The 72,089-nt window shown below is 49.6% G+C and overlaps 1 protein-coding gene across 1 annotated transcript; it reads right to left on the reverse strand.

The window, feature by feature from the left end:
- Positions 1–21,597: 21,597 nt before the first annotated feature.
- LOC122940439 (TAR DNA-binding protein 43-like) lies at positions 21,598–46,711 on the reverse strand. Its single transcript, XM_044297115.1, has 7 exons — positions 46,463–46,711; positions 46,236–46,249; positions 46,128–46,129; positions 45,894–46,036; positions 45,669–45,809; positions 34,321–34,491; positions 21,598–22,062 (listed from the first exon to the last, which is right to left on the reverse strand). The coding sequence occupies exons 1-7, from the start codon at positions 46,709–46,711 to the stop codon at positions 21,598–21,600; spliced, it is 1,185 nt and encodes a 394-aa protein (XP_044153050.1).
- Positions 46,712–72,089: the final 25,378 nt, after the last annotated feature.

Here is a 72,089-nt window from a genome sequence, read left to right on the forward strand (position 1 = left end):
CTGCAGCTGCTGTGAGGGAGAGATTTGGGAGAAATCTCATCAAGAACTGTTTTGTACTCAGCGATCTACAGCAAATGTGTTTTGTGGGTGCAGTGCACAATTTTTTTAAGCCTGCCCCGAGCCAACTACTGCTGAAAACAAACTTTTTTTTCTTCAGTTAGTCAATATCAATACATAATCGGCAGCCATTTTATGCAACAGTAGTGCACCAGCACAGGCTATCTGCATGTCTGCAAGTCCAGAAATACAGCTTTTTGCTTACTGGGGTTAATAAAATACATCTGTTAAATATAGTGCACATCTGGGATTAGACAAGCATAAGTGACTGCCACTTTTAGGCCAGAAATACGGCTTTTAGGTTATTGGGGTGAAAAAAACTCTAATATACTGCACATCTGGGATTACACATGCATAAGTGACTGTCACATTTAGGCCAAAAATACGGCTTTTAGGTTATTGGGGTGAAAAAACCCTCTAATATACTGCACATCTGGGATTAGACAGGTGTGACGAAACCAACCTCGCCACAGTGTTTTGGAGGGGGCTGGTTGCCAGCCTCCTGCCTCAGGATTATGGCCCATAGTAACTGTAAAGACGACAGGCCGGCCGCACAGCTTAAATCTGTCTTTGGAATTGTATTTTGTTATGTGAGGGTACACAGATGGCTAGTTTAATTGTATTCGTGTGGTCTGAGTGCCATTCGCCTAATGATATGCACTCAGACTTCAGCTATCTGGGAATATGTTAAATGTCTGTGGTTGCTGGGAGGGTGTGACATTGTGTGTTTAAATGGTGATGAAGGCCGACTTGGGTATGGCATCTTCTGCTAGGGGAATCTGCCAATATCCCTTGCATAGGTCTATTGTGGTCAGATACTTCCCTGCAGAGATACGGTCAAGCAGCTCGTCCATCCGTGGCATCGGATAGGCGTCCGTAACTGTCTTGTCGTTGAGGCGCCGGTAATCTACACAGAAGCGGGTTGTCCCATCCTTCTTTGGCACTAAGACTACCGGCGAGGCCCAAGGACTTTCTGAGGGCTCGATTACGCCTAGCCGAAGCATCTCATCTATTTCCTTCCGCATCCCTTCCCGGACTGCTTCGGGGATACAGTAAGGGGGCTGTCTCAGGGGTGCCTGTCCTGGAGTCTCTACCTTGTGTATGGCTAGGAGTGTGTATCCAGGCTCCTGAGAGAATGTGGCCTGTTTTGTTTCTAGTAAGCGGACAGCTTGAGCCCGCTCTTACGGCTCCAGCTGTTCACCTAACTGGACTTTCTTTATCTGGGTCATCCCGTCGTTACTGCCCAATAGGTCGGGAAGGGGTAGCGTCTCTGTGTCTTCTCCTGCTGGTGCACAGATAGCGGCTACCTCCTCAGAGGTTCACCCACTGGAGCCTGGAGCCTTGTCGTAGGCCAACAGGTATAAGTGACTGTCACATTCAGGCCAGAAATACGGCTTTTTGGTTACTGGGGTGAAAAAACCTTCTAATATACTGCATATCTGGGATTAGACAAGCATAAGTGACTGTCACATTTAGGCCAGAAATGCGGCTTTTTGGTTACTGGGGTGAAAAATCCTCTAATATACTGCATATCTGGGATTAGACGTGCATAAGTGACTGTCACATTTAGGCCAGAAATATGGCTTTTTGGTTACTCTGTAGGGCTCCCAAACTCCAGCTCTGAAAAAGTCTCCCATAACAAACCAGGACCATCAAAATCCTCTCCCTCTGACTTGTCATGCTTAGCTGTCCTGGGTAGGTACTGTGCCCCATACCACCAGAGCGCCTGGTAGGCATCTTCCAGCCAGAGCTCCTGCCATGCTAGGAGTTCCAATTCCTTTTCCCATTCCTCCCGGGGCTGCACTCCACTTGACACCGATACCACCACAGGAACCAGGAACAGCTCTTACAAGAGCTAGGAGTAATAGCCAGGGGAGTATACACGTATAGCAATCCCCTCACACATGAGCATAAGTGACTGTCACATTTAGGCCAGAAATACGGCTTTTTAGTTACTGGGCTGAAAAAAGTCTCTGATATACTGCACGTCTGGGATTACACGTTGTAAAGGATCTCCTGGCACCCCAACTGCGTACCTCCGTTGATGGATGCTCCCAGTGCCTCCAGAGGACTGCAAGCACTCCACTTGACACCGATACCACCACAGGAACCAGGAACAGCTCTTACAAGAGCTAGGAGTAATAGCCAGGGGAGTATACACGCATAGCAATCCCCACACACGAGACGAGGCTCTATGTTGAATGTAAAATAGGAACTCTTTATTTGAACACACAGCAGTGATTTATACACATCTTCCAACAAGGTTACCACCCACAGGGTTTTGTAAAAACAGCCAATCACATGCATTTACAGTATTGAAACCTTCCCAGCAATTGTCCACAAAACCCCCTTCCCTCTGTCTGTGACGCAATCAACAAAAGACAATGAGCATTGTCTTTGACGCAATTAACTAACACACTGACATGGTCTGAGACGCAATCAACAAAATACAATTACCAATAACACAAAGGCTACAACCCACATGGAATCCTCCCCTCTGCCTGTGATATAATCATGGTACACCATGGTTAACATAATCACCACAGGCAGGAGAATACACAATGTCCTCTGTCTTGGAGACAATCAAGTTGTAATTCAATTATCTCTCAGGACAAAGGGACATCGCCAATACACCCAGAGAGACAATGGAACAGAACTCACTACTGAACGTATACAATGTCCCACCCTTTACAATACACATAGACATTTAACATCCCAAAATGGCACGAATTAGACCAGGGGTTTAAGTTAGTACAAGTCCTTTGTGTACAAAAGAAGCCTGGCTGATGAGAGGGACCATAATCCTGGGGCGAGAGGCTAGCAAACAGGCCCCTCCAAAACCCAGTGGCGAGGTTAGTTTGGCCACATATCTCCCCCTGCCAGGGAAGACTAACCAGGTACCTGACCTCATGCCAGCCAGTACCTGAGTTAGTCTGGCAGTCCACCTACAACCAAATGCTGGACCTGCACTTGGCAGACGCTCCCTCACTCAGCAGACAGGGACAATGCAGAGTCGAATCAGCGCAGACAAGCCACATGTTCCTGTACACTGAGCTGACATATCACAGCTCTCTGATGATTCCCCAGCAGGGGGAGGGGCCTCACACACACTGCAGGACAGCCACATGTTCCTGTACACTGAGCTGACTTATCACAGCTCTCTGATGATTCCCCAGCAGGGGAGGGGCCTCACAGACACTGCAGGACAGCCACATGTTCCTGTACACTGAGCTCACTTATCACAGCTCTCTGATGATTCCCCAGCAGGGGGAGGGGCCTCACAGACACTGCAGGACATCCACATGTTCCTGTACACTGAGCTCACTTATCACAGCTCTCTGATGATTCCCCAGCAGGGGGAGGGGTCTCACAGACACTGCAGGACAGCCACATGTTCCTGTACACTGAGCTCACTTATCACAGCTCTCTGATGATTCCCCAGCAGGGGGAGGGGCCTCACAGACACTGCGGGACAGCCACATGTTCCTGTACACTGAGCTGACTTATCACAGCTCTCTGATGATTCCCCAGCAGGGGGAGGGGTCTCACAAACACTACGGGACAGCCACATGTTCCTGTACACTGAGCTAACTTATCACAGCTCTCTGATGATTCTCCAGCAGGGGGAGGGGCCTCACACACACTGCAGGACAGCCATATGTTCCTGTACACTGAGCTCACTTATCACAGCTCTCTGATGATTCCCCAGCAGGGGGAGGGGCCTCACAGACACTGCAGGACAGCCACATGTTCCTGTGCACTGAGCTGACTTATCACAGCTGTCTAAAGATTCCCCAGCAGGGGGAGGGTCCTCACAGACAAAGCAGGACAGCCATATGTTCCTGTGCACTGAGCTGACTTATCACAGCTCTCTAAAGATTCCCCAGCAGGGAGAGGGGCCTCACAGACACAGCAGGACAGCCATATGTTCCTGTACACTGAGCTCACTTATCACAGCTCTCTGATGATTCCCCAGCAGGGGGAGGGGCCTCACACTCAATGCAGGAGAGCCACATGTTCCTGTACACTGAGCTCACTTATCAGAGCTCTCTGATGATTCCCCAGCAGGGGGAGGGGCCTCACACACACTGCAGGACAGCCACATGTTTCTGTACACAGCTCACTAATCACCGCTCTCTGATGATTCCCCAGCAGGGGGAGGGGCCTCACAGACACTGCAGGAAAGCCACATGTTTCTGTACACTGAGCTCACTTATCACAGCTCTCTGATTGTTCCCCAGTAAGGGGAGGGGCCTCACACACAATGCAGGACAGCCACACGTTACTGTACACTGAGCTCACTTATCACAGCTCTCTGATGATTCCCCAGCAGGGGGAGGGGCCTCACACACACTGCAGGACAGCCACATGTTTCTGTACACAGCTCACTTATCACCGCTCTCTGATGATTCCCCAGCAGGGGGAGGGGCCTCACAGACACTGCAGGACAGCCACATGTTCCTGTACACTTAGCTCACTTATCACCGCTCTCTGATTGTTCCCCAGTAGAGGGAGGGGCCTCACAGACACTGCAGGACAGCCAGACGTTACTGTACACTGAGCACACTTATCACAGCTCTCTGATGATTCCCCAGCAGGGGGAGGGGCCTCACAGACACTATAGGAAAGCCACATGTTCCTGTACACTGAGCTCACTTATCACAGCTCTCTGATGATTCCCCAGCAGGGGGAGGGGCCTCACACACACTGCAGGACAGCCACATGTTCCTGTACACTTAGCTCATTTATCACTGCTCTCTGATTGTTCCCCAGTAGGGGGAGGGGCCTCACAGACACTGCAGGACAGCCACACGTTACTGTACACTGAGCTCACTTATCACAGCTTTCTGATGATTCCCCAGCAGGGGCAGGGGCCTCACAGACACTGCAGGACAGCCACATGTTACTGTACACTGAGCTCACTTATCACAGCTCTCTGATTGTTCCCCAGTAGAGGGAGGGGCCTCACAGACACTGCAGGACAGCCACACGTTACTGTACACTGAGCTCACTTATCACAGCTCTCTGATGATTCCCCAGCAGGGGGAGGGGCCTCACAGACACTATAGGAAAGCCATATGTTCCTGTACACTGAGCTCACTTATCACAGCTCTCTTTTGATTCCCCAGCAGGGGGAGGGGCCTCACACACACTGCAAGACAGCCACATGTTCCTGTACACTTAGCTCACTTATCACCGCTCTCTGATTGTTCCCCAGTAGGGGGAGGGGCCTCACAGACACTGCAGGACAGCCACACGTTACTGTACACTGAGCTCACTTATCACAGCTCTCTGATTCCCCAGCAGCGGGAGGGGCCTCACAGACACTGCAGGACAGCCAAATGTTCCTGTACACTGAGCTTACTTTTACAGCTCTCTAATGATTTCCCAGTAGGGGGAGGGGCCTCACACACACTGCAGGGCAGCCACATGTTCCTGTACACTGAGCTCACTTATCACAGCTCTCTGATACCCCAGCAGGGGGAGGGGCCTCACACACACTACAGGACAACCACATGTTCCTGTTCACTGAGCTCACTTATCACAGCTCTCTGATGATTCTCCAGCCGGGGGAGGGGCCTCACAGACACTGCAGGACAGCCACATGTTTCTGTACACTGAGCTCACTTATCACAGCTCTCTGATGTTTCCCCAGCAGGGGGAGGGGCCTCACACACACTGCAGGACAGCCACATGTTCCTGTACACTGAGCTCACTTATCACAGCTCTCTGATGATTCCCCAGCAGGGGGAGGTACCTCACACACACTGCAGGACAGCCACATGTTCCTGTACACTGAGCTCACTTATCACAGCTATCTGATGATTCCCCAGCAGGGGGAGGGGCCTCACAGAAACTGCAGGACATCCACATGTTCCTGTACACTGAGCTGACTTATCACAGCTCTCTGAAGATTCCCCAGCAGGGGGAGGGGCCTCACAGACACTGCAGGAAAGCCACATGTTCCTGTACACTGAGCTCACTTATCACAGCTCTATGATGATTCCCCAGCAGGGGGAGGGGCCTCACAGACACAGCAGGACAGCCACATGTTCCTGTACACTGAGCTCACTTATCACAGCTCTCTGATGATTCCCCAGCAGGGGGAGGGGCCTCACAGACACTGCAGGAAAGCCACATGTTCCTGTACACTGAGCTCACCTATCACAGCTCTCTGATGATTCCCCAGCAGGGGGAGGGGCCTCACAGACACTGCAGGACAGCCACATGTTACTTTACACTGAGCTCACTTATCACAGCTTTCTGATGATTCCACAGCAGGAGGGAGGGGCCTCGCGCACACTGCAGGACAACCACATGTTCCTGTACACTAGGCTCACTTATCACAGCTCTCTGATTCCCCAGCAGGGGCAGGGGCCTTACACACACTGCAGTACAGCCACATGTTACTGTACACTGAGCTCACTTATCACAGCTTTCTGATGATTCCCCAGCAGGAGGGAGAGGCCTCGCGCACACTGCAGGACAACCACATGTTCCTGTACACTAGGCTCACTTATCACAGCTCTCTGATTCCAAAGCAGGGGGAGGGGCCTCACAGACACTGCAGGACAGTCACATGTTCCTGTACACTGAGCTCACTTATCACAGCTTTCTGAGTCCCCAGCAGGGGGGGGAGGGGCTCACAAACACTACAGGACAGTCACATGTTACTGTACACCGAGTTCACTTATCACAGCTCTCTTATTCCCCAGCAGGGGGAGGGGCCTCACAGACACTGCAGGACAGCCACATGTTCCTGTACACTGAGCTAACTTATCACAGCTCTCTGATTCCCCAGCAGGGGGAGGGGCCTTACAGACACTGCAGGAAAGCCACATGTTCCTGTACACTAAGCTCACTTATAACAGCTCTCTGATTCCCCAGCAGGGGGAGGGGCCTCACAGAAACTGCAGGACAGCCACATATTCTTGTACACCGAGCTCACTTATTACAGCTCTCTGATTCCCCAGCAGGGGAAGGGGCCCTACAGACACTGCAGGACAACATCATTCTCCTGTACACTGAGCTCACTTATCACAGCTCTCTGATTCCCCAGCAGGGGGAGGGGCCTCGCAGACATTACAGGACAGCCACATTTTCCTGTACACTGAGCTCACTTATCACAGCTCTCTGATTCCCCAGCCGGGGGAGGGGCCTCACAGACACTGCAGGACAGCAACATATTCCTGCACACTGAGCTCACTTATCAAAGCTCTCTGATTCCCCAGCAGGGGGAGGAACCTCACAGAAACTGCAGGACAGCCACATGTTACTGTACACTAAGCTCACTTATCACAGCTCAATGATTCCCCAGCAGGGGGAGGGGCCTCACACACACTGCAGGACAGCCACATGTTCCTGTACACTAAGCTCACTTATCACAGCTCTCTGATCATTCCCCAGCAGGGGGAGGGGCCTCACAGACACTGCAGGACAGCCACATGTTCCTGTACACTGAGTTCACTTATCACAGCTCTCTGATGATTCCCCAGCAGGGGGAGGGGCCTCACACACACTGCAGGACAGCCACATGTTCCTGTGCACTGAGCTCACTTATCATAGCTCTCTGATTCCCCAGCAGGGGCAGGGGCCTCAGAGACACTGCATGACAGCTACATGTTCCTGTACACTGAGCTTACTTATCACAGCTCTCAGATTCCCCAGCAGGGGGAGGGGCCTCACACACACTGCAGGACAGCCACATGTTCCTGTTTACTGAGCTCAATTATCACAGCTCTCTGATTCCCCAGCAGGGGGAGGGGCCTCACATACACTGCAGGACAGCCATATGTTCCTGTACACTGAGCTCACTTATCACAGCTCTCTGAGCATGATTCCCAAGCAGGGGGAGGGGCTTCACACACACTGCAGGACAGCCACATGTTCCTGTACACTGAGCTCACTTATCACAGCTCTCTGATTCCCCAGCAGTGGGAGGGGCCTCACAGACACTTCAGGACAGCCACATGTTCCTGTACACTGAGCTCTTTTATCACAGCTCTCTGATGATTCCCCAGCAGGCGGAGTGGCCTCACAATCACTGCAGGACAGCCACATGTTCCTGTACACTGAGCTCTCTGATGATTCCCCATCAGGGGGAGGGGCCTCACACACAATGCAGGACAGCCACATGTTCCTGTACACTGAGCTCACTTATCACAGCTCTCTGATGATTCCCCAGCAGAGGGAGGGGCCTCACACACACTGCAGGACAGCCACATGTTCCTGTACACTGAGCTCACTTATCACAGCTCTCTGATTCCCCAGCAGGGGGAGGGGCCTCACAGACACTTCAGGACAGCCACATGTTCCTGTACACTGAGCTCTTTTATCACAGCTCTCTGATGATTCCCCAGCAGGCGGAGGGGCCTCACAATCACTGCAGGACAGCCACATGTTCCTGTACACTGAGCTCTCTGATGATTCCCCATCAGGGGGAGGGGCCTCACACACAATGCAGGACAGCCACATGTTCCTGTACACTGAGCTCACTTATCATAGCTCTCTGATTTCACCAGCAGGGGGAGGGGCCTCACAGACACTGTAGGACAGCCACATGTTACTGTACACTGAGCTCACTTCCCATGGCTATCTGATGATTCCCCAGAAGGGGGAGGGGCCTCACAGACACTGCAGGATAGCCATATGTTCCTGTACACTGAGCTCACTTATCACCTCTCTCTGAAGATTCCCCAGCAGGGGGCGGGGTCTCAAACACACTGCAGGACAGCCACATGTTCCTGTACACTGAGCTCACTTATCACAGCTTTCTGATGATTCCCCAGCAGGGGGAGGGGCCTCACAGACACTGCAGGACAGCCACATGTTCCTGTACACTGAGCTCACTTATCACATCTCTTTGATGATTACCCAGCAGGAGGGAGGGGCCTCACAGACACTGCAGGACATCCAAATGTTACTGTACACTGATGTCATGGCTGAGGACGGGGAAAATCCTCAGCCATGCAATGCCAGATGATGTTAACCCCTGCTCGGCCAGGATGACAGAATTAGGGAGCAGGTCACCTCCTAATCGCATCCCTAATCTGACCCTAACTCCTAGCTGCATGGGCCGACCTTTAAGGTAGGAGGACCCATGCTCAGGAACCTCGGATCCCTAACTCACCCTCCGACCGGTCCCTGGACTAGGAGTCAGGGTAAGACGGCCTGTTCCTTCTGGACACTGAGGAACAGGGGTCTCACTGGCCAAGCTGCAGGGAAAAGGGGAAACACAAACAGATCTATGGATATGGCAGGTGAACTGAACCAGTTCCACCTACCTGCCACAGCCTTGCTGACTGGATCCCTGTGGTGGCAAGCTGAAGATCCGAATGCATCCACACACAGAGACCCAGATCCATAGCTGCACAGAAAAACAAGGAAAACATCAAATAGACATCACACATAAACTTGACATAAACTTAAGAATGACAATTTGTTTTATGACCACAAGGGTGGCCCCCACTGGCAGATGTAGTTCACAGGAGGCTGCTCCAGCTAAGCATGGCTGAAGCAACCCACTGAGCCATGCCAAACACAGAGGCTTTATAGGACTAAGTGGCCACACCCACACAGACACACCCAGTGTCTCACACACACACAGAAAGGGAGTTAACCCTTCCACCACCAGGGAAGGGAAAACAGCAACTTAAAGGGGAAGTGCACACAATGCATAAAACCAAGTGCACACATACACACATACCAAACGCAACCGCATGCACAACATAGAAAGCTGCCACGATACAGCTCAGACTGCTATGCTGCCACATACATACTGTTGCCAGCGGCAACCATAGGTGAGGCAAATACCACAGCCCTCACCTGTGATTGACAACCAAACCAAAACCGCTGACAACCGCATCCCTCTTTTAAAAGGTTGCCTGGGGAAATGGCCACAAGCCTATTCCACAGCAACCCAGCCGTCTCCGGCCGATTCTCCCTGCCGCGACAACCCGTCGGCATTTCCATGTAAACTACCTTTTCTGTGCTGCACGGTGAAGTTATACTGCTGCAAAATCAGGCTCCATCTCAGCAGTTTCATATTGTCTCCTGCGAGACGTGCCAACCAGCTGAGGGGATTGTGATCAGTGATCACTGTGAAATTGTGTCCATACAGGTAGTGTTGTAGCTTTTGCAGGGACCACACAATAGCTAAACACTCCTTCTCTATTGTGGAGTAGCTGGTCTCCCTGGCCAGTAACTTACGGCTCAGGTATAGTACAGGATGCTCCTCCCCGGCCTGGTTCACCTGACTCAGGACTGCACCCAGACCAAAGGCGGAAGCATCCGTGTAGACCACAAACTTCCGAGTGAAATCTGGGGCCTGAAGCACAGGAGCACTGGCTAGTGCATCCCCATCCGAACTGCTGGGGATGGCCAGTGGACCAATGATGTCCACGGCCACCCTCCTGAAGGGTTCATCAATTATCGGTAAGGGATTCAATGGAGCTCGGTGACGGTCTCCTGCTTTGCCAACTCGCTGACAGATGTCGCAGGACCTGCAGTACTTGGCGACATCTGCCCCGAGGCCAGGCCAGAAAAAATTCAGCATCACCCAGGACTTTGTTTTGGTTATTCCCAGGTGACCAGCTAAGGGGATCTCATGAGCCACTTGCAGTAATTGTTCCCTGAACTGCACAGGTACAATGAGCTGCCTCTTGAGTGGCCCCACCCTACTGTCACTGTGGGAGATGTCCTCCTTATACAGTTTCTCATTGTCCCAACACACTCGGTATTTGTCTCCCTCAGTGGGAGGGCTGGCAGCTAACCCTCTTAGCTGCTCCAAGGTAGGGTCATCTCGCAGGGCCTGCTCAAAGGCGGCACTACAAGTCCCAGCCAGCTGTCCTGTGGCGAACAGGGACAGTGGCTGAGGCTCTGACGCGGTTAAGTCCACGGGGTACGAACCGGTGGAAGGGGACACTTCCACTTGCTCTTCCCCAATGGAGCGCTCCGCTGCGGCTTTTGCAGCCCTGCGAGTGACGGGCAACACAGGCACAATAATGTCATCACATTTAACATTTGCACAACTTGAATCAGTTAAACACATGTCCACTATCTGCGTACATACACCCGCCATCCCCTCTACATCTCCTGTCATAGGAGAACTGCTCCCACACACCCCACCTCCCACCTCCCGAGGTCCATCCCCAAGGTTATCTGATGTTACGCAAACATCCTTGCACAGTACCTCGGTATGTCCAGGGACCTCCATAGGGACGGGTGAGTGATGTGTGCTTCCAGGGGGCACGTAGCACGAGACCAATCGTCCTAGGTCAGTGCCTAATAAAACATTTGTGGGGATCTCCGCAGAGACTCCCACCTCCCTTACTCCACTCCCAGACCCCCAATCAAGGAAAACACGAGCATGGGGAACATTAGGGCTCACCCCCCCAACTCCCGTGATGGTGAGGCTTTTGCCGGGAATAAGGTCTGCGTCATCCACTAGTTCAGGCCGAACTAGTGTGACTTCGGCTCCTGTATCGCAGAAGCCTGTGGTGCACCGGTTGCCCACAGTAACCGACTGTAGGTTGTCTGCGGTGTGTCTTGCAGCTCCATTCACTAACACCACAGATGATGGGTTGCGGGCAAGCTTGCCAGGGGGTGCTGTCTTCTTCGGGCACGAGTGGCTGAGGTGTCCTGGCTTGCCGCACGCATAGCACTTGCGCACATCTGTCGGTGCTGGCTTGACTCCTTCAGATCTTTGTGCAGGCCTGTGAAAGGGTCGCTGGACAGGAATCGACAAAGCTGGCCGGGAGGAAGAAGCAGATGAAGAGGTTCCTCCCAGACGGGACAGAGTGTCTTTGAATGCCCGAGTGCTGGGCATGGCAACATATTCATCGGCTAGTTCAGCCGCCTCTCGCGCACTTTTCGGCTTGTGCTCACATACATATTTTTGCACATCTGTGGGGCAATTGGAGACAAACTGTTCTCGGACCATCAGATCCGCCAGGGACTGCTTGGTGTCCTCTGTGAGGGGATCAGACCACTGTTGGAAGGTGGTCTGCAACTTGCCCAGATGGTCCATAAAAGTATCTCCGGGCCCTCTCCGCAGGGACCGGAACCGTAAACGGTAAGTCTCTGGAGTCAGCTGGTACTTGACCAGAATAGCCTTTTTGATGACCGCGTAACTGGTACGCTCTGCTAATGGTAGTCCGACCAGGGCCTCCATAGCTTTGCCCTTCAGTGCGGACATTGGCTCTGGTACCTGGTACTGCTGGCATGAGGTTTCAAAAGCATGCAGGAAAAGATCAATGTCACAGTTCTCAGACTCCATCACAGGCAGTTTTGGCTTGACCATCAGGGATGGGCCTGTGGATGTAGCATGCCTGTCGGACCCCTGAAGCTGTACTCGGGCCAGGTCCAGTTCATGCCTGCGGACAGCTTCCCGTTCTCGTTCTGCAGCCTTGCGCTCAGCCTTGCGCTCTGCAGCCTCGAGCTCAGCCTTACGCTCTGCACGACGTGCCTCCAGCAGCCGAAAATATAAGTCCGGGTTACTGAGCATTAGTTGGTCCAGACCATTTTGGGATGGCATAGAGACAGAGTTATGTCCAGCTAGAGGACTGAGAGCCCCAGCAGGCTGTCCTCCTCCCAGTTCATCATCCTCATTCTGGAAGGGGTCACCTGGCTCAGGGGCCCCAGAGTGTCCTCCATTCTCTGAATCCTGCAGGGTTGACTCTTGACTCCTCCGTGCACATAACTCCTGGATAAGGACAGTCTTATTTTTCCCATATACTTGGATGCCTTTGTGCTCACACAGAGCTGTGATATCAGCCACGCTCAGGACGTCATAATTCACGGATTCGGACATTATTGCCAAATAAAAGATAGGACAGAAAACAAGAGAGAGGGGAGGGTACTGTCGTGAATTATTATTCTATGAAAACTAATGCACTGTGCTTCGTCTTCCAGAATTTTTCAATCCTTTAGTACAGAGTTATGGACATAACTTCATGCACTAATATTCTAAGCATACAGAATCCCGTAAGCTGCCACCAGAAAATGTCACGAACTATGAATCCGATCGCTCCGGATCCCACAGCTGTGACGTAGTGGTCTGTGACGGAGTCTGCGCACCCACAGAGACCTCACGTGACCGGGGTATTACCACTCGGCTAACACCCCCCACTACACTTCGGTAACTGCCACCACGTGGGTTCCCGGTCCACGAGCCGACTATCCGGGTCATTCACTATCACACAGATCAGTGGATGATCCGGATATCACTTACTGACCAACCGCAGTCAATCACCCCCAGCTACAATTCCTAAATGCAATGTAACTAACTACCTGGTAACGTCTCCTCAAAGGCAAGGTACGTTGTTCAGCAGCTTAGAATATGGAAGACTTGGCCACTTAGATTTTATAATCTTTAATAGGAGGTAAAAAGCAGTGCAGACAAGTCTAATGAAAATGACTATAAATCTACAGAATAATAATAACAATATAAATAATCACGACAGTACAAATGAAAGGGAAAAATATGAAAGAATACTTAGTTTCCCTGGAGGGTTTCAGATGGTCGCTCATATGTCCTTTTTGAATCCTTGCAAACCCCTTTTCAGTATGTATCAGGGGAGACCCTCAAAGTTCTTCTGATACAGGGATATGCCGTCAATGTCCAATTAAGTGTCGGTGATGTTCCATGGGTCTCTCTCCTCTGTCCTTGTGCATGGATTTTTATGAACTCTCCCATGGGCAGGAGACTTACTCCTGTCAGCCAATGGCAGCAGAGTGACTGTCAATCCTAGGGATTGGCCTCCAAGTGTTTTATGACCCCATCAAAGTTCAGTTCCTACAATGAGGATTATACGTAAGCTCGTATCTCCCTGATACATCGGCATATTTTTATACAGAATACATATTTGCGATCCTTATTTATTTACCTACAGAATGAGACCACACACGGTAATGCTGGGACCTGTAGTTCTTCTACCACCCATAGGTCAGCTACAGAATCACATCCTCTAGTCATATTTGATACCCAATTAACCACAATACTCTGTAGAGCCTGGATCTGGTGTCAGAAAGGGCATAAGTTGATTCATAAATGAAATATGAAAGTGGACTGGTTTTATGCCCAGAGCTAATTAAGGGCTATTAGCTCTCCTCAAACCAGACCTGGAAATTAATGACGTCACGCTCCAGCCAGGCTTGACAGCGAGCTGATCTTATCTTACAGGATAGGATGAGCTGGGCCTGGTATAGACTTTATGACCTTTTATAGCTGGCCTCAAAGAGTAGTGGTAATAAAAGTGTCCATCTATATCATAGGTGTACAAGGCTTCAGGAAGATGAGAGTTCACTGTTTTTTTACATATGCCAGAAGCATATAAGATGGCTACCCAGAGAAATTATGTATGTATGCCGGCACAACGACCATGACCATGGCCGTGACAACTGAGCTCACTTATCACAGCTCTCTTATTCCCCAGCAGGGGGAGGGGCCTCACACACACTGCAGGACACCCACATGTTCCTGTGCACTGAGCTCACTTTTCACAGCTCTCTGATTCCCCAGCAGGGGGAGGGGCCTCACAGACACTGCAGGACAGCCACATATTCCTGTACACTGAGCTCACTTATCACAGATCTCTTATTCACCAGCAGGGAGAGGGGCCTCACAGACACTGCAAGACAGCCATATGTTCCTGTACACTGAGCTCACTTATCACTGCTCTCTGATTCCCCAGCAGGGGGAGGGGCCTCAGAGACACTGCATGACAGCTACATGTTCCTGTACACTGAACTTACTTATCACAGCTCTCAGATTCCCCAGCAGGGGGAGGGGCCTCACACACACTGCAGGACAGCCACATGTTCCTGTACACTGAGCTCACTTATCACAGCTCTCTGATGATTCCCCAGCAGGGGGAGGGGCCTCACAGACACTGCAGGACAGCCACATGTTCCTGTACACTGAGCTCACTTATCACAGCTCTCTGATGATTCCCCAGCAGGGGGAGGGGCCTCACAGACACTGCAGGACAGCCACATATTCCTGTACACTGAGCTCACTTATCACTGCTCTCTGATTCCCCAGCAGGGGGAGGGGCCTCAGAGACACTGCATGACAGCTACATGTTCCTGTACACTGAACTTACTTATCACAGCTCTCAGATTCCCCAGCAGGGGGAGGGGCCTCACACACACTGCAGGACAGCCACATGTTCCTGTACACTGAGCTCACTTATCACAGCTCTCTGATGATTCCCCAGCAGGGGGAGGGGCCTCACAGACACTGCAAGACAGCCATATGTTCCTGTACACTGAGCTCACTTATCACAGCTCTCTGATGATTCCCCAGCAAGGGGAGGGGCCTCACACACACTGCACGACAGCCACATGTTACTGTACACTGAGCTCACTTATCACAGCTCTCTGATTCCGCAGCAGGGGGAGGAACCTCACAGACACTGCAGGACAGCGACATGTTCCTGTACACTGAGCTTACTTATCATAATTCTCTGATGATTCCCCAGCAGGGGGAGGCGCCTCACAGACACTACAGGGCAGCAACATGTTACTGTACACTGAGCTCACTTATCACTGCTCTCTGATTCCCCAGCAGGAGGAGGCGCCTCACAGACACTGCAGGACAGCCACATGTTCCTGTACACTGAGCTCACTTATCACAGCTCTCTGATGATTCCCCAGCAGGGGGAGGGGCCTCACAGACACTGCAGGACAGCCACATATTCCTGTACACTGAGCTCACTTATCACAGATCTCTGATTCACCAGCAGGAGGAGGGGCCTCACAGACAGTGCACGACAGCCATATGTTCCTGTACACTGAGCTCAATTATCACAGCTCTCTGATGATTCCCCAGCAGGAGGAGGGGCCTCACACACACTGCACGACAGCCACATGTTACTGTACACTGAGCTCACTTATCACAGCTCTCTGATTCCCCAGTAGGGGGAGGGGCCTCACAGACACTGCAGGACAGCCACATATTCCTGTACACTGAGCTCACTTATCAAAGCGCTCTGATTCCGCAGCAGGGGGAGGAACCTCACAGACACTGCAGGACAGCGATATGTTACTGTACACTAAGCTCACTTATCACAGCTCAATGATTCCCCAGCAGGGGGAGAAGCCTCACATACACTGCAGGACAGCCACATGTTCCTGTACACTAAGCTCACTTATCACAGCTCTCTGATCATTCCCCAGCAGGGGGAGGGGCCTCACACACACTGCAGGACAGCCACATGTTCCTGTACACCGAGTTCACTTATCACAGCTCTGATTCCCCAGCAGGGGGAGGGGCCTCACATACACTGCAGGACAGCCACATGTTCCTGTACACTGAGCTTACTTATCATAATTCTCTGATGATTCCCCAGCAGGGGGAGGCGCCTCACAGACACTGCAGGGCAGCAACATGTTACTGTACACTGAGCTCCCTTATCACAGCTCTCTGATTCCCCAGCAGGGGGAGGCGCCTCACAGACACTACAGGACAGCCAGATGTTCCTGTACACTGAGCTCACTTATCACAGCTCTCTGATGATTCCCCAGCAGGGAGAGGGGCCTCACAGACACTGCAGGATAGCCACATGTCCTTGTACACTGAGCTTACTTATCATAATTCTCTGATGATTCCCCAGCAGGGGAGGCGCCTCACAGACACTGCAGGGCAGCCACATGTTACTGTACACTGAGCTCACTTATAACAGCTCTCTGATTCCCCAGCAGGGGTAGGGGCCTCACACACACTGCAGGACAGTCATATGTTCCTGTACACTGATCTCACTTATCACAGCTCTCTGATGACTCCCCAGCAGGGGGAGGGGCCTCACACACACTACAGGACAGCCACATGTTCCTGTACACTGAGCTCACTTATCACAGCTCTCTGATTCCCCAGCAGGGGGAGGGGCCTCACAGACACTGCAGGACAGCCACATGTTCCTGTAAACTGAGCTCACTTATCACAGCTCTGATTTCCCAAGCAGGGGGAGGGGCCTCACAGACACTGCAGGACACGTGTTACTGTCCACTGAGCTCACATATCACAGCTCTCTGATGATTCCCCAGCAGGGGGAGGAGCCTCACACACACTACAGGACAGCCACATGTTACTGTACACTGAGCTCACTTATTACAGCTCTCTGATTCCCCAGCAGGGGGAGGGGCCTCACAGACACTGCAGGACAGCCACATGTTCCTGTACACTGAGCTCACTTATCACAGCTCTCTGATTCCCCAGCAGGGGGGGGGGCCTCGCAGACATTACACGACAGCCACATTTTCCTGTACACTGAGCTCACTTATCACAGCTCTCTGATTCCCCAGCCGGGGGCAGGGGCCTCGCAAACACTACAGGACAGCCACATGTTCCTGTACACTGAGCTCACTTATCACAGCTCTCTGATTCCCCAGCAGGGGGAGGCGCCTCACAGACACTGCAGGACAGCCACATGTTACTGTACACTGAGCTCACTTATTACAGCTCTGATTCCCCAGCAGGGGGAGGGGCCTCACAGACACTACAGGACAGCCACATGTTCCTGTACACTGAGCTCACTTATCACCCCTCTCTGATACCATAGCAGGGGGAGGGACCTCACAGACACTGCAGGATAGCCACATGTACCTGTCCACTGAGCTCACTTATCACAGCTCTCTGATTTCCCAGCAGGGGGAGGGGCCTCACAGACACTGCAGGATAGCCACATGTTCCTGTACACTGAGCTCACTTATCACAGCTCTCTGATTCCCCAGCAGGGGGAGGGGCCTCACAGACACTACAGGACAGCCACATGTTCCTGTACATTGAGCTCTAGTGAAATCAGGCGCAGTGAGGAAGCTGGCAGCCTTCGAGCGTCTTTCCCTCACCAAGCCTGCGCCAAATGCTGAACGGCGCAAAATTTCACCTGAGCACAGGGCTGGCAGACAGATGTGAGCGCTGCCTGGCCCTGTCAATCAGGACTTGGTGGTAGGCAACAAAGTTGGTAGAACGGAGCCTCTAGGAGCAGGAACAATGCCCCCCCCCTGCTCCTAGAGGCTAATTAGCATATTATAAAAGTTAGATTTCTGGGGTAACATCATTCCCCAGCAGGGGGAGGGGCCTCACACACACTGCAGGACAGCCACATGTTCCTGTACACCGAGTTCACTTATCACAGCTCTCTGATTCCCCAGTAGGGGGAGAGGCCTCACACACACTGCAGGACAGACACATGTTCCTGTACACTGAGCTTACTTATCATAATTCTCTGATGATTCCCCAGCAGGGGGAGGCGCCTCACAGACACTGCAGGGCAGCAACATGTTCCTGTACACTGAGCTCCTTTATCACAGCTCTCTGATTCCCCAGCAGGGGAGGGGCCTCACAGACACTACAGGACAGCCAGATGTTCCTGTACACTGAGCTCACTTATCACAGATCTCTGATGATTCCCCAGCAGGGGGAGGGGCCTCACAGACACTGCAGGACAGCCACATGTCCTTGTACACTGAGCTTACTTATCATAATTCTCTGATGATATCCCAGCAGGGGAGGCGCCTCACAGACACTGATAAAAGTAGGAATAGGCTAGTTAGGTTTAGCTGACATTAGCACACCGCTAATGTCAGCTAGCTGAATGGGGTTAAATCTGGTGACAGAAACCCTTTAAGTTTGTGTGAATGGGGCCTAAGCAGGGGCATAGCTATAGGGGGTGCAGAGGTAGCAGTCACTACCGGGCCTAGGAGCCTAAGGGGGCCCAAAGACCCTTTGTGCCACATAAGACACTGGCATTACAGATGGTGAATACTGGTCAATTTACACCATTGGCTGGAGGGAAGGGGTTAGGTGATGAATTTGGCATGAGGGGGTGCCCTTTCAATGTTTGCCTCAGGCAGCAGAAAGGCTACGTGCTCCCCTGCCAACAAGCACTGAGGGACGGGGCCCAAGCTAAACTCTTGCACCAGGGCCCATGAGATTTTAGCTACGCCCCTGGGCCAAAGCCTTTAGCAGCATGCTGTGAGTGGAGGAAGGCATCCATGCACAGCAATGCTCAAGTTATGCAGGCCATTGCACCTACAGATGACTTGGAGGGAATGCATCTTTTCCACTATAAGGCCACGGAAAGAAACCAAAACGCATTTGTTTAAACAGTTTTATTTAAGAATCCATTGACATCCAAACACAGAAGACATGACTGCAGCAAACAGCATTCTGGTTATTACCTACAAACCTAAACAGTCCCAACACTATGAACAGGAGCATGTTTCATTTCACTCCAGAGCGTTTACCATCCGCCGCCACCAGCATCATATGCAGTTCACAAGGACTCATTGGCGTTAAACAGAAAAGAACCAGATGTTTGTCCCTATAGGGCCCTCAGGAGATTGTAACAAAAATCAAACCATGGTCACCTGACCAAAACTCCTTTTAGGAGTCCTATCTATATGTTAAAACTTTAACCTTTATTATTTACTTTTAAAACTAAAATACTCGGAGAAACCAATCTTATAAGGCAATTTAAAAATATCAGGCAGCAGTTTCGGGCTAAGTCAGTTAATTTATGTATTTTTTGGGGGCGCTGTCATAGATACTCTGTGGCCATGTATCACCGCAGGTTACCAGGTGTGTTTACAATGGTGAATTATTTGGTGTCCCTATAGGTCCTAAGTATAGGAGCTTCTATTGTACACATGTCACATGTCAATCACAGCAACACAACTCGATTGGTGGAACCCATAGATTGGGAGGGGATAGATAGTTTAGGCAGGCGAAACAGAGCGTGTCACGCTATTACCCCAACTCACCTGATGAAGCCGCATCGCGGGGTAGGGACAATCTACAATTTTTAGACAGGTTGCAGTATAGGGCAAGATCTACAACCAGTAGGGTCGCAATCATTGTCCAGCTCCATAAATATTGGGCAAATGTCTGGAGGCAAACTGCCTGATCTCCCAGCGTGCGAAACTGCTGCCTGATATTTCTAAATGACCTTGTAGTATTGGTTTCTCCGAGTATTTTAGTTTTAAAAGTCAATAATAAAGGTTAAAGTTTTAACATATCGATAGGACCTCTAAAAGGAGTTTTTGGTCAGGACACAGAAAAGAACGCACACCTCATACAGCATTCACAGCAGTAGACATTTCAAGGAGAGGAAAAGTTATTATATTTGTACAGAAACGCATTTCAAACAGTTATAGCTTTTAGGCCCAAAAAAATATAAGCTCCAGTCTTCCAAATGAAGAAGAACATTGGTGCGTTACTTGCTCCCACTGCTCTCTGCACGCGCTCACTATGGCCACTGGATCGAGAGACACATCTCCAACGTTTAGAAAGAAAAAATCCCAAAATGCACCCCCAGGTCACTGCTCGCTCTCTGGATCTCACTCATACCCCAAGCCTCTCATGCCTTGGTACCAACAATCCCACAGTTCAAACAGCCTTCCGGTTCCAACTCACAGCCGTGCGTACTCAGGGTTTATTCACACATCGGTTTGTGTTTTGCGGATCCACTAAACACGGACACAGGCAATGTGCGTTTCGTATTTTGTGCACCGCACATCGCCAGCAATTGCAGACAAGAATAGGACATGTTCTATTTTATTTGGGATTGAAATTGCGGACCCGGAAGTGTGGGTCTGCATTTCCGGATCACATCGTGCGGCCCCATAGAAATGAATGGGTCTGCAATTCCGTTCCACAAAATGCGGAACGGAATTGCGGACGTGTGTATGAAGCCTCAAAGTGCTGGTACGACTTCCACGAATGAAAGTAGTGGCCAAAAATTGGATCACCCACCGTCTTCAGAACGGCTGTGTACAGCAGAAGATTTCTTGATGGGGATTATCAGGAATGGATTCCAGGGCAGGACATAAAACAGAAGTGGGCGCCAGGTCCCAGAGAGACAAATGTGCGGAGCAGAGATCAGTAGTTGAAGCAGTGAACACAATTTAGGAAGACTGTTCTACACAAGATGTGATTCTCATTTACATCAAAGAGAAAAAACCATGAACTATGTCTATATATTTTCTAAGTTAGTCACCGGCCTATGCCAAACAAAATCAAGTCGTTTTCTTCAACGGGCAGGTAGGGTTCATGAGCTACTTAATCATGGGATCACACCATAAGGCTCCATTCACACCTCCGCAATGCCGTTCCGCATTTCTATGGGGCCACACAATGTGCAGCCCGAATCCGGAAATGCGGACCCAGGTCCACAATTCCGATCCCGAAAAAAATAGAACATGTTCTATTCTTGTCTGAAATTGCGGACAAGAATAGGCATTTTCTATTAAGTGCCGGTGATGTGCGGTCCGCAAAATGCGTAACGCACATTGCCTGTGTCCGTGTTTTGCGGATCCGTGGATCTGAAAAACACACACAGATGTGTGAATGGACCCTAATTCCTTCATAGAAGATATGCAGCTGAACCACCAGCAAGCTTGAAGAAAACCTCTAGAGAAAAAGTCTGCAAATTACATTTTACAGTTGTAATTACTATAAAATTAGGAAATGTTGCCTTACCTACCCCCCTCACTAAGCCATACTATCTACATACCCCAACCAGAGGACTTGGACTCGAGCTAAAGCCCCCAATGAACCCAGTAGCCAGCATTAGGAGAACCCCAGCCTATAGCAGAGTTCGAGCCATAAGAATTACTACCTGAGCCAAAACTCTGTGGCCGGTCTCTTGGCTGATTCCCTTGCCACTGATTGATACCCTGTGGACCAGGCTGATTCTGCTGACTAGCAAGCATACCCATCATCCCCGAGCTGCTCTGTAAGGCTGCCGGAGCAGCAGCCATCATTGTAGGGTAAATGCTGAATGGCCTAAAGTTCATGCCACCACCATCCCCCATGTTATTAGGCTGGTTGTGCGCAAGGCCTCCATTGTTTGGCCTGTTATTAGGATATCCCCAATTCCCAAAGATGGGTCCTGGGACTCTGCCACTGCTCTCCAAAGGGCTCTTTCTATTGTGTTTAGCTGCCGATACGTGAACACTGAATCCTTTGATAATCACATCTTCTCCACACAAAGACTTGGCAACCTTGGGAACAAAATAAAGACATTCAGTCACCGAGGTGACATCTACAAATCCAATTCTAGCCCCAATGACTGGGAAAAACATTGGAATTACCGGGCTTCTAAACAACGGCACATTGGTTAACCCTTTCAGCACCGGGCCACTTTCCACCTTAAATCCCAGGCTGATTTTTGCAAATCTGACATGTGTCACTTTGTGTGGTAATAACCTTAGAACACTATTACTTATACAAGCCATTCAGAGAACGTTTTCTCGTGACACATTGTACTTCATGACAGTGGGAAATTTCAGTCGATATATTTCACCTTTATTTATACAATTATCCTAAATTTTCCAAACATTTGGAAAATTCACTATTTTCTAAATTTGAATTTCTCTACTTTTAAGACATCTAGTAATGCCTCATAAAATGGTTACCAACCAACATTCCCCATATGTCGGCTTTGTGTTGGCATCATTTTGTAAATGTTCCTTTTATTTTTAGGACATTAGAAGACTTTCAACAAAGTTTCCAAAACCATTTTTTAAGCACCAATTCAGTTATAAAGTGATTTTGAGGGGCTTACGTAATGGAAACCCCCCATAAATGACCCCATTTTAGAAACTACACCCCTCAAATTATTCAAAACTGATGTTACAAACTTTGTTATCCCTTGAGGTATTCCACAAGAATTAAAGGAAAATGGAAGTGAAATTTCAGAATTTCTCTTTTTTGGTAGATTTTTTATATTAATCGATTTTTGCTTGCAACACAGCAAGGGTTAACAGCAAAATAAACATTTTGGAGGCAGATTTCACAAGATTGGTTATTAGGCACCATTTTGTATTTGAAGAGACCCTGACATACCCCTACAGTGGAAACCCTCAAACAGTGACCCCATTTTGGAAACTACACCCCTTAAAGATTATGTTACGGATGGTATTGAGCACTTTGACCCCCTAAGCCTTTTACAGAATTTGGAAACACTTCGCTGTAAAAATGAAGTTTTGTTTCTTCCAATAAAATGTTGCTTTAGCCCCAAATTTTTCATTTTCACAAGGGGTAACAGGAGAAAAAGCATCAACTAATTTGTTACCCATTTTCTCCTGAATCGGTAACGCCCCATGTGTGGTGATAAACTGCTGTGGGGGCTCATGGCAGGACTCAGAACAGAAGGAGCGCCATATGGCTTTTGCAGCGCAGATTTTGATGGATTGGTTTACGGGTGCCATTGGTTTTTATTGTCTTACGTGGGGGCTCATTTTTTGTGGGATGATGTGACCGTTTGATTGGTACCATTTTGGTCGCTTGGTATTAAACTTTGTGAGGCAAGGTGAAAAAACATGGCTGTTTTGGCATAGTTTGGTTACGCCGCAGGATACCACGGTCAGCGCTGACCGAGGCAGTGCAAGGGTTCATGCGCCGGCATCAGCGTTTTCACCGATGTTGGCTCATAAAGCAGGGGTCCGACTATCAGTGACTGCCGGACCACTGCGGCTGATCGGACGGGAGCATCTCCTGTGCCCGCACAGAGCACCGTAGCCGTATGGTGCTGGGATTTGTGACCCTGATACCAGCGCCGCACAGGTACAGTGCTGGTATCCTACGGGTTAAAGGGCTTGTCCAGGTTCAGGGCTGAAGCCGGATATAAGCTCCCCTTCACTCCATTACCATGTAGGAGTGCAGCATTTCCTTGCTCCGATGCTCCACTTGTGCAGGGCACGGTCTGTTTTACTGCCGGTGACAGATCAGGCTTCACATCAGTATGCTAGGCAGAGACTTCCACCTAGCAGTGAGCCTGGTGACGTCACCAACACAAATGGGTAGTGTATAGCACTGTCCTGGGCATCAGTGGTACTGCCTCTAAAACCACCCAGAACAGCTATCTACACGGCCCATTTGTGCCAGTGGCATCACCGGGTTCCCTGCTAGGCACAAGTCTCTGCCTAGCATACTGATGTGAAGCTCGGTACGTCACCAGCTGACAACAAGCTACACGATGCAAGGAAAGGGGAGCTTCTATCAGGTTCAGCTTTGAACGCAGCCACTCCTTTAATGACTTGTATTAGGAATGTAAGTGAGTGCTCTCATCTGGGGATTAAGGGCATAAACTCTTGGACCCACTACTATCTTGAGAACGGGGCCCTACCTTACCCTGAGAGGAGGCTGTGCACGCATGGATCTCCATTCACTTCTATGGAAGTTTCAAAAATAGCCAAGCATGGGTCCCCTTTTCAAGATTGTTGTGCTGGTCCCACTTCTGAGACCTGCCTCCATCAGACATTTAGGACATACCAGTGGATGTGCCACAAGTATAGATGGGACAACCCCTTTAAATCCAGACAGCCACATGCCAAAAAGGGGAAAGCTAAGAAAACTGGTGGTCCGTCATATCCACAATTGTCAGTGTGAGCACTTTTCAGAACCTACCCAATGCTCAGGCAAGAACTGGATCCATTAGTATTTTCTCCATAGATGTGCTATGGAAGGTCTGATCTGTGGAAGCCAGAGCTATATTGCCCACATACAGGGGAATATGTTTATGTGCTTATATAATAGGAAATGATACAATCCTCTAATATGCATGTATATAAAATTCTGCATACATACCGCTCATATCAGACAGCTGAGCCTATATGAAGAAGAATGGTACAGCCCATGTATCAGTCCTGTGTAATGTATCCATGGCCGTCATGCCACACCCTTCACCATACAATGTATGACATTACTGACGCCATGTTTAGTCCTAACCAGCCCTCCTACGGATGCATTTTACAGGACTACAATGGACTGTGACAAAGGCCCGGATATAAAAAGGTCCATCATCAGAATTTTAAATAGATGTATATTAGAAAATTGCTCCATAAAACGGGAATACCTGGTTAAGAGGAAGTGAGCGCTTGCACTCAGCCCCCCAGACATCACAGCTTAGTTCTGCAGAAGATTTCATCTACTTAACCCCCTCAGCCCCGCTAGCTGAAACCCCCTCAATGACCAGGCCACTTTTTACACTTCGGCACTACACTACTTTCACCGTTTATCGCTCGGTCATGCAACTTACCACCCAAATGAATTTTACCTCCTTTTCTTCTCACTAATGGAGCTTTCGTTTGGTGGTATTTCATTGCTGCTGACATTTTTACTTTTTTTTGTTATTAATCAAAATGTAACGATTTTTTTGCAAAAAAATGACATTTTTCACTTTCAGCTGTAAAATTTTGCAAAAAAAACAACATCCATATATACATTTTTCACTAAATTTATAGTTCTACATGTCTTTGATAAAAAAAAAATGTTTGGGTAAAAAAAATGGTTTGGGTAAAAGTTATAGCGTTTACAAACTATGGTACAAATATGTGAATTTCCGCTTTTTGAAGCAGCTCTGACTTTCTGAGCACCTGTCATGTTTCCTGAGGTTCTACAATGCCCAGACAGTAGAAAAACCCCACAAATGACCCCATTTCGGAAAGTAGAGACCCTAAGGTATTCGCTGATGGGCATAGTAAGTTCATAGAACTTTTTATTTTTTGTCACAAGTTAGCGGAAAATGATGATGCTTTTATTTTTTTATTTTTTTCTTACAAAGTCTCATATTCCACTAACTTGCGACAAAAAATAAAAAATTCTAGGAACTCACCATGCCCCTCACAGAATACCTTGGGGTGTCTTCTTTCCAAAATGGGGTCACTTGTGAGGTAGTTATGCTGCCCTGGCAATTTAGGGGTCCAAATGTGTGAGAAGAACTTTGCAATCAAAATGTGTAAAAAATGACCGGTGAAATCCGAAAGGTGACTTTGGAATATGTGCCCCTTTGCCCACCTTGGCAGCAAAAAAGTGTCACACATCTGGTATCGCCATACTCAGGAGAAGTTGGGGAATGTGTTTTGGGGTGTCATTTTACATATACCCATGCTGGGTGAGAGAAATATCTTGGCAAAAGACAACTTTTCCCATTTTTTTATACAAAGTTGGCATTTGACCAAGATATTTTTCTCACCCAGCATGGGTATATGTAAAATGACACCCCAAAACACATTCCCCAACTTCTCCTGAGTACGGCGATACCACATGTGTGACACTTTATTGCAGCCAAGGTGGGCAAAGGGGCACATATTCCAAAGTGCACCTTTCGGATTTTGCAGGCCATTTTTTACACATTTTGATTGCAAAGTTCTTCTCACACATTTGGGCCCCTAAATTGCCAGGGCAGTATAACTACCCCACAAGTGACCCCATTTTGGAAAGAAGACACCCCAAGGTATTCCGTGAGGGGCATGGCGAGTTCCTAGAATTATTATTTTTTTGTCACAAGTTAGCGGAAAATGATGATTTTTTTTCTTTCTCTTTTTTCCTTACAAAGTCTCATATTCCACTAACTTGCGACAACAGCATGGGTATATGTAAAATGACACCCCAAAACACATTCCCCAACTTCTCCTGAGTACGGCGATACCACATGTGTGACACTTTTTTGCAGCCTAGATGCGCAAAGGGGCCCAAATTCCTTTTAGGAGGGCATTTTTAGACATTTGGATCCCAGACTTCTTCTCACGCTTTAGGGCCCCTAAAAAGCCAGGGCAGTATAAATACCCCACATGTGACCCCATTTTGGAAAGAAGACACCCCAAGGTATCCAATGAGGGGCCTGGCAAGTTCATAGAAATTATTTTTTTTCGCAAAAGTTAGCGGAAATTGATTTTTTTTTGTTTTTTCTCACAAAGTCTCACTTTCCGCTAACTTAGGACAAAAATTTCAATCTTTCATGGGCTCAATATGCCCCTCAGCAAATACCTTGGGGTCAGTTGTGGGGTGTTTGTACTGCCCTGGCATTTGAGGGTCTCCGCAATCATTACATGTATGGCCAGCATTAGGAGTTTCTGCTATTCTCCTTATATTGAGCATACAGGTAATGAGATTTTTTTCTCCGTTCAGCCTCTGGGCTGAAAGAAAAAAATGAACGGCACAGATTTCTTCATTCGCATCGATCAATGTGGATGAAAAAATCTCTGCCCAAAAAAAAAAATGGAGGGGAAAGGCGTCTGCCAGGACATAGGAGCTCCGCCCTACATCCATACCCACTTAGCTCGTATGCCCTGGAAAACCCGATTTCTCCATTCACATCAATCGATGTGGATGAATAAATCACTGCCGGGATTTTTTTTTTTTTTTATATATATACAAAGTGTTTGCCAAAGCATAGGAACACCACCACCTTCTCAGCTCGTATGCCTCGGCAAACGTATCTGTCACTGCAGAGGAGAAAATCCCGTCTTGCAGCGCCGCATACACCGACTTGCGTGTAATCTGACAGCAGCGCAATGCTTCTGTCAGAATGCACATCAGTGCTGCAGCTAGTCGATCGGTTGGTCCACCTGGAAGGTAAAAAGACAAAAAAAAAAGAAAAAACCAGGCCACAACGCAATAATTTTATTAACTTTGGAACAGAACATGTAACTTAAACTTTTTAAACTAAACATTAACGTGTTTGCTTACTGGTGTTTTTTTTTTTGTTTTTTTACCTTTATAGAACAAACCTCTCCTTCCCCATGGGTCAATGTGCAAAGCGCAAATCGCCCAAAGATGTGGCGAAGTGCGTTATGCACTTTGTCCCAGGTGAAAGGAGAGGTTTGCAGCAGCTGTATGTGAATGGGCCCTAATAGCCCTGTGTGCCTATCCTGGTGAGATGATCCCTATGCTAGGTGTACCTGTGTACTTTCGGAAACACTCCCCTAAGCATAGGGCAGGGTGGTCAGGACAGTCAGGACAGAAATAGCGGGTGTCACGCCTTATTCCACTCCTGCTACAGACACGACATCTTTTTCGGGGTGACGGGTGGGTTGAGGTACCAGCAACGACATTGGGGAAATGTCGCTCGTGTAGACGGCTAACTACACTGGTGGATGGGGCCACGGAACCTCCTGGATACAGGAGGTTCTCGATGATCTCTTCCTGAAATTTGAGGAAGGATCCAGTTCTCCCAGCCTTACTGTAGAGAACAAAACTATTATACAGAGCCAATTGAATTAAATATACAGACACCTTCTTATACCAGCGTCTGGTTCTGCGGGAAACTAAATACGGAGACAACATCTGGTCATTGAAGTCCACCCCTCCCATGTGGAGGTTATAGTCGTGGACTGAGAGGGGCTTTTCAATGACACGGGTTGCTCGCTCAATTTGTATTGTCGTGTCTGCGTGAATGGAGGAGAGCATGTAAACGTCACACTTGTCTCTCCATTTCACCGCGAGCAGTTCTTCGTTACACAGTGCGGCCCTCTGCCCCCTTGCAAGACAGGTGCTAACGAGCCGTTGGGGGAAGCCCGCGCGACTAGTTCGCGCGGTGCCACAGCAGCCAATCCGTTCTAGAAACAAATGCCTAAAGAGGGCCACACTTGTGTAAAAATTGTCCACATAAAGATGGTACCCCTTGCCGAATAAGGGTGACACCAAGTCCCAAACTGTCTTCCCACTGCTCCCCAGGTAGTCAGGGCAACCGACCGGCTCCAGGGTCTGATCTTTTCCCTCATAGACACGAAATTTGTGTGTATAGCCTGTGGCCCTTTCACAGAGCTTATACAATTTGACCCCATACCGGGCGCGCTTGCTTGGGATGTATTGTTTGAAGCCAAGGCGCCCGGTAAAATGTATAAGGGACTCGTCTACGCAGATGTTTTGCTCTGGGGTATAAATATCTGCAAATTTCAGGTTGAAATGGTCTATGAGGGGCCGAATTTTGTGGAGCCGGTCAAAAGCAGGGTGGCCTCTGGGACGGGAGGTGCTGTTAGCACTAAAGTGCAGGAAACGCAGGATGGTCTCAAATCGTGTCCTGGACATAGCAGCAGAGAACATGGGCATGTGATGAATCAGGTTCGTGGACCAATATGACCGCAATTCATGCTTTTTTGTCAGGCCCATGTTGAGGAGGAGGCCCAGAAAAGTTTTAATTTCGGAAACTTGGACTGGTTTCCACCGGAAAGGCTGGGCATAAAAGCTTCCCGAGTTAGCGGTTATAAATTGTGTGGCATACCGGTTTGTCTCTGCCACAACTAAGTCTAAGAGCTCCGCAGTCAAGAACAGCTCAAACAATCCCAGGGCCGAACCGATCTGAGCTGTCTCAACCCGAACTCCAGACTGGGCGGTGAAAGGGGGAACTACAGGTGCGGCTGAAGTTGGGGACTGCCAATCAGGGTTTGCCAGCACCTCTGGGATTCTAGGGGCTCTACGGGCACGTCTTTGCGGTGGCTGCGACGGGGTCACTACTGCACGTGCCACCGTACCAGCTTCAACTGCCCTTCTGGTGCTCGCTACTTCACCATGTTCTACGGCAGTGCTGGTACTAGGTCCAGGAAGGGCTGGGCTGCTGGTGTATGCCTCACCACGTAATCCGACAGCACCAGCCCCTCTGCTGCTCTTGAAGCGGATCCTGCGCAACCTGCAGTCTAGCGACACGGGGCCGGGTACGCCTGCTGCTATCAGGGACCTCAGCCTCCTCGTCCGAACTTTGGGTCAGAGAGCCACTGCTTTCTACAGGTTCGTATTCTGACCCGCTGGATTCATCAGATGAGGGTTCCCACTCCTCATCCGACTGGGTCAGAAGCCTGTAGGCCTCTTCAGAGGAATACCCCCTGTTAGACATGTGGGCAACTAAATTTAGGGGTATTCCCTGAGACTACCCAAGAAAAAAAAAGCAAGCCTGTCTTACAAATGGGAGGCTAGCGAAGTACCGGAGGCCGCTGCGGTTGATAAAAAATATCAAAACTGATTTTTTTATCGCCGCAGTGCGTGTAAAGTGAATGTGCAGCGATCCCAAAAAAATTTTTTTTTGTCACTGCGGTGGGGCGGGCGTGGGCGAACGCACGTGTGGGCGACCGATCAGGCCTGATCGGGCAAACACTGCGTTTTGGGTGGAGGGAGAACTAAAGTGACACTAGTACTATTATAGATCTGACCGTGATCAGTTTTGATCACTTCCAGATACTATAAAAGTACAAATGCTGATTAGCGATACGCTAATCAGCGAATAACGGACTGCGGTGCGGTGTGCTGGTCGCTAGCCGATCCCTAAACTACCTAACCAAGGGGCCTAAACTATACTCAAACCTAACGGTCAATACCAGTGAAAAAAAAAAGTGACAGTTTGCACTGATCACTTTTTTCCTTTCACTAGTGATTGACAGGGGCGATCAAAGGGGTGATCAAAGGGTTAATTGGGGTGATCTGGGGCTAGTATGTGGTGTAGTGGGTACTCACAGTGATGTGTGCTCCTCTTCTCCTCTGCTGGAACCAACCGACCAAAAGAAGGAGCAGAGGAGCACAGCAGCCATATAACCCCATCATATTTACTAATATGTGGGGTTAAATGGCTGCTGATTGGATTTTTAAAAAATCAGCAACCTGCCAGCCAATGATCGTGGCTGGCAGGCTGCTGACGAATTACTTGGCTATGAAATGCCAGCCCGCGATGCGCATGCGCGGGCCGGCTGTGACGTAATCTCGCGTCTCGCGAGATGACGCGCCGATGCGTCCAGGAGGAACAAATCAACCACCTCCCGGACGCATCGGTGCGTTAGGCGGTCGGGAGGTAGTTAAAGGGAGTGCCCCAAGTCTTCCACAGCCCTGACTCTGCATTCACTCTCCATGGGAGCCTCTGAAAACTTAAAGGGAGTGCCCCAGGTCTTCCACAGCTCTGACTCTGCATTCACTCTCCATGGGAGCCTCTGAAGACTTAAAGGGAGTGCCCCAAGTCCTCCACAGCCCTGACTCTGCATTCACTCTCCATGGGAGCCTCTGAAGACTTAAAGGGAGTGCCCCAAGTCTTCCACAGCCCTGACTCTGCATTCACTCTCCATGGGAGCCTCAGAAGACTTGAAGGGAGTGCCCCAAGTCTTCCACAGGCCTGACTCTGCATTCACTCTCCATGGGAGCCTCTAAAGACTTAAAGGGAGTGCCCCAAGTCTTCCACAGCCCTGACTCTGCATTCACTCTCCATGGGAGCCTCTGAAGACTTAAAGGGAGTGCCCCAAGTCTTCCACAGTCCTGACTCTGCATTCACTCTCCATGGGAGCCTCTGAAGACTTAAAGGGAGTGCCCCAAGTCTTCCACAGCCCTGACTCTGCATTCACTCTCCATGGGAGCCTCTGAATACTTAAAGGGAGTGCCCGAAGTCTTCCACAGCCCTGACTCTGCTTTCACTCTCCATGGGAGCATCTGAAGACTTAAAGGGAGTGCCCCAAGTCTTCCACAACCCTGACTCTGCCTTCACTCTCCATGGGAGCCTCTGAAGACTTAAAGGGAGTGCCCCAAGTCTTCCACAAGCATGACTATGCATTTACTCTCCATGGGAGCCTCTGAAGACTTAAAGGGAGTGCCCCAAGTCTTCCACAGCCCTGACTCTGCATTCACTCTCCATGGGAGCCTCTGAAGACTTAAAGGGAGTGCCCCAAGTCTTCCACAGCCCTGACTCTGCATTCACTCTCCATGGGAGTCTCTGAAGACTTAGAAGGAGTGCCCCAAGTCTTCCACAGCCCTGACTCTGCATTCACTCTCCATGGGAGCCTCTGAAGACTTAAAGGGAGTGCCCCAAGTCTTCCACAGCCCTGACTCTGCATTCACTCTCCATGGGAGCCTCTGAAGACTTAAAGGGAGTGCCCCAAGTCTTCCACAGCCCTGACTCTGCATTCACTCTCCATGGGAGCCTCTGAAGACTTAAAGGGAGTGCCCCAAGTCTTCCACAGCCCTGACTCTGCATTCACTCTCCATGGGAGCCTCTGAAAACTTAAAGGGAGTGCCCCAGGTCTTCCACAGCTCTGACTCTGCATTCACTCTCCATGGGAGCCTCTGAAGACTTAAAGGGAGTGCCCCAAGTCCTCCACAGCCCTGACTCTGCATTCACTCTCCATGGGAGCCTCTGAAGACTTAAAGGGAGTGCCCCAAGTCTTCCACAGCCCTGACTCTGCATTCACTCTCCATGGGAGCCTCAGAAGACTTGAAGGGAGTGCCCCAAGTCTTCCACAGGCCTGACTCTGCATTCACTCTCCATGGGAGCCTCTAAAGACTTAAAGGGAGTGCCCCAAGTCTTCCACAGCCCTGACTCTGCATTCACTCTCCATGGGAGCCTCTGAAGACTTAAAGGGAGTGCCCCAAGTCTTCCACAGTCCTGACTCTGCATTCACTCTCCATGGGAGCCTCTGAAGACTTAAAGGGAGTGCCCGAAGTCTTCCACAGCCCTGACTCTCCTTTCACTCTCCATGGGAGCATCTGAAGACTTAAAGGGAGTGCCCCAAGTCTTCCACAACCCTGACTCTGCCTTCACTCTCCATGGGAGCCTCTGAAGACTTAAAGGGAGTGCCCCAAGTCTTCCACAACCATGACTATGCATTTACTCTCCATGGGAGCCTCTGAAGACTTAAAGGGAGTGCCCCAAGTCTTCCACAGCCCTGACTCTGCATTCACTCTCCATGGGAGCCTCTGAAGACTTAAAGGGAGTGCCCCAAGTCTTCCACAGCCCTGACTCTGCATTCACTCTCCATGGGAGTCTCTGAAGACTTAGAGGGAGTGCCCCAAGTCTTCCACAGCCCTGACTCTGCATTCACTCTCCATGGAGGCCTCTGAAGACTTAAAGGGAGTGCCCCAAGTCTTCCACAGCCCTGACTCTGCATTCACTCTCCATGGAGGCCTCTGAAGACTTAAAGGGAGTGCCCCAAGTCTTCCACAGCTCTGACTCTGCATTTACTCTCTATGGGAGCCTCTGAAGACTTAAAGGGAGTGCCCCAAGTCTTCCACAGCCCTGACTCTGCATTCACTCTCTATGGGAGCCTCTGAAGACTTAAAGGGAGTGCCCAAGTCTTCCACAGCCCTGACTCTGCATTCACTCTCCATGGGAGCCTCTGAAGACTTAAAGGGAGTGCCCCAAGTCCTCCACAGCCCTGACTCTGCATTCACTCTCCATGGGAGCCTCTGAAGACTTAAAGGGAGTGCCCCAAGTCTTCCACAGCCCTGACTCTGCATTCACTCTCCATGGGAGCCTCAGAAGACTTGAAGGGAGTGCCCCAAGTCTTCCACAGGCCTGACTCTGCATTCACTCTCCATGGGAGCCTCTAAAGACTTAAAGGGAGTGCCCCAAGTCTTCCACAGCCCTGACTCTGCATTCACTCTCCATGGGAGCCTCTGAAGACTTAAAGGGAGTGCCCCAAGTCTTCCACAGTCCTGAGTCTGCATTCACTCTCCATGGGAGCCTCTGAAGACTTAAAGGGAGTGTCCCAAGTCTTCCACAGCCCTGACTCTGCATTCACTCTCCATGGGAGCCTCTGAAGACTTAAAGGGAGTGCCCGAAGTCTTCCACAGCCCTGACTCTCCTTTCACTCTCCATGGGAGCATCTGAAGACTTAAAGGGAGTGCCCCAAGTCTTCCACAACCCTGACTCTGCCTTCACTCTCCATGGGAGCCTCTGAAGACTTAAAGGGAGTGCCCCAAGTCTCCCACAACCATGACTATGTATTTACTCTCCATGGGAGCCTCTGAAGACTTAAAGGGAGTGCCCCAAGTCTTCCACAGCCCTGACTCTGCATTCACTCTCCATGGGAGCCTCTGAAGACTTAAAGGGAGTGCACCAAGTCTTCCACAGCCCTGACTCTGCATTCACTCTCCATGGGAGTCTCTGAAGACTTAGAGGGAGTGCCCCAAGTCTTCCACAGCCCTGACTCTGCATTCACTCTCCATGGAGGCCTCTGAAGACTTAAAGGGAGTGCCCCAAGTCTTCCACAGCCCTGACTCTGCATTCACTCTCTATGGGAGCCTTTGAAGACTTAAAGGGAGTGCCCCAAGTCTTCCACAGCCCTGACTCTGCATTCACTCTCCATGGGAGCCTCTGAAGACTTAAAGGGAGTGCCCCAAGTCTTCCACAGCCCTGACTCTGCATTCACTCTCTATGGGAGCCTCTGAAGACTTAAAGGGAGTGCCCCAAGTCTTCCACAGCCCTGACTCTGCATTCACTCTCCATGGGAGCCTCTGAAGACTTAAAGGGAGTGCCCCAAGTCTTCCACAGCCCTGATTCTGCAGTCACTCTCCATGGGAGCCTCATAAGACTACAGCAGGATGGGCAGGGTGTACGTGGGGAACTGGACCCCCATCAATCAGGTACTTCGTTATCCCTTATCCTGTGGGCAGGGGATAGCTTGAAAACTTGGCACAACCCCTTTAAAATTTATGAATGAACACGTTAAAAACCATTTACTCATGCAGAACAGATCACAGATACAATATATAACTTAGCTGCCTCTTACCTGGTCATCGGCAAAGGTCACAAAGGCAAAGGCTCTGAATGGCTTTGGGACAAACACATCCACAACCTCCCCGTACTGCGTGAAGAAATGGCGAAGCTCCTCCGCTGTCATATCCTCAGTGCACCGGCCAACATATACCTTATGGCTGCACACAGGTTCATCCAGGCTTTGCTGTAGAGAAGCCACAATGAGTGAGAGGCCTAGAAGTATGCATCCCAACGTCGTGACGAATAGTAATAAAGTGACATGGCAGCGTCACGTAAATGGGCACAGCAGAGCTTTTTTTCATTTCCAGAGAACCCTCATCATACAGCTAATAAGAGAATGCGTAAAAAAAATGTAAAATCAGGTTTTTAGATTTAACTTTTTTGGTGGCATATAATCTATTAAAAAAAATATTGGATTACACTTACCGGTAATCGTTTTTCTTTGCACCTATGACAGCCCCATTGGAGAGAACGCCTCCTCCTCTGGACAGGAAACAGGAACCAGAACTCCTTTAAAAAAAATTTTTTTGTGTAAATACTTCCCCCTTTTTTTCGGGGGGGCGGGGGAACTAACCGGGTGCTGTCTTAGGCTCAAAGAAAAACGATTACCGGTAAGTGTAATCCAATATTTCTCTTTTGCCTATGACAGCACCCTTGGAGAATAGGCAAGAATCCTATCTAGGGCAGGACTACAGCCTGCAGCACCTTACGGCCAAAGGGAAGACCTTCATTAGAGGGTAGCTGTAGTCTATAATGCTCTACAAATTTGCTCAATTGAAGCTGAAGCTCTCTCTGCCCATGATGTGGAGACTGATCTTGTAGAGTGAGCTCCAAATCCAGAGGCCAGAACTAGTCCCTTAGAAGAATAAGCTAAGACAATGGCCTGTCTGATCAACCTAGCAATGGTCTGAGAAGAGGCAGCAGATCCCTTCTTAGCTCCCTGAAACAAAAGCAGCAGACGAGAGGAGCCTCTCCAAGGCTGAGTAACATTCAGATATTGTAAAATACACCTCCTAACGTCTAGGCAATGGAACTCTGATTCCTTCTCATTCTTAGGGGAGGCACAGAAGGAAGGTAGCACTATCTCCTGAGAGCGGTGAAAAAGGAAGGAGACTTTTGGTAAAAAATAAGGATCAGGAGAAATTACTACCCAATCCTCCAAGATAACCAAATAGGGGGGGTCAGCAGAGAGTGCACTGATCGCACTAACCCTTCTAGCCGAGGTAATGGCAAGCAATAAGGCAAGCTTTAGAGAGAGCATCTTAGAGGAGATACTATCAAATCGGCTCAAAGGGGTCAGAAGAGAGGGCAGAGAGGACTAAGTTTAAATCCCAAGGAGGGGTCTTAACCTTAGAGACTGGTGATAACTTAGACACAGCTGTAACAAACATCTTGTTCCAGGGATGAACTGCTAGTCTAAACTCAAACAATCAAGAGCAAGGCAGTCAGATGTAGATTTTTTGCTTCTGGGTGAAGGACTGGACCCTGATACAGAAGCTCCTGACTGTCCGTCAGCACCCACGGGGTTGCTATTGACATCCTACGGTTCCAGGAGAACCAAACTCTTCTCGGCCAGAAGGGGGCTATAACTATTACAGTGGCCTCCTCCTCCCTGATCTTTTTGAGAACCCTTGGTAACATTTTTAGGGGGGGGGGGAAAGGCACAGAGAAGACCCTGTCTCCAAGATTGAGACAATGCATCCACCTCTTTGGGATGTGCTCCCGGAGATAGGGAATAGAAAACTTCTACCTTTCTGTTTGATCTGGTGGCAAAAAGATCTATCTCCGGAATCCCCCATAATGCTGAGACCTAATTGAAAACCCTCTGATCTAGGGACCACTCTCCCTGGCTCAGGTGGTGATGACTGAGGAAGTCTGCTTTTACATTGTCCAAGCCCCTGAGATGCACCACAGAAAGAGAAGATAGAGAAGCCTCTGCCAGCCTGAATATCTGATGGGTAAGCGACATGAGGCCCTGAGCTTTTGTACCTCCTTGCCGATTAATATATGCTACGGCAGTTGTGTTGTTCGAGTAGATCTTTACATTTCTGCCCACATCTATTAGAGAGAGAACCTCTGTAATGATAGCCAACTGCTTTGCTGGATCTGACCGGTAATCTGTGACCACAAACCTTCCCTCTGGAATGCTTGGAAAATTTAACCTTAGGCCTTCCCTTATCACTGAGTTTATCAGAAATTTCCTGCTACCGATCTGCAAACAGAGACAGACGACCTCCGATAGGGGGCCTGGCGTGCTTGGGACTGTTTCTTAGAGGCATCAGAGCCGGAAAAAAGAAACCCCTTATTCTTTCTAGTGACACCAGAAAACTGCTTACCTCTTTTCTTCCCTTTAAACCCTTCTTTATTAAATCTAGGACGGAAAGATTTCTTAGGGGTTTGACTAGCGGAGGGAAACCCTTTTTTCCTGTCGGAAGCCTTTTAAAAAAAGTCATCAAGGACTGGGCCAAACAAAAACTCACCCTGACATGGGAGAACACAAAGCTTAGCCTTAAAGGAAGAATCCACATTCCACCCCTTTAACTAAATAGCTCTACGGGCAGAGTTAGATAAGTCAAAGCTCTGGCGGAGAATCTTAAGGAATCTGCAGAGGCATCAGACAAGAAATCTAGGGCATTGTTTATAATGGGGAAGGAGTTAAGCAACTGCTCCCTAGGGGTAACCCGTTTAATGTGGGACTCTAACTCTCCCATCCACACCTTAAGGGACCCAGCGACAGAGGTAGCAGCAATAGCAGGTTTAAAGCTGCTGCAGAGGCCTCCCAATTTTTCTTTAAGTAAACCTCTGCCCTTCTGTCCATTGGGTCCTTAAGGAAAACCATATCCTCAAAGGGTAGAAATTTTTTTCTGGACATCTTAGGTACGGGTGCAGTACGCAGCCCTGCAGGGTGAGGCGAATGGTGAGGTCACAGGGATAGTTACTAACCGAGGGTGTTTTTGGTACTCACAGTTTTTATATACCCTGGGCAGGCATACAGCAGTGATGGAGAGGCTGGCACAGGAATCCTCTGGGGCACTCTCTATGTATAGGGACCAGGCCAGGTGGTAGGTGAGGTGCCCTGGGTGTTGCAGGTTTATTTTGCCGGTGGCAAGATCCCTTTAAGTTCGTGATGCCAGTGCCGGTAACTGTGGCACACCGATTTATTGTAGTAATAATTGAGGAACACAAGTTGCAGTAAACCAGAACTTCCTTTTACTGAAACAGTTCAACTATTTACAGTCTTTAGTTGGTTCCATATGTCAAAAGGTTGAATACAGGCAGGATTGATTTAAAACGGCAGGCAAAGTCTTTGCAAGATACTCAGAGGGCATAAACACTTACAGATCAGGCTGCACTTTTCCTCAGATCCTGTCTGGCTTACTCCAAGGCCCGTATGCCCTATTGCTGGCTTTATCCTTGGGTAAGGAAACCTTCCTCTGGTATATGTCTCCTTGCTGGAGTATATACTTCTGCCCTTCAGCTCTCTGTTTGGCTGGAAATAAACTTGGCTCTGCACTGCACCTTTAAAGGAACTTGGTTTCTCAGGAGGCAAACTCTTCTCCTGGTGGCAAGCTAGGAGCCTGGGCTGTCTAGCTGCATGTCAGAAGCTCCACTTCAGCTGCTGCCTAGCTAAAGTCCACACTCACTTCTGACTACACACCCCTCCCCTGATCTGGACCTGACTATATATACTAGGGGTTCCCTAGCTCCCTCTACTGTCTAGGAGAAGGAACTACGCCCCTAACAGGCCTGGTACAGGTGAAAACAGGAGAAATACACATAAAAGCATCATATAAAATACAATGACCCTGTCCCACAGGAGGAGGGGAACAATGTGGCCCAATTGACCCTTGTGTAGTGCCCACATTTACCTAGTGGGACACTACACGGGAGCATCCAGCTTTGGGGCCCTATCCCAGGGGACTGCCACGATTTTTCAAACACCCTCGGAGCCTGAACATAGAGTCCTGCACCGATTGCTGAGGTCATTGATCATCCAAACCGATAGTAGCTCTGACCACTTTAACTAGGGAGTTAGTGTTCTCAGTATGAAAAACGAAATTTTTGTATAACTTACCAGTAAAATCTCTTTCTTGCTCTTCCTTGGGGGACACAGGAAACCTTGGGTATAGCTCAGCTCCTTAGGAGGCGTGACACTAAGTGAAAAACTGTTAAGCCCCTCCTCCAGCAGCTATACCCTCAGCCTGGAGAGAGAGACTACCAGTTGCGTGCCCAAGTAGTGAAACAAAGGCAAAACCAAAACAATGGGTGGGTGCTGTGTCCCCCAAAGAAGAGCGAGAAAGAGATTTTACTGGTAAGTTCTCCAAAAATCTATTTTTTGCCCAATTCCTTGGGGGACACAGGAAACCTTGGGACGTTCAAAAGCAGTCCAAGAGGGGAGGGACTACAGCCCAAGATGAAAAAAACACCGGAGGCATCAAGAAACCACCGCCTGCAAGACCAAGCGGCCCAAAGCAGCATCCGCCGATGCATAAGTGTTCACCCTGTAGAACTTGGTGAAAGTGTGCAAGGAAGACCAGGTGGCCGCCTTACACAATTGTTCTGCCGAAGCTCGATTCCTCTGAGCCCAAGAGGCACCGACCGCTCTGGTAGAATGAGCGGTAATACCAAAGGATGTCTCTTTACCCTTGGCGCGGTAAGCCTGAGCAATAGCCATCTTGATGAAGCGGGCAATAACCACCCTGGACGCCGCCAACCCCTTGCGCGGACCCTCCGGAACCACAAATAGAGAGTCCGTGCGGCGAAAGGGTCCGTGACTTCCAGGTAAATCCTCAGCTCCCTAACAACATCCAGGCGGTGAAGCTCCCGTTCCTGAGGATGAGAAGGGGACGGAAAAAGGGAAGGGAGGACGATGTCCTTATTGAGGTGAAAAGCGGATACCACCTTCGGAAGGAAGTCAGGAACCAGACGGAGAACCACCTTATCCTGGTGGAAGACCAAAAGGGGTTCCGTGCAAGAAAGTGCCGCCAACTCAGACACCCGCTGAAGGGACGTGATGGCTACAAGGAAAAAGACCTTGCAGGACAAAAGGCAAAGAGAAACCTTCTGCAGGGGCTCGAAGGGGGAAGACTGGAGAGCCGCAAGCACAACATTAAGGTTCCAAGGTGGAATGGGAGAGCGATACGGGGGAACAGAGTGAGCGACTCCCTGGAGAAAAGTCTTGACAGGACCGAGAGGAGCCAGAGGACGCTGGTAGAGGATGGAAAGCGCCGAGATCTGACCCTTTAACGTACTGAGACCCAGACCCAGGTCCAGACCAGACTGCAAGAAGGACAAGACCGTGGGGAGGGAAAAACGAAGAGGATGAACATCCAGGGCCTCGCAAAAACCCAGGTAGGCCGCCAGGTTCGGTAATAAATCCTGGACGAGGCCGGTTTTCACGCGCGGATCATGGTCTGAACTACATTTGCAGAAACCCCCCGGCGTGTTAAAACTGCGGTCTCAATAGCAATGCCGTTAAACGTAGTGATCCTAAATGCTGGTGGAAGATCGGCCCTTGAGAGAGGAGGTCTTCTCTTAGAGGCAGCGGCCAAGGCTCGTCTGCCAGAAGCAGCATCAGGTCGGCGTACCAAGGCCGGCGAGGCCAATCCGGGGCTATCAGAATCGCAGGCGTGCCCTCCGCCGCGATTTTCCGGAGAACCCATGGCGAAAGAAGCGAACTGGGGGGGGGGGCAAAAACTCGAGTTCGTACCCGGAAGATACAACTTCGAGGGCCCAGGCGTCGGAGACGTGCACCCGCCAGATGTCCCTGAACAGGAGGAGTCGTCCCCCCACCCGGGTGGGTGGGGGCGTACCTTCAGGCAGGGTTCTGCTTGGCCGAGGGAGGGCGAGCAGGCTGGGACTTACGCCAGGAGGGCTGGGTCCGAAAAAAAGGCTTTTTATGCCTATCCTGGGTAGAATTAGAAGACGGACCGGACGCGGATCAAAGGGTGGAAGCCCTGCGGGAGGACCTAAAGCGAGAGAAACCAGGACGGCCCCGAGTGGCGCTCTTGGTCCTGGACTGGGGAAGATGGGTACTTTCCCCCCCCCGTGGCTTCAATATGATTTCATCTAGGCGGGTCCCGAATAAGCGAGAGCCCGCGAAGGGAAGGCCAGTAAGTGACCGTTTGGAAGTGGAATCCATCATCCAAACCTTTAGCCAAAGTTCTCTTCTAGTCGAAACGGCCAGGGCAGATGAACGGGCCATGAGGGCACCCGCATCAAGGGATGCCTCACAAATGAATTTTCCTGCCTGAACAATGAGTTGGGCTAAAGCACGGAGGTCCTAAATGGAGACGTCTGACTTAAGTTCTTGATCCAGCTGAGAAGCCCATTCCGAAACCACTTTTCCGGCCCAGGCGGAAGCGAAGACCGGCCTGAGGGCGGAACCGGCAAATATGCCCTTAGTAATGGATTCCATGCGCCGGTCCTCAGCGGTTTGAAGAGAGGAGCCGTCCGCCACAGGAATGGCCGTGCTTTTAGACGAGCAGGCCACAGAAGGGTCAACCTTAGGCGGCGACGCCCAAGTGGAAATGCAGTCCGCCGGGAAGGGATAACAGATATCCAACTTCTTAGGGGGAGTAAAACGTGCATCAGGGCGAGACCAGGCCTTAGAGACTACCGACGAGAAGTCGGCATGGAGGGGAAATACTGCGGACGCCTGCTTGGGGCGGAGAAACAACACACCGGCCTTGTCAGAGCTGGGAGGATCATCGTGAATTTTAAAGGTGTCACGAACGTTGGTAATAAGATGGCCCACAGCCGAGGCCAGCTTGGACGGTAAGGCCGAATCCATATCCCAATCCAAATCCACTAATTCTCCCTCTGAGGGCATATCCTGTGAGGAGGAGGGGCCCGACTGGGAGCGTACCCTTGGGGGTGACAGCGAAGCATCCGAAGATGACACGCACTCCGGCCTGGACCGCTTCTGGGGGTGCCGGGCCCTGGAGGCGTTGCTGGGAGCAAGGGACTCAGACGGGTCGGCCGGGGTAGCGGACCCAGAGGGTACAGCAGGGGGGCGCATCCAGCTGCGTGGTAGGCAGTGCATCCGCAAGGCGGCTCACAACATTAGTGAGGCTGTCCACGGCCTGGGAAAGGGATTTAGCCCATTCAGGAGGATCCAAGAGGCAAGCAAGTGGCGGACCCTGCATTGGGACCTGGCATGCAGGGCAATGCGGGTCTGACTGCCCCCGTGGAAAAGGTGCATTACAGGCAGTACAGGCATGGTACCAGGGTCCAGAGGCCCCTGAGGGATCTGACATGTTGGCTAGAAGGTATGGTAGAGTGAATGGGAGGCGGGACAAGAGAGAGCGGGAAATGAAGCTCCGCACCCACCAGTATTCCGATTCAAATATGTACGATCGTACGATCCAGAGAGAGGTAAGGGCGCCAGAGGAAGTAAGCCAGTCCGTAGTGAAATGGGGGTTAACGGCAGTAGCGCAAGAACCGACCGCACTTCACAAGCGCGTCTTCGCAATCTCTAAGCGGCTGACCCCGGGAGAAACAGAGAGTCCAGGCGTCTCTGTTGTCCCTGTGAGAACAGAAAAAATAAAATAACAGAAAAACTAAAAGCAAAGACAGCTCTGCAGAGCAGAGAGTGTCTTGCCTCCTTGACACTAAGCAAAAAACTGGTAGTCTCTCTCTCCAGGCTGAGGGTATAGCTGTGGAGGAGGGGCTTAACAGTTTTCACTTAGTGTCACGCCTCCTAAGGAGCTGAGCTATACCCAAGGTTTCCTGTGTCCCCCAAGGAATTGGGCGAGAAAAGAGGTTTCCCAGAGGCCTCGTCCTCCTTCCTCCAACCCAGATAGAATATCGCTGTCACTGGAGGGGGAATCTTTAGACGCAGCATCAGAAGTACAGGGGCGACATTTAATCAATCCGCTTACTGACTCTCTGATCTTATCCCTGATCATCTGCTTAATACTGCTCATCAGGATGGAGCTTCCTCCTCCATTAACTTGCTGACATATTCTTGACAAAGGAGTTTAAACCTATGCAGAGGTTATCTTCTTTTTACAAACCACACACCCCCTCTCTTTAGCTCTGGAAGACTCCTTAGACACCTCGGCACAAACATAACCCCATAAGCAATACTAAATTAAAATGTGCTGGGGAATGACCCCTCTTACCCCATCGTGGTTCCGATGTATTATTGGTGGTGTCAGTGGTCTCAGCGCGCTGAACCTACTCCAGTCTTAACACAGCAACTCAGCCAGAATGGGAAACTGATGGCTCTTCAGTCCACATGGCAGTGAGCTGGCTGGGCATTTTGTCCTCGGCACGTGCTGCCAGCTCCCTCCCCTTCCGGTCCACAGCGTCGACTTTCCCCCACTGCCGCACCCGGGAGTGCAACCACACGCGAACATGCAAACACGGCCGCAGAGGTTCGTAGAAGACCCAGAAGGTACAAACCTACCCAGGTCCAGGTAAGGAGAGGGACAGACTCTGTAGCCCAGACTTAGCAGCGGCTCCCCATGGAGACTTACGCAGCTGGAGGTAACCCTCCTCACCGCATTCATTGCCGGGGCCCCCGCAGCTCTATAGTATATAGGCGATCCGATTCCGTCCTGCCTCTTAGGACAGGAAACAGAACTGGAAGGGGAGGGGAGGGGAGGACCCCTCTTTTGAAAGGCGCTCTGGTTCCTGGTTCCTGTCCAGAGGAGGAGGCGGTCTCTCAAAGGGTGCTGTCATAGGCGAAAGAGAAAAATACATCTAAAATACTGCAGTTCCCACACTAGCCACTAAGGCCAACAACAGGTGCCACCTTGTGGGCTGTACAGATCACTTCAGTAATCATACCACTATCCTCACAGGCAGGATTACAATGACGTATCTACTCCTTGTGTGCCTATAAAATCCTCCCATAGAAGCCAAGGACTCCCCTACGGTTAACAGCACCTATGGCCTATACTGGCGGCTTGAAAAAGTTTAATTGCTGTCAGACCGCTCAGGCAAGATGGCTGCCTCCACAGTGCGGGTCGGAAGATAGAAGGAAAAAGTCTACCATGAAACTAGATTAGAACCAAAGGACTTGTGTGTCACTGTCTGGTTTTAACGGGCAGTAAAGACTTCAGTGACATATCCCTTTAAAGAGGACCTTTCCTGGGTGTGTAGTAATTGAGATAACTATCTGTACCTGCGGGGTACCCCCCACTGATGCTGCCACCCTTTGGCCAACGTTCTGGCCCCCCACAAATTCTGCGCTCAGTATGCTAATACGCAGCAATGAGGAGGAGATGGAGTCTCTCTGTGAGCGTCTCCTTCTCCCTGGCGGTAGTGCTGTCCAATCGCAGCATAGAGCGTCACAGCCAGGGAGGAGGAGACGCCCACAGAGAAAGACTCCGCCTCCTCCTCATTGCTCTGCATTACCATACTGAGCGAGGAATTTGTGGGGGCCATAATGGGGCGCAGGAGCTCTATTTTAAAAAACCAGACAGGGTGGCAGCATCAGGTACAGATATTTATCTCAGTTACTACAAACCCAGGAAAGGTCCTCGTTACAAGATAGCAGCTTTCTACAGATCAGATCCAAAGCCCATTTACATCAATCTTCCCATAAGAACCGCTACAGCCATCAAATGCATAATGCCATACACGTCCAGCATTATGTTCCAGGGATTGTATAGAGTGGGCTGCAGTGCCGAGCCCACCCCATATGCAGACGTGACGGCTATATAATAAAGCAGGCACCTGGCCACATTGAGCCCCACGGTACAGCTGTAGTTCTCAAGGAGCCCCACAGGTGGCAGCGCTCCATAACAAATATAGCAAATCTCCCGAACCCTGCAGAGCAAGGAACAGGCGATCTGAAGATCACAAAGTATTTTAGAATAAAGTTATCCCTCTTTCCCCATAATGAATTCGCCTTTCACATTCACGTTTTGGCTTTCTGTTTCTGAGATCCGTTCAGGGCTCAGCGTCCAAAACGGATCAGTTTGCATTCTAATGTATTCTGAATGGAAAAGGATCCGCTGAGAATGCACCAGTTCAGTCTCCGTTCCGCTCTGGAGGCCGCAGCGTCTTGTGTCCGTCTGATGAACTGAGCCAAACGTCCTGGCACACAATGTAAGTCAATGGAGGACGGATCCGTTTTCACTGACACAATCGGGCACAATAGAAAACGGATCCGTCCTCCATTGACTTACATTGTGTGCCAGGACGGATCCGTTTTCACTGACACAGTCTGGCACAATAGAAAACGGATCCGTCCTCCATTGACTTACATTGTGTGCCAGGACGGATCCGTTTTCACTGACACAATCTGGCACAATAGAAAACGGATCCGTCCTCCATTGACTTACATTGTGTGCCAGGACGGATCCGTTTTCACTGACACAGTCTGGCACAATAGAAAACGGATCCGTCCTCCATTGACTTACATTGTGTGCCAGGACGGATCCGTTTTCACTGACACAATCGGGCACAATAGAAAACGGATCCGTCCTCCATTGACTTACATTGTGTGCCAGGACGGATCCGTTTTCACTGACACAATCGGGCACAATAGAAAACGGATCCGTCCTCCATTGACTTACATTGTGTGCCAGGACGGATCCGTTTTCACTGACACAATCGGGCACAATAGAAAACGGATCCGTCCTCCATTGACTTACATTGTGTGCCAGGACGGATCCGTTTTCACTGACACAGTCTGGCACAATAGAAAACGGATCCGTCCTCCATTGACTTACATTGTGTGCCAGGACGGATCCGTTTTCACTGACACAATCTGGCACAATAGAAAACGGATCCGTCCTCCATTGACTTACATTGTGTGCCAGGACGGATCCGTTTTCACTGACACAGTCTGGCACAATAGAAAACGGATCCGTCCTCCATTGACTTACATTGTGTGCCAGGACGGATCCGTTTTCACTGACACAGTCTGGCACAATAGTAAACGGATCCGTCCTCCATTGACTTACATTGTGTGCCAGGACGGATCCGTTTTCACTGACACAATCGGGCACAATAGAAAACGGATCCGTCCTCCATTGACAAAAGAAAAATTCCAGACAGCCGATTTGCCGTTTTTCCTCAGTCCACCTTGCACAAACACGGCCTGGTCGGTGACTAGCGGTGTGACTGACAGCTGCAGGTTGTGCATCCCAAACTCACAGCAGCCTAGGATCACTATGATGCTGCGAGTTCAGCTCACATGACCTGTAGTCAGGAAAGGCCATGGTCACAGGACACACGCAGCCACGTGGCGTGTTACCGCGGGGCAGCATTGCACTTTTTACACTGCAGGTTGTGTTAGTTTTTGGGGCATATATAATGTCCTAGTGGAGAAGGGTCTTCACTACCGACCACTTCATCATAACAGATGTGAACACATACACCAAAGTCTGAACATGGCTTTACCGTGGAATTAGGCAGCTTACAATGGCACCATCTTCCATCTATCTTGTGACGCAGGGACATCACCTTCACTTGGGTTTCATATTCCGTAAACCTTATGAAGCCAAAACCTCTAGAACTGCCGGTGTGGGCATCTTTTTTAATCTGGCAAAACATTGAGAAAAAGCGTTAAGTGGCAAGAACCATGAAACCACAGCAGGCACTGGGGGACTTTAGCAACATCAATACCAGGGCCATAAGAAGTTCCCCGTAGGTGCTGAAGTAGTCCTTTAGATCCTGCTCTGTTGTTTTCCATGGTAAGCCAAGCACAACGAGATCAGAGGTTTTTGGCGCAGCTCGCTTGGTTTTTACAGCAGAAGATGCATCAGTTTCTGCAACATAAAAAATAAAATGTAAAATGAATTAGAAACCTTCCTTAAAACTGGAGGGAGCGGCGGCTGCTGCAGAGCCCAACCAGGAGACTGCTAGGACTGCCTCTCACCGCACAGGGCAGGGGGTCGGGAAGTCTCCAGGTTAGAATCCAACTCAGGACTAAATGTCCTCCCCACAATTGCATAGGTTTCCTCCCACAGTCCAAAGACTCTCTAATAAGGAACTTATACTAGGAATCGTTTTACAAAGCACAACATCCTTGTAAGTAGAGGTAATGTCCCCCCATGCTCCTCTGCTTCCTCTCACACGTCCACCTGGTCAATACACATCAGACAGCCCCTGTAATAGGACAACACGTAAGGGGTATGCTGCACAGTGGCATTTTCAGGTCAGCTGTAAAGTCGTACGGGCTTCTGTTGGAACACCTCACAAGAAATGTTGAAGTTCACAACATAAACCCGATTTCCCCAGCCATTTTCTAGAGCGTGGAGAATACCTTCTACCAGGCGGACGCTGCGCATACAACGATTCACCGGATTCCTGTATCGGAGGCCGCAAGCACCAGGAAACTGGGCAGTTACGGTGGACAGCAGGACGGTGCCATCATCCTCGGATGGAATTTCCATTGACTCCTCTTTCTCATCCTCGGCCACGCGGATATATTCCAGTTTCATGGCTGCAAACTAAGAGACAAAACTGTCACCACGGCACCTTCTCAAGTCCTCAAGAGTGGACTTTTCTATACAAGACATTCACAGCACACTCTGACAGGCCATCCTATGGAGGGATGGCACACTGCTAGAATATGGTTCAGGGGCCAAGCAATATGCCATCACTTCATGGGACGGGTGCTTTAGCCCCCTCAGCCCCCCTAGCTTAAACACACTTAATGACCAGACCACTTTTTACACTTCTGCACTACACTACTTTCACCGTTTATTGCTCGGTCATGCAACTTACCACTCAAATGAATTTTACCTCCTTTTCTTCTCACTAATAGAGCTTTCATTTGGTGGTATTTCATTGTTGCTGACATTTCAACTTTTTTTGATATTAATCGAAATTTACAGAAATTTTTGCAAAAAAACGAAATTTTTAACTTTCGGTTGTAAAATGTTTCAATTAAAACTACATTTCTATATACATTTTTCTCTAAATTTATTGTTCTACATGTCTTTGATAAAAAAAAAATGCAAAAAGTGTATATTTATTGGTTTGGGTAAAAGTTATAGCGTTTACAAACTATGGTGCAAAAATGTGAATTTCCGCTTTTTGAAGCAGCTCTGACTTTCTGAGCACCTGTCATGTTTCCTGAGGTTCTACAATGCCCAAACAGTAGAAAACCCCCACAAATGACCCCATTTCGGAAAGTAGACACCCTAAGGTATTCGCTGATGGGCATAGTGAGTTCATAGAAGTTTTTCTTTTTTGTCACAAGTTAGCGGAAAATTATTTATTTATTTATTAATTTTTTACAAAGTCTCATATTCCACTAACTTGTGACAAAAAATAAAATTTTACATGAACTAACCATACCTCTCATGGAATACCTTGGGGTGTCTTCTTTCCAAAATGGGGTCACATGTGGGGTATTTATACTGCCCTGGCATTTTAGGGGCCCTAAAGCGTGATAAGTAGAATGCCCTGTGAAATCCTGAAAGTACTCATTGGAAATTGGGCCCCTTTGCGCATCTTGGCTGCAAAAAAGTGTCACACATGTGGTATCGCCGTACTCAGGAGAAGTAGGGCAATGTGTTTTGGGGTGTCTTTTTACATATACCCATGCTGGGTGAGAGAAATATCTCTCTAAAAGACAACTTTTCCCATTTTTTTTAAACAAAGTTGTCATTTGACAGAGATATTTCTCACACAAAGTTTGGGTATATATAAAAATACACCCCAAAACACATTGCCCTACTTCTCATGAGTACGTAGATAAGACATGTGTGACACTTTTTTGCAGCCTAGGTGCGCAAAGGGGCCCAAATGCCAATGAGTATCTTTTAGGAGGGCATTTTTAGGCATTTGGATTCTCGTGCTTTAGGGCCCCTAAAATGCCAGGGCAGCATAAATACCCCACAAGTGAACCCATTTTGGAAAGAAGACACCCCAAGGTACTCCGTGAGGGGCATGGCGAGTTCCTATATATATTTTTTTTTGGCACAAGTTAGCGGGAAATGTTTTTTTTCTTTTCTTTACAAAGTCTCATATTCCACTAACTTGTGACAAAAAATAAAATTTTACATGAACTCACCATACCCCTCACGGAATACCTTGGGGTGTATTCTTTCCAAAATGGGGTCACTTGTGGGGTATTTATACTGCTCTTGCATTTTAGGGGCCCTAAAGCGTGAGTAGTAGTTTGGAATCCAAATTCGTAAAAAATGCCCTGTGAAATCGTAAAGATACTCTTTAGAATTTGGGCCCCTTTGCCCACCTAGGCTGCAAAAAAGTGTCACACATGTGGTATCGCCGTACTCAGAAGAAGTAGGGCAATGTGTTTTGGGGTGTCTTTTTACATATACCCATGCTGGGTGAGAGAAATATCTCTCTAAAAGACAAATTTTCCCATTTTTTTATACAAAGTTGTCATTTGACAGAGATATTTCTCTTACCCAGCATGGGCATGTGTAAAAAGACACCCCAAAACACATTGCCCTACTTCTCCTGAGTACGGCGATACCACATGTGTGACACTTTTCTGCAGCCAAGATGCACAAAGGGGCCCAAATTCCAATGAGTACCTTTTAGGAGGGCATTTTTAGACATTTGGATTCCAGACTTCTTCTCACGCTTTAGGGCCCCTAAAATGCCAGGGCAGTATAAATACCCCACAAGTGACCCCATTTTGGAAATAAGACACCCCAAGGTATTCCGTGAGGGGCATGGCGAGTTCATAGAATTTTTTTATTTTTTTTGGCACAAGTTAATGGAAAATGATTTTGTAAATCAAAAAATAATAATAATAATTTTCCCCTAACTTGTGCCCCCCCAAAAAAAAACCATATTCTAGGAACTCACTATGCCCCTCACGGAATACCTTGGGGTGTCTTCTTTCCAAAATGGGGTCACTTGTGGTGTATTTGTGGGGTATTTATACTGCCCTGGCATTTTAGGGGCCCTACAGCGTGAGAAGAAGTCTGGAATATAAATGTCTAAACATTTTTACGCATTTGGATTCCGTGAGGGGTATGGTGAGTTGATGTGAGATTTAATTTTTTGTCACAAGCTAGTGGAATATGAGACTTTGTAAGAAAAAAAAAAAAAAAAACAATTTCCGCTAACCTGTGCAAAAAAATAAAAATAAAAAATTATTCTATGAACTCGCCATGCCCCTCAAAAGTGATCTTTGTATAGCGCCGCAGCGATATTACGGTGTTCTTGCAGTGATTAGAAAAAAAAAATGTATGTCACTGCGGTGGGGCGGACTGAAAGCAAGTGTGCGCACAAGATCAGGCCTGATCGGATGAACACTGCGTTTTTTGTAGAGCCTATAGAACATGTCTTATTCTTGTCCACAATAGCGGACAAGAAAAGGCGTTTTCTATATAGTTCTGGCAATGTGCGGATCCGCAAAATGCAGAAAGCACATTGCCAGTGTCCGTGTTTTGCAGATCCGCGGTGTCCGTGTTTTGCGGTTCCGTGGAGCCGCAAAACACATACGGACGTCTTAATGGAGCCTTACAGGGGGTGAACAATGACAGGGGTTGATCAAGGAGTCTATATGGGGTGATCACCCCCCTGTAAGGCTTCATTCAGACATCCGTATGTGTTTTGTGGATCCATGGATCCGCAAAACACATACAGACTGTAACGGACCGTTTCAGCAGACAAGGGGTTAAAATCCGTTTAGGCGATATGCCCCTTTCTGAGAGACAGGCACAGCTACTGCAGAACACCAAACTCCCGAACTGGATACAAAATAGCACTCCAAACTGGAACCTCGCGAATAGCAGACGAACAGGAAAAGCGTATCAGTCAGCTTACACTCCTAGCAATCAGTCTCCAACACCATACATGGAATTCCCCCAATAACGAGACAAGGCTCCGTGTTGAGGGTCAGCAGTGCTCTGACGTGCTGGCACACCCAGCCTGGTTTTTATTACAGTTGTTGCAAATACAGGTCCGCCCACAGGGTTTTGAAATACAACCAATCAGTAATTTACAACACATACAATGTAAATACAGCAACCAATCGTTCACGCCCCCAGAGGACCAGAATGGAGACTGCGACACAGGACAGATACAACATATCCCCACAATGCATCATGGTTTCCTCCTCTCTGTCCCGGAGACAACCGAAGGCAATCCAATTATCTCTCAGGACAAAGGGAGATCGCCAATACACACGTGGAGACAACAGGACAGACATCACCATTTAAACACACAATGGCACACCCCCACAGCAAACACAGACATTTAACATATCCCCAGATAGCTCAAGTCTGAGTGCATATCATTAGGTGAATGGCACTCAGAATACACGAATACAATAATATTAGCTATCTGGGTGCCCTCACATAACATACAATTTAACCGAACGCATAATAACATAAAATACAATTCCACAGACAGATTTAAGCTGTGCGGCCGGTCTGTCTTCTCCTTTACAGTTACTACGGGCCATAATCCTGAGGCAGGAGGCTTTTAAACAGCCCCCTCCAAAACACTGTGGCGAGGTTGGTTTCACCACACAGACGTCTGACTGGAGCCTTACAGGGGGGTGATCAATGACAGGGGGGTGATCAGGGAGTCTATATGGGTGATCAGGGGTTAATAAGTAACAGGGGGGGGGTGTAGTGTAGTGGTGATTGGTGCTACTTTACACAGCTGCCTGTGTCATCTGGTGGTCGATCCAAACAAAAGGGACACCAGAGGACCAGGTAGCGGAATATCAGACTCTGTTATCAAAACAGCGTCTAATATACCTGTTAGGGGTTAAAAAAATCACATCTCCAGCCTGCCAGCGAGCGATCGCCGCTGCCAGGCTGTAGATGCACTTGTTTACCTGCCGATCCTGTGAACGCGCGTGCCTGTGTGCGCGCATTCACAGGAAATCTCGCCTCTCGCGAGATGACGCGCCGGTGCGTCAAAGAGGAATGAATCGACCGCCTCCGGAGCGCAATCCTGCGTTAGGCGGTCCGGAGGCGGTTAAAGTGTTACTGGCGTTCTTTTTTATCTTTGTAATGTATAGGGGCAGTGATACTGATACTGTCATCTACTTACTGAAATCGCTGTAAAGTGGCCCATTCTAACAGTCAGTGTCAGCTGTTTTTCTAATGGAAATGTATGATTTCAGCAAGTATATTACAGAAATGTCAGTATCACTGTCCCTATACATTAAAAACTGAATGACCGTTACACTTAAAGGGTCCATTCACATGTCCGTAGTGCATTGCGGATCTGCCATACACCCGGCCGACACCCCCATAGAAATGCCTATTCTGCAGACAACAATAGGACATGTTCTTTTTTTTTCCGAGCCACGGATCGGAAAATCGGGGACGCGCTCCGGAAATGCAGATGCGCATCCATTCCATCCCCATAGAGAATGAATGGGTCCGCACCCGTTCCGCAATTTGTGGAACAGATGCGGACCCATTATTACGGATGTGTGAATGGAGCCTAAGGGTGCAGCCACTTGTTCAGGTCACTGGATGGATAAGTGTCGTTCTTTCCTTCATACAAGGCTTTGGTTTGTTATTTTTTCCTGGTTTTGCCTTCAAAAACCTGAAAATGGGAACACTCCCCAATGGCACTTTCTCCCCTAGTCTGACTGCAACACTGTTATAGAGTGAAGTAAGACACTGGCTTTGAACTAAACCAAAACCATCGGGCTGGTCTCGGATACATATGGCTGACTGGTCTGCAGTCCGACTGACCAGTACAGGATCCCCATGATGCATCCTCAATACCTGTACAGCCTCCAGTATTCACCCTGATAGAGCTCTATTAGGGTGAGAGGGAGGACCTCCTCCTAACAACTCCATTCCAGCCTCAACCATAACAGAAATCAGTGCCCTGGTGCTGACAGGACCTGCCATAATGTCAGATGCAGGAGGAAGAGGAGGTGAAGGACCTGCGGTGACCTCACCATCATGTGACCAGGACAGGAGGCGGAGCTCAGCAGTGCAATAAAGCAGAAGAAAAAGATCAGCCCTGCATGTGAAGAAGTATGGATTCAATGTAATTGCCAGGGAAATGCTGGGAGTTGTAGTCCTCTCCACTTATACTTCCTGTTATGTAATATCAGAGTACATTACAAGAGGAGGTATGAAGAGAGGACTACAACTCCTAGCATGTCCAGCTTGTTATGAAATATCAGAGTACATTACAAGAGGAGGTATGAAGAGAGGGCTACAACTCCCAGCATGTCCAGCTTGTTATGTAATATCAGAGTACATTACAAGAGGAGCTATGAAGAGGACTACAACTCCTAGCATGTCTAGCTTGTTATGTAATATCAGAGTACATTACAAGAGGAGGTATGAAGAGAGGGCTACAACTCCGAGCATGTCCAGCTTGTTATGTAATATCAGAGTACATTACAAGAGGAGGTATGTAGAGAGGACTACAACTCCCAGCATGTCCAGGCCATTAATATATAATATCAGGGTACATTACAACACCCTGTTGTATACCTCCTCTTATAATGTACTCTGAAATTACATAATAACTACTTGGACATGCTGGGAGTTGTAGTCTTCTTTATACCTCCTCTTATAATCTACTCTGATATTACATAATAAGGGCTTGTACATCCTGGGAGTTGTAGTCTTCTCTTATACCTCCTCTTATAATCTACTCTAATATTACATATTAATGGCTTAGACATGCTGGGAGTTCTAGTCCTCTCCTGTTAACCACTACAGGACCGCCAGACGCAGGATTGTGTCCTGGCGACGGCCCTGTAATTCCTCCTGGACGCGCCGGCGCGTGCTCTCGCGATAGCCGAGATTTCCTGTGAACGCGCGCACACAGGATCGGCCGGTAAGCGAGTGGATCTACAGGCTGGAGATGTGATTTTTTTAACCCCTAAAGGTATATTAGACGCTGTTTTGATAACAGCGTCTGATATACCGCTACCTGGTCCTCTGGTGTCCCTTTTGCTTGGATCGACCACCAGAGGACACAGGTAGGTCAGTAATAAGTAGCACCAAACACCGCTACACTACACTACACCCCCCCTGTCACTTATTAACCCCTGATCACCCCATATAGACTCCCTGATCACCCCCTGTCATTGATCACCCCCCTGTAAGGCTCCATTCAGACGTCTGTATGTGTTTTGCGGATCTGCGAATCGACGGATCCGCAAAACACGGACACCGCGGATCCGCAAAACACGGACACCGGCAATGTGCTTTCCGCATTTTGCGGATCCGCACATTGCCAGAACTATAAAGAAAATGCCTTTTCTTGTCCGCAATTGCGGACAAGAATAGGACATGTTCTATAGGCTCTACAAAAAACGCAGTGTTCGCCCGATCAGGCCTGATCTTGTGCGCACACTTGCGTTCAGTCCGCCCCACCGCAGTGACCGAATTTTTTTTTTCTGATCAGTGCAAAAACACTGTAAAATCGCTGCGGCGCTATAAAAAGATCACTTTTGAGGGGCATGGTAAGTTCATAGATTATTCTTTTTTTGCCACAAGTTAGCGGAAATTTTTTATTTATTTTTTCTTACAAAGTCTCATATTCCACTAACTTGTGACAAAAAATAAAATCTCACATGAACTCGCCGTACCCCTCACGGAATCCAAATGCGTAACATTTATTAGACATTTATATTCCAGACTTCTTCTCACGCTTTAGGGCCCCTAAAATGCCAGGGCAGTATAAATACCCCACATGTGACCCCATTTTGGAAAGAAGACACCCCAAGTTATTTCATGATGGGCATAGTGAGTTCATGGAAGTTTTTATTTTTTGTCACAAGTTAGTGGAATATGAGACTTTGTAAGAAAAAAAATAAAAATCATCATTTTCCGCTAACTTGTGACAAAAAATAAAAACTTCTATGAACTCACTATGCCCATCAGCGAATACCTTAGGGTGTCTACTTTCCGAAATGGGGTCATTTGTGGGGTGTTTCTACTGTCTGGGCATTGTAGAACCTCAGGAAACATGACAGGTGCTCAGAAAGTCAGAGCTGCTTCAAAAAGCGGAAATTCACATTTTTGTACCATAGTTTGTAAACGCTATAACTTTTACCCAAACCATTTTTTTTAACCCAAACCTTTTTTTTTATCAAAGACATGTAGAACAATAAATTTTGAGAAAAATTTATATAGAAATGTAGTTTACAAAAAAATTAATTACAGCTAAAAGTGAAAAATGTCCTTTTTTTGCAAACATTTAGGTAAATTTCGATTAATAACAAAAAAAGTAAAAATGTCAGCAGCAATGAAATCCCATCAAATGAAAGCTCTATTAGTGAGAAGAAAAGGAGGTAAAATTCATTTGGGTGGTAAGTTGTATGACCGAGCAATAAACGGTGAAAGTAGTGCAGTGCAGAAGTGTAAAAAGTGGCCTGGTCATTAAGGGGGTTTCAGCTAGCGGGGCTGAGGGGGTTAAAAAGAATTGTTGATATATGTGGAAATAGTGTTCTATAAACAAGTTCCTTTAACGTTATCTGCATTTTGTCTAGTATTCTGTTGCGTACAGATGTCATCAAAGAAGACATCGATTGATTGGAAAAACCCACCGGAAGGCGCAGGCGTATTCAGTGGCGGTAAGTAGAAAATCAACACTTGGAGTTTGTACTGTTTGATTCGTTGCATTAATCAGTAAGTGCTCTTATTATAGATTTCTTCATCATCGGTGGGCTCTGCCGGGGCTCGCTCACCAGTGCTGGAATCGCCAGCGTCCAGGGGAGGTGGACCAAGCCCAGACCGGGGCTGTCAAGAAGTATATATATATATATATATATATATATATAGATATGTAATTTGTTTTTTTATTTAAATACATTCTTTTTTTTTGTTTTTTTGTTTCAGCAATCTGCACCTAGAGCCGTAATCTGCACCTACAGTCAGAGGGACAACTGTTCTCTCCGTCTGAGTGTAAGGGGCTGTCTGAGACAGAGGAGCGTTTGGCTTCCCTGTTTTGGCCAGCCCCTACAGTCCGTCTGAGTGTAAGGGGCTGTCTGAGACAGAGGAGCGTTTGGCTCCCCTGTTTTGGCCAGCCCCCTACAGTCCGTCTAAGTGTAAGGGGCTGTCTGAGACAGCGGAGCGTTTGGCTTCCCTGTTTTGGCCAGCCCCCTACAGTCCGTCTGAGTGTAAGGGGCTGTCTGAGACAGCAGAGCGTTTGGCTTCCCTGTTTTGGCCAGCCTCCTACAGTCCGTCTAAGTGTAAGGGGCTGTCTGAGACAGCGGAGCGTTTGGCTCCCCTGTTTTGACCAGCCCCCTACAGTCCGTCTGAGTGCAAGGGGCTGTCTGAGACAGCAGAGCGTTTGGCTCCCCTGTTTTGACCAGCCCCCTACAGTCCGTGTGAGTGCAAGGGGCTGTCTGAGACAGAGGAGCGTTTGGCTCCCCTGTTTTGGCCAGCCCCCTACAGTCCGTCTAAGTGTAAGGGGCTGTCTGAGACAGCAGAGCGTTTGGCTCCCCTGTTTTGGCCAGCCCCCTACAGTCCGTCTGAGTGCAAGGGGCTGTCTGAGACAGCAGAGCGTTTGGCTCCCCTGTTTTGGCCAGCCCCTTACAGTCCGTCTGAGTGTAAGGGGCTGTCTGAGACAGCGGAGCGTTTGGCTCCCCTGTTTTGGCCAGCCCCTTACAGTCCGTCTGAGTGTAAGGGGCTGTCTGAGACAGCGGAGCGTTTGGCTTCCCTGTTTTGGCCAGCACCCCTACAGTCCGTCTGAGTGCAAGGGGCTGTCTGAGACAGCGGAGCGTTTGGCTCCCCTGTTTTGGCCAGCCCCCTACAGTCCGTCTGAGTGTAAGGGGCTGTCTGAGACAGCGGAGTGTTTGGCTTCCCTGTTTTGGCCAGCACCCCTACAGTCCGTCTGAGTGCAAGGGGCTGTCTGAGACAGAGGAGCGTTTGGCTCCAATGTTTTGGCCAGCCCCCTACAGTCCGTCTGAGTGTAAGGGGCTGTCTGAGACAGCAGAGCGTTTGGCTCCCCTGTTTTGGCCAGCCCCCTACAGTCCGTCTGAGTGCAAGGGGCTGTCTGAGACAGCAGAGCGTTTGGCTCCCCTGTTTTGGCCAGCCCCTTACAGTCCGTCTGAGTGTAAGGGGCTGTCTGAGACAGCGGAACGTTTGGCTCCCCTGTTTTGGCCAGCCCCCTACAGTCCGTCTGAGTGTAAGGTGCTGTCTGAGACAGCGGAGGGTTTGGCTCCCCTGTTTTGGCCAGCCGCCTACAGTCCGTCTTAGTGTAAGGGGCTGTCTGAGACAGAGGAGCGTTTGGCTCCCCTGTTTTGGCCAGCCCCCTACAGTCCGTCTGAGTGTAAGGGGCTGTCTGAGACAGCGGAGCGCTTGGCTCCCCTGTTTTGGCCAGCCGCCTACAGTCCGTCTGAGTGTAAGGGGCTGTCTGAGACAGCAGAGCGTTTGGCTCCCCTGTTTTGGCCAGCCCCCTACAGTCCGTCTGAGTGTAAGGGGCTGTCTGAGACAGCGGAGCGTTTGGCTCCCCTGTTTTGGCCAGCCCCTTACAGTCCGTCTGAGTGTAAGGGGCTGTCTGAGACAGCGGAGCGTTTGGCTTCCCTGTTTTGGCCAGCACCCCTACAGTCCGTCTGAGTGCAAGGGGCTGTCTGAGACAGCGGAGCGTTTGGCTCCCCTGTTTTGGCCTGCCCCCTACAGTCCGTCTGAGTGTAAGGGGCTGTCTGAGACAGCGGAGCGTTTGGCTCCCCTGTTTTGGCCAGCCCCCTACAGTCCATCTGAGTGTAAGGGGCTGTCTGAGACAGAGGAGCGTTTGGCTCCCCTGTTTTGGCCAGCCCCCTACAGTCCGTCTGAGTGCAAGGGGCTGTCTGAGACAGAGGAGCGTTTGGCTCCCCTGTTTTGGCCAGCCGCCTACAGTCCGTCTGAGTGTAAGGGGCTGTCTGAGACAGCAGAGCGTTTGTCTCCCCTGTTTTGGCCTGCCCCCTACAGTCCGTCTGAGTGCAAGGGGCTGTCTGAGACAGCGGAGCGTTTGGCTCCCGTTTTGGCCAGCCCCCTACAGTCCGTCTGAGTGTAAGGGGCTGTCTGAGACAGAGGAGCGTTTGGCTCCCCTGTTTTGGCCAGCCCCCTACAGTCCGTCTGAGTGTAAGGGGCTGTCTGAGAAAGCGGAGCGTTTCGCGCACCTGTTTTGGCCAGCGCCCTACAGTCCGTCTGAGTGTAAGGGGCTGTCTGAGACAGCGGAGCGCTTGGCTCCCCTGTTTTGGCCAGCCGCCTACAGTCCGTCTGAGTGCAAGGGGCTGTCTGAGACAGCGGAGCGTTTGGCTCCCGTTTTGGCCAGCCCCCTACAGTCCGTCTGAGTGTAAGGGGCTGTCTGAGACAGCGGAGCGTTTGGCTCCCCTGTTTTGGCCAGCCCCTTACAGTCCGTCTGAGTGTAAGGGGCTGTCTGAGACAGCGGAGCGTTTGGCTTCCCTGTTTTGGCCAGCACCCCTACAGTCCGTCTGAGTGCAAGGGGCTGTCTGAGACAGCGGAGCGTTTGGCTCCCCTGTTTTGGCCTGCCCCCTACAGTCCGTCTGAGTGTAAGGGGCTGTCTGAGACAGCGGAGCGTTTGGCTCCCCTGTTTTGGCCAGCCCCCTACAGTCCATCTGAGTGTAAGGGGCTGTCTGAGACAGCGGAGCGCTTGGCTCCCCTGTTTTGGCCAGCCCCCTACAGTCCGTCTGAGTGCAAGGGGCTGTCTGAGACAGAGGAGCGTTTGGCTCCCCTGTTTTGGCCAGCCGCCTACAGTCCGTCTGAGTGTAAGGGGCTGTCTGAGACAGCAGAGCGTTTGTCTCCCCTGTTTTGGCCTGCCCCCTACAGTCCGTCTGAGTGCAAGGGGCTGTCTGAGACAGCGGAGCGTTTGGCTCCCGTTTTGGCCAGCCCCCTACAGTCCGTCTGAGTGTAAGGGGCTGTCTGAGACAGAGGAGCGTTTGGCTCCCCTGTTTTGGCCAGCCCCCTACAGTCCGTCTGAGTGTAAGGGGCTGTCTGAGAAAGCGGAGCGTTTCGCGCACCTGTTTTGGCCAGCGCCCTACAGTCCGTCTGAGTGTAAGGGGCTGTCTGAGACAGCAGAGCATTTGGCTCCCCTGTTTTGGCCTGCCCCCTACAGTCCGTCTGAGTGCAAGGGGCTGTCTGAGACAGCGGAGCGTTTGGCTCCCGTTTTGGCCAGCCCCCTATGGTATACGGTAGACATAGCATAGAACATGGATGCTTTATTTCTAATTCCTAACTTTCCTTATTTTTTTCCTACAGAAGTGCCAGCAGGACTCAGGAGCCTGAACAAACTCCTGAGGCGGAACCGGAAAGATCGCCAGCCCTCCTGTCCCTCATGTATCGGCGCAGGATAATCCGGGTCCCCTACCGGATCCCTCCGCTCAACAGAGGCTCTTAGGTTTTCGCCATAATTTGAGAGCCCTGGTGAGCGGGCAGAGATCCGGTAGGCCAAATAGAACTGATTATGTGAACCTTGTAGGGGTCGTTTCCGACGCTCTAGAAGGTTTTTCCGAACATTAGAAGGAGTTTGGTGCTGACTTGATTCGCCGCTGGGAGGGGGCGGAGTCAGCGATTCAACGCAGCCCAAACTACCATTATGCGCTAAGCATGATCAGTTTGATGGACTCAATGACGCCCGAGCAGTTGCATGAGTTTAAGATCATGCTAGAGAACGGGTCATGGGAAATTATGCACCGCCCCCAACCCCCCCACCCCCATCCCACACCTTCCCCCCATCCCACACGAGTGGCCAGTACCGCCAACCTTTCCCTTCCCACCCCCCGAGCATGTGTTACCTTCTGTCTCTTATTCTTCTCCTGCCAAGTATTTTCCTACTACTTCTTTCCAACCTCCCTCCACCTCTACACATGCTCGGGTCCCCTTCTCCTCAGACCCTTCCTTTCTCCACACCCCACAATTACGCCCTGCATCCTTTCCTGTGGCCCCTAGTTTCACCTCAGTAGATCGCCAGGACAGGGGGGCTACCATTGCCAGCCCCAGACCATCAAGCCCACGACAGTCCACCTCCCCTCACCATTATGAACAGTTATTAATAAAATGTATGTTTATATATTTTTTCTTTTTTTATTGTTTCAAAAATAAATGTTTTTTATAGTTTCCTGCACTGTGTCTGTGTTTTTATTGCCCTGTACCGGGAACCTTGGCACTACAGCTGTGTTGAAATGAAATCTACCCTAGTCTCACTACTGGGCGTTTATTACAACACCCTTGGTAGTTTTTATATCCAAACAGCATTAGTGCCAATGTCGTAAGATCCATTAACATGACCATCAGTAATGAGCGATCTGTTGGCATTGATCGCAGACCCTATGATTGGCACATGAACAGCAAATGCTTGTTCATTGTTCAGTCTTGTGCCCTTCCATATGAGCCCTTGTGGGAGTCACGCTCCATCAGCATCATCAGGAATTCATTAATACATTGTAATTTTACCGTTTAATGATTTCCCGATGACGCTCTAATATAACTAGTGTGATTACCACAAGGGACACGCAAGGGACAAACAGTTTTTAAAGGGGTATTCACATAGACAATGGGGGGATTTCACTTGAATATGCCCCCATTGTCTGATGGGTGTGGGTAACATTGGTAGGACCCGCACCTATATCGAGAACGGAGCGGGCAGCACTGTTGCTGGAGGACAAGAAATTTCCCATGGTACGTCCACCACCAAGCGCTAAACCCGCCTCTCCCATAGAAATGAATGGAGGGCGGCAGCGCAGTGCGACCTCATCCACTTTCTTGGCTCCGTTCTCAATATATGTGAGGGTACCAGGCCTCTTGCACACGACTGTATGCCCCAAGAGACATGCGGTCCGTGAGCGGGCCATATGTCCCGTAGTGGCATTGATCGTGCGCACGAGAGTACACAGCATCATAGTGTACAATGATTCTGTGCAAGTTGAGCTGCCCGCGGGGATATAGTCTTGCACTAATAGATCATATGAGTGCGGGATTATAGCCCATGGTCAGCATCATGATGCTCTGTACTCCCGTACGCACGATCAAGGACGATCAGGGACATATGGCCCGCTAACGAACACTATACATACAAGTGCATGTAGTCGTGTACAAGAGTCCGAAAGGTCTGGTCCATTATCAAAGCCGGACCAACTTTGAATTTCAACAAGATAGCCCTGGAGAAATATAGGAGCATGACAACCCTGGGGATCTGAATACATGAAGATGGAACCTAGAGATGCTACTCATTCCAAAACGGATCCGCTAAACGGATGGTAAAACGGAAACCAACGTGACAAACGGATCTGCAATACAGACGGATCTGTCTGAATGGCTTCCGTTTGTCTCCGTTTATTGACGGATCCATTTCAAACGGATCCGTGAAACGCAAGTGTGAAAGTAGCCTTAGTCAACTGACACTTTTCGTATCCTATATTGTAGCTTCCATGATGAACACCCTCTGTGTGGAAGGAAGCGCCTATCTCCAATATGACCACCCACAGGGGAGCTTTAGCTGTAGGGCTAGCTCAACTGAATGTTATGGTTGCTTCTGGACAAAAAGGTACTTTTAATCTGTATGCAGATGAGCCGTTAAGTGCACCAAGGGCGGGCCGAAGCCACTCTGTGCTCTCTTTCTCCTCCTGCTTCCTCTGCCAGCCCCTCCTTCTCCTTCTTGACCAACAGAGCCAATCGAGATGACTATGCAGAAAGGGGCAGAGGAAGCAGGAAGAACAAGGGTGCACCGATCGTCTTGGGGCCACGCTTGGTGCACTTAACTGCTCATTTGCATATAGATAAAAGTACTTTTTCTCCAGAATGAAGCAACCGATCACCAAGTGTAAGGTATCATTACAGTCAGCTGAGCTAGTCCTACATTGATGGAACAGTCAGTTTCCTGGAGGCAGACTCCCTTCCAACATATGACACCTTCCTTTTCACTGGTGGCAGGACACCCCTTACCATATAATTCCGTTTAGACATCTTGTCATGGCTGACTCCTTGGCATGCATCTTAAGTCCCACGTGCAATGCTCAGTGACTTGGACTAGACCGAGATCATCTTTGAGAGTGTGAACATTAGCGATCCCATGGCTTTGGTTTCTCCCCCAATAATACACATCTAATAGGCTACTTTCACACTAGCGTTTGATCGGATCCGTTCTGAACGGATCCGATCATATTAATGCAGACGGAGGCTCAGTTCAGTACGGATCCGTCTGCATTAATAACTTAGAAAAATTTCTAAGTGCGCAAGATGCCTGAGCGGATCCGTTCAGACTTTCAATGTAAAGTCAATGGGGGACGGATCCGCTTGAAGATTGAGCCATATGGTGTCATCTTCAAGCGGATCCGTTCCCAGTGACTTACATTGTAAGTCTGAACGGATCCGCTCGCCTCCGCACGGCCAGGCGGACAGCTGAACGCTGCAAGCAGAGTTCAGCTGTCCGCCTGTCCGTGCGGAGGCGAGCGGAGCGGAGGCTGAACGCCGCCAGACTGATGCAGTCTGAGCGGATCCGCTCCATTCAGACTGCATCAGGGCTGGACGGAGGCGTTCGGGTCCGCTCGTGAGCCCCTTCAAACGGAGCTCACGAGCGGACCGACGAGCGCAAGTGTGAAAGGAGCCTAAAAAGGCCTTTTACATGGGCTAATGATCGCAACATTAGGAACATTTGTTTGGCCGACCGTCTAAATGCCCCAATGTCCGCAGATTGGATCTTCTACGCAAGCCTAAAAATGCTCGCTGGCCTTCTGGTGTAAACAGGGGATGTGCTGCTACACGGGGACGAACAATCACAGTCACATTCGCCTTGTAGGTTTGATTGGCCCCTGTAAAGGCTGTTTAAACAAATGGCGATCAACTTATTTTACCATCGATCGGCGCTCATAAGTGGCTCCGAATCGAGCCTTCTAAAAGGACCCAACTTGTGGACAGTGTAAGATTTCCATTCATTAACAGCAAACAGACATATTGAAGAACTGAAAGGACTGGATCATATAAAGTACCGCCATTATATTCATGTACCATATATTTCATTATACAATTATTCCACTTTATTTACATAGGACTGGATAATTCCATTAACTCCTTCAGTGCCAAGCTCTTTTCACCTTAAATCCCAGGCTGATTTTTGGAAAGCTGACACGTGTCACTTGGCGTGGTAATCACTCCGGCATGCTTTTAGTTATCCAAGCCATTCCGAGACTGATTTCTCGTGACGGATTGTACTATATGTTAGTCAGAAATTTGAGTAAATAAGTTTTATCTTTATTAATAAAACAAAATAAAAAATGTACAGAAAATTTTCAAAATCTGAATTCGTTGTGTGCATCCGTGTCCGTTGTTCCGTATTCCGTGATATTCTGCAGACCCATTGACTTTCAATGGGTCCGGTGAAAACTCGGAAAATGCACCGTTGTTCATCCACGTCCGTGATCCGTGTTTCCTGTTCGTCAAAAAAATATGACCTGTCCTATTTTTTTGACGGACAACGGTTCACGGATCCATTCAAGTCAATAGGTCCGTGAAAGAACACGGATGCACACAAGATTGTCATCCGCGTCAGTGATCCGTGTCCGTAGGCTACTTTCATACAGACGGATTGCAGGTCCGTCTGCATAAAAGATTTTTCAGAGCTAAGTTTTCAGTCACTTCATGAAATCTCAGATCCGACAGTATATTCTAACACAGAGGCGTTCCCATAGTGATGCTTCAAGTTAGACTATACTGAGAACTGTGTACATGACTGCCCCCTGCTGCCTGGCAGCACCCGATCTCTTACAGGGGGCCGTGATCAGCACAATTAACCCCTCAGGTGCCGCACCTGAGGGGTTAATTGTGCATATCATAGAGATCAGGGGCTGCCAGTTTTAAATTCATTGGTTTCCAGTGCGGCCCCCCTCCCTCCCTCTACTGCAGTGGTTCTCAACCTTTCTAAAGCCGCGACCCCTTTTTTCCTTGCTACGTCATAACTAATTGTGCTACTGTTATGAATTGTAATGTAAATATCTGATATGCAGGATGTATTTTTATTAGGGGTGCACCGAAATGAAAATTCTGGTCCGAAACCGAAACCTAAAATTCAGGATACCCCTTGACCGAAACCGAAACCGAAAATGGCTTTTTGCCCAAATACTTTTAAAAGACCCCCCACCCCATAACAGTGCCATCCACAGACCCCCCCACCTCATAACAGTGCCATCCACAGACCCCCACCCACCCCATAACAGTGCCATCCACAGACCCCCCCACCTCATAACAGTGCCATCCACAGACCCCCCCCACCTCATAACAGTGCCATCCACAGACCCCCACCCACCCCATAACAGTGCCATCCACAGACCCCCACCCACCCCATAACAGTGCCATCCACAGACCCCCACCCACCCCATAACAGTGCCATCCACAGACCCCCACCCCATAACAGTGCCATCCACAGCCCCCATTGTACAATTAATAGATTAATAGAAAATATTTCAAAATAGCGGGGAGGGACTGGGAGGAGGAGCTGGGGGCCGGTGCGTTCACTGTGCTCCGGCCCCCAGCTCCAGTAGTTATAAAATGTTGTACAATTAATAAGCATTCTATTCATGAGGCCCCCTCTGCAGTATTACATTCAATACAGCCACATCATACTCACAGGGCTGTCATCTTAATGCTGGCCGGCCGGGCAGAGGAGCGGCAGCGTCACAACTGACGTCATGTGCCCGGCCTACTTTCTGAATGAAGGAGGCGGCGCAGGCATGTGACGCTCGTCTGCCCGGCCGGCCAGCATTAAGATGACAGCCCTGTGAGTAGGATGTGGCTGTATTGAATGTAATACTGCAGAGGGGGGCCAAATGAATAGAATCCTTATTAATTGTACAACATTTTATAACTACTGGAGCTGGGGGCCGGAGCACAGTGAACGCACCGGCCCCCAGCTCCTCCTCCCAGTCCCTCCCCGCTATTTCCGGCCGATATGTAAAAATATCGGCAGAAACAGATTAGGTGCATTCTCGGCCGATATCTTCGGCCGCCGAAATTTCGGTGCACCCCTAATTTTTATTGCTACAAATTAAACATAATTAAAGCAGAGTAATTAATCACAAAGACAAAATGTTATATATTGTCAAATATTTATTTCTAATTACAAATAAATGAAATTTTGTATTGAAGCCCCCGTCCCCCCCATCATCATCATGTGCCAGTATTAAGTCCCCCCCATCATCATCATCATGTGCCAGTATTAAGTGGCCCCCCCAATCATGTGACAGTATTAAGTCCCCCCATCATCATCATGTGCCAATATAAAGTCGCCCCCCCAATCATGTGCCAGTATAAAGAACCCCCCCCCATCATCATCATCATGTGCCGGTATTAAGTCGCCCCCCCAATCATGTGCCACTATAAAGTCGCTCCCCCCAATCATCATGTGCCAGCCAGTATAAAGTCCCCCCCCATCATCATCATGTGCCAGCCAGTATTAAGTCCCCCCCATCATCATCATGTGCCAGCCAGTATAAAGTCCCCCCCCATCATCATCATGTGCCAGCCAGTTTAAGTCCCCCCCATCATCATCATGTGCCAGCCAGTATTAAGTTCCCCCATCATCATCATGTGCCAGCCAGTATTAGGTTCCCCCATCATCATCATGTGCCAGCCAGTATTAAGTCCCCCCCCATCATCATCATGTGCCAACTAGTATTAAGTCCCCCCCCCCATTATCATCATGTGCCAGCCAGTATTAAGTCCCCCCCATCATCATCATGTGCCAGCCAGTATTAAGTCCCCCCCATCATCATCATGTGCCAACTAGTATTAAGTCCCCCCCATTATCATCATGTGCCAGCCAGTATTAAGTCCCCTCCCATCATCATCATGTGCCAGCCAGTATTAAGTCCCCTCCCCATCACCATCATGTGCCAGCCAGTATTAAGTCCCCCCCATCATCATCATGTGCCAGCCAGTATTAAGTCCCCTCCCCATCACCTTCATGTGCCAGCCAGTATTAAGTCCCCCCCATCATCATCATGTGCCAGCCAGTATTAAGTCCCCCCATCATCATCATGTGCCAGCCAGTATTAAGTCCCCCCCCCCTTATCATCATGTGCCAGTCAGTATTAAGTCCCCCCCCCACTATCATCATGTGCCAGCCAGTATTAAGTCCCCCCCCCCCCCATCATCATCAGGTGCCAGCCAGTATTAAGTCCCCCCCCTTATCATTATGTGCCAGCCAGTATTAAGTCCCCCCCCAATCATCATCATGTGCCAGCCAGTATTAAGTCCCCCCCATCATCATCATGTGCCAGCCAGTATTAAGTCCCCCCCATCATCATCATGTGCCAGCCAGTATTAAGTCCCCCCCATCATCATCATGTGCCAGCCAGTATAGAGTCCCCTCCCCATCATCATCATGTGCCAGCCAGTATTAAGTCCCCCCCATCATCATCATGTGCCAGCCAGTATTAAGTCCCCCCATTATCATCATGTGCCAGCCAGTATTAAGTCCCCCCAATTATCATCATGTGTCAACCAGTATTAAGTCCCCCCCATCATCATCATGTGCCAGCCAGTATTAAGCCCCCCCCCATTATCATCATGTGCCAGCCAGTATTAAGTCCCCCCCCATCATCATCATATGCCAGCCAGTATTAAGTCCCCCCCATCATCATCAGGTGCCAGCCAGTATTAAGTCCCCCCCATCATCATCATGTGCCAGCCAGTATTTGGTCCTCCCCCCATTATCATCATTTGCCAGTATAAAGTCCCCCCCCCATCATCATCATGTGCCAGCCAGTATTAAGTTCCCCCATCATCATCATGTGCCAGCCAGTATTAAGTCCCCTCCCCATCATCATCATGTGCCAGCCAGTATTAAGTCCCCCCCCATCATCATCATGTGCCAGCCAGTATTAAGTCCCCCCCATCATCATCATGTGCCAGCCAGTATTAAGTTCCCCCCCATTATCATCATGTGCCAGCCAGTATTAAGTCCCCCCCATCATCATCATGTGCCAGCCAGTATTAAGTCCCCTCCCCACCATGTGCCAGCCAGTATTAAGTCCCCTCCCATTATCATCATGTGCCAGCCAGTATTAAGTCCCCCCCATCATCATCATGTGCCAGCCAGTATTAAGTCCCCCCATCATCATCATGTGCCAGCCAGTATTAAGTCCCCCCCATCATCATCATGTGCCAGCCAGTATTAAGTCCCCCCCCCCCCACTATCATCATGTGCCAGCCAGTATTAAGTCCCCTCCCATTATCATCATGTGCCAGCCAGTATTAAGTCCCCCCATCATCATCATGTGCCAGCCATAGTAAGTCCCCCCCATCATCATCATGTGCCAGCCAGTATTAAGTCCCCCCCCCATCATCATCATGTGCCAGCCAGTATTAAGTCCCCCCCCCCCACTATCATCATGTGCCAGCCAGTATTAAGTCCCCGCCATCATCATCATGTGCCAGCCAGTATTAATTCCCCCCCATCATCATCATGTGCCAGCCAGTATTAAGTCCCCTCCCCATCATCATCATGTGCCAGCCAGTATTAAGTCCACCCCATCATCATGTGCCAGCCAGTATTAAGTCCCCCCCATCATCATCATGTGCCAGCCAGTATTAAGTCCCCCCCATCATCATCATGTGCCAGCCAGTATTAAGTCCCCCCCATCATCATCATGTGCCAGCCAGTATTAAGTCCCCCCCATCATCATCATGTGCCAGCCAGTATTAAGTCCCCCCCATCATCATCATGTGCCAGCCAGTATTAAGTGCCCCCCCATCATCATCATATGCCAGCCAGTATTAAGTCCCCCCCATCATCATCAGGTGCCAGCCAGTATTAAGTCCCCCCCCATGATCATCATGTGCCAGCCAGTATTTGGTCCTCCCCCCATTATCATCATTTGCCAGTATTAAGTCCCCCCCCATCATCATCATGTGCCAACCAGTATTAAGTTCCCCCCTTCATTAGCATCATGTGCCAGCCAGTATTAAGTCCCCCCCAATTATCATCATGTGCCAGCCAGTATTAAGTTCCCCCCATCATCATCATGTGCCAGCCAGTATTAAGTCCCCCCCATCATCATCATGTGCCAGCCAGTATTAGGTACCCCCCCATTATCATCATGTGCCAGTCAGTATTAAGTCCCCCCCCCATTATCATCATGTGCCAGCCAGTATTAAGTCCCCCTCATCATCATCATGTGCCAGCCAGTATTAAGTTTCCCCCCATTATCATCATGTTCCGGCCAGTATTAAGTCCCCCCCCCACTATCATCATGTGCCAGTCAGTATTACGTCCCCCCCCCATTATCATCATGTGCCAGCCAGTATTAAGTCCCCCCCCCATTATCATCATGTGCCGGCCAGTATTAAGCCCCCCCCCCATCATCATCATGTGCCAGCCAGTATTAAGTCCCCCCCCATTATCATCATGTGCCAGCCAGTATTAAGTCCCCCCCCATCATCATCATGTGCCAGCCAGTATTAAGCTCCCCCCCCCATTATCATCATGTGCCAGCCAGTATTAAGTCCCCCCCATTATCATCATGTGCCAGTCAGTATTAAGTCCCCCCCATTATCATCATGTGCCAGCCAGTATTAAGTCCCCCCCATCATCATCATGTGCCAGCCAGTATTAAGTTTCCCCCCATTATCATCATGTTCCGGCCAGTATTAAGTCCCCCCCCATTATCATCATGTGCCAGTCAGTATTAAGTCCCCCCCCCATTATCATCATGTGCCGGCCAGTATTAAGTCCCCCCCCCCCCCCCACTATCATCATGTGCCAGTCAGTATTAAGTCCCCCCCCATTATCATCATGTGCCAGCCAGTATTAAGTCCCCCCCCCCATTATCATCATGTGCCGGCCAGTATTAAGCCCCCCCCCCCATCATCATCATGTGCCAGCCAGTATTAAGTCCCCCCCATTATCATCATGTGCCAGCCAGTATTAAGTCCCCCCCATCATCATCATGTGCCAGCCAGTATTAAGCTCCCCCCCCATTATCATCATGTGCCAGCCAGTATTAAGTCCCCCCCATTATCATCATGTGCCAGTCAGTATTAAGTCCCCCCCCATTATCATCATGTGCCAGCCAGTATTAAGTCCCCCCCCCATTATCATCATGTGCCGGCCAGTATTAAGTCCCCCCCCCATTATCATCATGTGCCAGCCAGTATTAAGTCCCCCCCATTATCATCATGTGCCACAGTGCCAGTCAGTATTAAGTCCCCCCCCCATTATCATCATGTGCCAGTAAGTATTATGTCCCCCCCCATTATCATCATGTGCCAGTCAGTATTAAGTCCTCCCCCATCATCATCATGTGCCAGCCAGTATTAAGTCCCCCCCCATTATCATCATGTGCCAGCCAATATTAAGTCCCCCCCCATTATCATCATGTGCCAGCCAGTATTAAGTCCCCCCCATCATCATCATGTGCCAGCCAGCATTAAGTCCCCCCCATGATCATCATGTGCCAGCCAGTATTTGGTCCTCCCCCCATTATCATCATTTGCCAGTATTAAGTCCCCCCCCATCATCATCATGTGCCAACCAGTATTAAGTTCCCCCCTTCATTAGCATCATGTGCCAGCCAGTATTAAGTCCCCCCCATCATCATCATGTGCCAGCCAGTATTAAGTCCCCCCCCATCATCATCATGTGCCAGCCAGTATTAGGTCCCCCCCCATTATCATCATGTGCCAGTCAGTATTAAGTCCCCCCCCCATTATCATCATGTGCCAGCCAGTATTAAGTCCCCCCCATCATCATCATGTGCCAGCCAGTATTAAGTTTCCCCCCATTATCATCATGTTCCGGCCAGTATTAAGTCCCCCCCCCCCACTATCATCATGTGCCAGTCAGTATTACGTCCCCCCCATTATCATCATGTGCCAGCCAGTATTAAGTCCCCCCCCATTATCATCATGTGCCGGCCAGTATTAAGCCCCCCCCCATCATCATCATGTGCCAGCCAGTATTAAGTCCCCCCCCCCATTATCATCATGTGCCAGCCAGTATTAAGTCCCCCCCATCATCATCATGTGCCAGCCAGTATTAAGCTCCCCCCCCATTATCATCATGTGCCAGCCAGTATTAAGTCCCCCCCATTATCATCATGTGCCAGTCAGTATTAAGTCCCCCCCATTATCATCATGTGCCAGCCAGTATTAAGTCCCCCCCATCATCATCATGTGCCAGCCAGTATTAAGTCCCCCCCATCATCATCATGTGCCAGCCAGTATTAAGTTTCCCCCCATTATCATCATGTTCCGGCCAGTATTAAGTCCCCGTCCCCCCCCACTATCATCATGTGCCAGTCAGTATTAAGTCCCCCCCCATTATCATCATGTGCCAGCCAGTATTAAGTCCCCCCCCATTATCATCATGTGCCGGCCAGTATTAAGCCCCCCCCCCCCCATCATCATCATGTGCCAGCCAGTATTAAGTCCCCCCCCCATTATCATCATGTGCCAGCCAGTATTAAGTCCCCCCATCATCATCATGTGCCAGCCAGTATTAAGCTCCCCCCCCATTATCATCATGTGCCAGCCAGTATTAAGTCCCCCCATTATCATCATGTGCCAGACAGTATTAAGTCCCCCCCATTATCATCATGTGCCAGCCAGTATTAAGTCCCCCCATCATCATCATGTGCCAGCCAGTATTAAGCTCCCCCCCCATTATCATCATGTGCCAGCCAGTATTAAGTCCCCCCCATTATCATCATGTGCCAGCCAGTATTAAGTCCCCCCCATTATCATCATGTGCCAGCCAGTATTAAGTCGTCCCCCCCATTATCATCATGTGCCAGCCAGTATTAAGTCCCCCCCATTATCATCATGTGCCACAGTGCCAGTCAGTATTAAGTCCCCCCCCCATTATCATCATGTGCCAGTCAGTATTAAGTCCCCCCCCATTATCATCATGTGCCAGTCAGTATTAAGTCCTCCCCCATTATCATCATGTGCCAGCCAATATTAAGTCCCCCCCCCATTATCATCATGTGCCAGCCAGTATTAAGTCCCCCCCCATTATCATCATGTGCCAGCCAATATTAAGTCCCCCCCCCCCATTATCATCATGTGCCAGCCAGTATTAAGTCCCCCCCATCATCATCATGTGCCAGCCAGCATTAAGTCCCCCCCATCATCATCATGTGCCAACCAGTATTAAGTCGTCCCCCCATTATCATCATGTGCCAGTCAGTATTAAGACCCCCCCATCATCATCATGTGCCAGCCAGTATTAAGTCCCCCCCATCATCATCATGTGCCAGCCAGTATTAAGTCCCCCCCCATTATCATCATGTGCCGGCCAGTATTAAGCCCCCCCCATCATCATCATGTGCCAGCCAGTATTAAGTCCCTCCCCCCCATTATCATCATGTGCCAGTCAGTTTTAGTTGGGGGGGCACAGCATGATGTAGGGCTCCCCCCTGGCGACGCCACTGCTCACGAGGTAGGGTAGTATAACGCTACACGGGCGCCCCACAATAGGAAGCCTCAGGCGACCCCTAGGTTCAGAACCGCTGCTCTACTGTATTTAATTAATTGGTGGCCAGTGCGGCCCCCCTCCCTCCCTCTACTCTATTAATTTAATTGGTGGCCAGTGCGCCCCCCCCCCCTCCCTCTACTGTATTAAATTAATTGGTGGCCAGTGCGGCCCCCCTCCCTCCCTCTACTGTATTAATTTCATTGGTGGCCAGTGCGGCCCCCCCTCCCTCCCTCTACTGTAAAAAAAATTCATTGGTGGCCAGTGCGGCCCCCCCTCCCTCCCTCTACTGTATTAATTTCATTGGTGGCCAGTGCGACCCCCCCTCCCTCCCTCTACTGTATTAATTTCATTGGTGGCCAGTGCGCCCCCCCCCCCTCCCTCTACTGTATTAAATTCATTGGTGGCCAGTGCGGCCCCCCTCCCTCCCTCTACTGTATTAATTTCATTGGTGGCCAGTGCGGCCCCCCCTCCCTCCCTCTACTGTAAAAAAAATTCATTGGTGGCCAGTGCGGCCCCCCCTCCCTCCCTCTACTGTATTAATTTCATTGGTGGCCAGTGCGACCCCCCCCCCCCCCCCCTCCCTCTACTGTATTAATTTCATTGGTGGCCAGTGCGGACCCCCTCCCTCTACTGTATTAATTTCATTGGTGGTCAGTGCGGCCCCCCCTCCCTCCCTCTACTGTATTAATTTCATTGGTGGCCAGTGTGCGGCCCCCTCCCTCCCTCTACTGTATTAATTTCATTGGTGGTCAGTGCGGCCCCCCCCTCCCTCTACTGTATTAATTTCATTGGTGGTCAGTGCGGCCCCCCTCCCTCTATTGTATTAATTTCATTGGTGGCCAGTGCGGCCCCCCCTCCCTTCCTCTACTGTATTAATTTCATTGGTGGTCAGTGCGGCCCCCCCTCCCTCCCTCTACTGTATTAATTTCATTGGTGGCCAGTGCGGACCCCCCTCCCTCTACTGTATTAGTTTCATTGGTGGCCAGTGCGGCCCCCCCTCCCTCCCTCTACTGTATTAATTTCATTGGTGGCCAGTGCGGACCCCCTCCCTCTACTGTATTAATTTCATTGGTGGCCAGTGCGGACCCCCTCCCTCTACTGTATTAATTTCATTGGTGGCCAGTGCGGACCCCCTCCCTCTACTGTATTAATTTCATTGGTGGCCAGTGCGGACCCCCTCCCTCTACTGTATTAATTTCATTGGTGCCCAGTGCGGACCTCCCTCCCTCCACTGTATTAATTTCATTGGTGGCCAGTGCGGACCCCCTCCCTCTACTGTATTAATTTCATTGGTGGCCAGTGCGGCCCCCCTCCCTCTACTGTATTAATTTCATTGGTGGCCAGTGCGGACCCCCTCCCTCCACTGTATTAATTTCATTGGTGGCCAGTGCGGACCCCCTCCCTCTACTGTATTAATTTCATTGGTGGCCAGTGCGGACCCCCTCCCTCTACTGTATTAATTTCATTGGTGGCCAGTGCGGA

This window comes from Bufo gargarizans, chromosome 6, assembly GCF_014858855.1.
Source record: "Bufo gargarizans isolate SCDJY-AF-19 chromosome 6, ASM1485885v1, whole genome shotgun sequence".
Classification (NCBI taxonomy): Eukaryota; Metazoa; Chordata; class Amphibia; order Anura; family Bufonidae; genus Bufo; species Bufo gargarizans.

Bases quoted from the DNA above. Each gene is read 5' to 3' on its own strand.
- LOC122940439 (XM_044297115.1), bottom strand. From the start codon at position 46,711: ATGAAACTGGAATATATCCGCGTGGCCGAGGATGAGAAAGAGGAGTCA. The intron at 45,810-45,893 runs GTATTGATGTTG...ATGTTTTGCCAG, and splicing joins GGGAACTTCTTATGGCCCTG to ATTAAAAAAGATGCCCACAC. The intron at 22,063-34,320 runs GTAAGAGGCAGC...TTTGTTCCCAAG, and splicing joins TGACCTTTGCCGATGACCAG to GTTGCCAAGTCTTTGTGTGG.